This window comes from Bidens hawaiensis, unplaced genomic scaffold (assembly GCF_021521415.1).
Source record: "Bidens hawaiensis isolate Kalapana, Puna unplaced genomic scaffold, B.hawaiensis_p1.1 tig00016270_1, whole genome shotgun sequence".
In the NCBI taxonomy this organism is placed as follows: domain Eukaryota; kingdom Viridiplantae; phylum Streptophyta; class Magnoliopsida; order Asterales; family Asteraceae; genus Bidens; species Bidens hawaiensis.
This window is the reverse complement of record NW_027492488.1, coordinates 155,264-227,352: the sequence shown is the minus strand read 5'-3', so window position 1 is coordinate 227,352 and position 72,089 is coordinate 155,264. Positions and strand designations below refer to the sequence as shown.

Here is a 72,089-nt window from a genome sequence, read left to right as displayed (position 1 = left end):
ATGAACTCTCAAAAAATTTATTTACACTGGAAGCAGTGATGGAGGCAACTAGCTTAGCTTCAACCCATTTGGTGAAATAATCAAATGCCACAATAAGAAATTTAACACGTCCCGGAGCTTCTGGGAACGGTCCCATGATATCAATCGCCCATTTCTGGAATGGCCATGCATATGTTACTGGCACCAATTCATTTGTTGGCCTTAAGGTGTTGGGTGCTTGTCGTTGGGATGAATCACATTTTCGAATTTCAGCCACGGCGTCGACGTGCATCCCTGGCCAGTAATAACCCGCATTCATTAGTTTAGCCACTAGCATTCTAGGACCCGCGTGTAAGCCACATATTCCTTCGTGAACTTCTCTTATTGGATAGCTGGCATCTTCTGCATCCACACATCTGAGGAGCGGACCCAAGATTGATATGCGATAAACTACCCCATCTTGCAATTCGTAATTCAAAGCCTTGTGTCGAGTTTTCTGGGTTGCTGAGTTTTCCTCTGGTTGTGTCCCGAATGACAAATTTGCGACAATTGGAGTCATCCATGATTCGACTCCCGTCTGTATGACTAGCACATGGTGTTGCGGAATTGAAGGACGATCTAGAACTTCAATGCGGATCTCTATTGCAATGTGTTCAAAGGTGGTGGAAGCTAGCTTACTCAAAGCGTCAGCGGATTTGGTCTCACTTCTCTTAATGTGGATGATTTTGCATGAGTTAAACTGAAGTAACAGATCTATTGCTTGAGATAAGTAAGATGTCATCACTTCGTTCTTAGCCTCATAAGATCCGTTAATCTGTCCTGAAATTAAAATTGAATCAACACGCGCTTCCAAATGCTGAACGCCAAGTTTCTTTGCGATCCGCAAACCCCCCAGGAAAGCTTCGTATTCTGCTTCATTGTTTGTGCTCTTGAAGTCCAACTTGATAGCATAAGTAAACTCTTGGCCTTCAGGGTTGACCAACCAAAGACCCGTACCAGACCCTTCGTTTCATGACGCACCATCTACGAATAGTGACCACACCTAGTCCTGTTCAGGGGGGCGTAGGAGTCTGTTGCTCAATCAAACACTCTTTCACTTTGTTTTGCAGGACTTCTGCGACAAAATCTGCCAAGACCTGTCCCTTGATTGCGGGTCTTGGTTTATACTCAATTGTATGTTCACCCAACTCAATGGCCCATTTGACCAACCTTCCCAACAATTCTGGCTTACACAAGACGCTTTTCAGCTTGCAGTTTGTCAATACATTGATCGGGTGCCCCTGAAAGTATCTGTGGAGACGTCTGGCCGTGTAAACCAAAACAATTTTTCGAGCATTGAATATCTTCTCTCAGCATCTGTCAATGTTCTGCTAACATAATAAATCGGTGTTTGGACCATTTGATCCGTTAACAATACTGCTCCAATGGTTATATCTAATGCTGATAGATATAGAGTTAATGGTTGTCCCGCTTGTGGTGCGGACAACGTGGGTAAATCCATTAAACATTTCTTGACATCCACAAATGCTTGTTCGGCTTCCGCAGTCCACTTAAAGTGTGCTTTCTTTAAACAATTCCTTAACGTCGAGACGGAAGGAAAATATTTAGCCGCATGATTAGCTAAAAATCTATTTAAAGCCGCCAATCTTCCATTCAACGTTTGTACTTCTTTAAGGGAAGAAGGGGAAGGCATGCGGGCGGTTGCTGGGATTTTATCCAGGTTCGCTTTAAAACCCACGCTTGTGACTATGATGCCCAAAAACTTACCTTCTTCCATCCCAAATGAGCATTTACTTGGGTTGAGTTTCATGTTGATCTTCCTCAAGTTGTTGAATGTTTCTTCAATATCTCTTAACATTTGTTCTTACTCAACGCTTTTTATTACCAAATCATCCACATAAAGCTCCAAATTGTGCCCGATTTGTTCTTTGAAGGCCTCATCCGTCAGCCACTGGTATGTCGCTCCCGCATTTTTTAATTCAAACGGCATCCTTTTGTAATAAAATGTGTCTTAGTCTATGCGGAATGCAGTTTTATCTTCATCCCCAGCCGCCATGCGGATCTGATGATAACCTTTGTAAGCATAGAGGAAACATTTAAATCTGAAAGGTGCCACCGCATCGACTTTCAAGTCGATCTCTGGCAACAGATAACAGTCTTTCGGGTATGCATTGCTTTAGCTAGTACTGCATTAGATTATCTGTTCCAAATTGAAAATTTGAAGTGTTAATGTTTTTGGAAACTAAGTTGAGTAAAACAATATGATTTTGATATGGTGAATATAGGAAAGAGATAACTAATAAATATGTGGAACAATGGCTCAATGATCTCCAACATCTACTTACAGCAGAGATAATGTACTCGATGGTGGCAACCGAACTTGTGCATCATGAGTTCACCCACGTATCAGAAGCCATCAAAAGTGAGGTAAGAAAACGAAACAAAATCATAAGCCTAAACCTAATTTTAGGCATGTAAATGAACACAAATGTGGCATGTTCGTGTTTGTTTGTTCAAATCTAACCCAACAAACGATCAAACACAATTATACGAACGAGGTTTTCTCATTTATGTTCGTTTAATGATTTTATAAATGAATGGTTCATGAACGCAAACGAACATAAACAAGCGAAGGTGAAGTAAAAGTAAACATGAATATCTATATATAAATAAATAGAACTAACCTAAATTGTTATATTAATGCACTAGTATTTTACCAAGAAGTTTATATATAATAGGTATAGTTTGACCCATTGGTTGGTTAAACAGTTAGCTTTATGACTAAATGGTATTTTTTTATTGATATTACTTTATACATAAAGTTTGAATATATTGTGATACAATTAGCTTTAAGACTTATTTGTTGATGATATTTTTTTATATAAAGTTTGATTGGATGTAAAGTGCTTGATAAAGTTGTGAGTTTGCCAAATTCAAAACATAACAGAATCGGTGTGATGTTGTAGGTATTTTTGTTTGTAACTCGCTAAATGGTTAACAATTGGATGTGTCATGAATGCCATTATAAATTCGTAAAATTTTAGAAAAACGCATATAATTTTCCACTTGATTATGTCAACAACATATAATATACTACTCGATTAAGTAAAAATGTAGCATGGACGATAAACATGCAGATGGCATGTCTCAACATGTATTTTGAGTCACTTAGATGTTGGAGTTGACATTGAGATTTCTATACCATGTTACATTTAAAACTTACATTCCAAAACGTACACCATTTATTAATGTGAAAGAAATAAATGTACACTATTTTTTGTCTTAAACTATAACAAATTTTGTTTTAACTTTGACGCGCTTCAAAATTTTGTAAGTTCCAAAATAATCGGAAACGTAAGTTGGTAGTAGGTTGAGCATTTCATGCTAGAAAAAAGGCTATAGGGCCTTACAGGGCCTTCAAGAAACGTATACTTGGTTCAACATCAAAGTAAATGAATTGATAAATTACAAATTTGATCTGTTTATAGCATGTATTTCTCATTGTTTCTAACAGTCGATTTTGCTGATTGTATTGATTCAGGTCAAAAACGCAGTTTCGCCATTTGTAGATTTCATGCTTCATTATTTGTCTTTAATTCATTCCTCAATGTTACATGTTCACTTTTTTTAATGTGTTCCTCGTTTGCAAGCTAGAAATCAGAAGCAAGGGAGAAATCACTTCTCACTCCCTGTCTGAGTTTTTAAGAAAATCAGGGTCGTGAAATTCTGATCGGTACCAGTATGGTACTGAACTCATCCCTACATAACATCTTGTTTTATGCATTTTTAGAAAAGAAAAATTTATTTATTTTTCACATTTTGGTCAACATGATGGCATATAAGACTTTAATTTGGATACTTACTTCCACTTTTATTTAGTGTACGTTTGTATCTGTTCACATTCGTTTATCTTTAATTGTTTTCTTTTACGTCACTAAACCGTTTGTTTAAGAGTTAAACATAACTAAGAACAACACATTAGACATTCATTGTATGCAGAGAAAAACCTCGATGCAACGTGCTAATGTTGGCACCATAACGATTTGAAAATCTGAAACACTACAAGTCGAATTCCTGATGTCTCCGAGTTGCAACGCACGGGCTCTTCTACTAGTGTGTCTGTGTTTGTGTGTGTGTATATATATATTGAAATAAAAATTTCTTTCATTAAGGAGACTTGAACTTAAGACCTCACAATCCCTTAAGGTTTTTAAGGCTTTGTCTTTACCTTTATACAACAACAACAACGATAACACCACCACCACCACCAACAACAACAATAACAACAAGAAATGATAATAGTAAGAGTTAAGTACAATTTGCACACCTGCGATAAACATCAAAATGTAAGTAAGTGCAACAGCACCATGACGTTGCAAACAACACCTTGTCGTTTCAAATATAAGGCAAATTTTAGCCTTGTCATTACCAACCGTTTACCATTCACAGGGGTAGTAGCGGCATTCACGGTTTGGAGCTGAGAGATGATTGTTGGGAGGGATTCCACGACTACCTTAGCAATGCGGGATGGCATGCTACGGCCTGAGTTACCGGTGCGACGGTTACGGTTGATGAGGCGGGAAGAAGACATGCTACAATGACGAAAGGTGAACATTTATTATGTTTTGGGAAAAATTATATAACTATGTGAAATTTCAAGTTTTGTGAAAATTCATGAGGATACAATATAAAATTTATTAACTTTAACTTAGAATATTGATGAAATTGATAATTTTAAAAATAATCATTCATAACAAAATCAAAAACTTAAACAAAAAGCTCATTGTTGAAATATCCAATTATCACCATGGCTTAATTTTCCAACAACATATTTAAAATTAATTAAAATCGAGATGAGAGCATTGAGGTGAATGGTTGGGGTATCCATGTATCTCCATGGCTTTTCCCGCCCATTATTTCAACTAAAAATCATAAGGAACAGCCGAGTTTAGCCACGTATCACCGTGAATGTCACACCCCGATTTAGGGCCTAGGCATGTGACCAATAGTTTGTTCCTGTCTTGTAAATACATCAGAGTTGCGGGTTTGTTTTAGCGGAAGTCTTTAATATAAAATATTCATTCGTAAAATATCGAGTTAAAATACCCATTTAATGTTTACAAAGTATGATTGAGAAAATATGTTCTTTTCAGCGGAATTCTTAAATAAAATATTATTATATTTGAAAACTTGGGTTTAAATATCCGTTTGATATTTCAAATTACTTTCTTTTGAAAACATAATTCTTTATAATATCTGAATCATCAGATAGCATCTAATGACTATATCTCCAATCTTCTATTTTGTCTTGCTTGTTTGTCCTAACTTTTCTGTTTTATGGTAAAATGGTTAGAAAATACGTCAGCACACAGCTTAACTTTTCTGTTTTCTGGTGAATGACGCTGACTCTTTGTAAAAATCTTTTCAATACCTTTGTAAAACAAACAATAATACCTTTGTGACTACTCATTAGGCACCCAACTTAATTGGGATAAAATTACCCTAAGTACATGTACAATTAATTATATACACAATATCATTTCTCTGAACAGTCCCGTAGACTTTCAAAGGCATTGATGATATGCATGGCCTCGGGGAACTCCGAGTCACCATGTATGAATGGATCCAAACACATGTATACATTTATTCAGAGTGTCCGTTTCTTATTATTGTAACACAAGGTTTTAAGGATTTGTAAATCCTATGCAAACATTCTGACTCTAAAAGAGTTTGTAAAAGTTTAGGGCGTATTCACCTTCTCTGTTTATAATCAGTTTCTGATACTGATTCCTGTTTTCTAATTTCTACTTCTTGATTTGTTACCTCGGACCTATAGTACGGGAATAACCTTTGTATAAATAACTAGATCAATGATCTAGCTTCAGACATTTAATCTGTTTTTGTATAGCTTTAACCTTGATAAAATCATTTGTATATATAAACCATTTGAACCTTTAATCCTTTTGTTTATTTACCAATTGTATACTACGTTTCTTCTTCAGGAAGAAACATCTATATTAAGCTTCTTCTTCAAGAAGAAATATTAATTTAACTATAACCTTTTATATAAATATTATATTTCTTAATAAAAAAGAATTACTATTTTGACTATATCCTTTCTATATATATGCTTACGTTTCTTAATCAAGAAGAAACAATATTTTGACTATAACCTTTGCTTAAGAAAAGTTATCTAATGCTTAATTGTAATCAAGGTTCGGGCTATACCCCCGACTATGGTCTAAGCCACTTATAATAATAATATAATAACTTAGACGAAACCCCTACCTCGCACGGGTAGCACTCCTACTCTATATTGCGTATCGGGGCTTAAACTGTCAGAACTTCGGAGCTTGGCATGTATTACGATATTGGCACGCAAAACGATGTAGAGAGAGAAAGTATTTTAGAGAGAGAGTGGGAGGTGTGAGGGAGTGAATGCCGTGACCCCTCCCTTTTATACTTGAAATTGGGTCCCATCACGATACGCGATGGACTCTCTTCCTTAGCTGTCGCGTGTCGCGATGGCAGGTAACAGACACGTGGCATGCTGACTCAGTCCTAGCGCATGCCACATGTCCTCCCGGCGTGACACATGTTGCTGAGTCACAACAGACCATCGCGTATCGAGATGGCCTTGTCTTAAGCTCATCGCGTATCGCGATGGACTCTAGGATTCAATTTTTTTTACTTTTGGTCCCTTGTCTATAGTTATTTGTCATATCTTGGTCTAACTTTCATTTTCCAAAAGCAATTAGGCGACTCTCAAGCGTGCAAAGTGCGCCATCAAAGCGCAACATTGCGCCCTTCGTTGTCGCCTTCGCCATCGTCCTCGTCCTCGTCTGAGCCCGTGCGCGTGCGCGTCGGGTGCTCCGCACCCTCCGCTAGGACCACTAGGTACATGCTTGGCATAAAAGAATACTACTATGCAAACTTTCTTCCTTATAAAGTGCTTCCATTTCTTTACCACTTTCCATGTGGGATGGATTCCATGTTCCTTATTTATACCCAAGTGGAATGCTTCCACTTTCTTACATCCTTCCGTGTGGGATGGAGTTTCCTTTTCTTATTTCCTTTATGTGGGAAGACTTGCATTAGGAAATCTTTTTATTTTCTTGTTTCCTTAATATGGAATGATTTTCTTATCTTATTTTTATTATTATTTATCTTGAAGATATTTTTCGTCCTTTATCTTTATTTACATTATCACCGAAATTTTAGGGATGTTACAGTGAATTCAGTTATGATTTAAGAGTGTGGTCATCACATGACCACGTTTGATACAATGAGATTAGTAGATTCGTGGACGTTTGGTGTGATATGCTTTGGCTTAATAAGTTTCACACCCTCGCCGAACCCTCTAGGAAAGCAACCAGGATTTGACGCGTAAGAATGGTCAATTCCATGTTTCCCGACAGATTTTATGGATCAAAATCACAAGGGGGGGTCGACGATGATTACGAAAAAGGGAGAAAGGAGGGAGAGGGGTTTGGATATTTTTGCAATTTAGTCCCTAAACTGATTGGGTGCACAAGTGGATAAATGTTAGTTAGGGGGCTAAAAGTACCAGTTTAATAGTTTTAATATAGTATTAAATAAATGAAGCTAAAATCGAGTGGTGGTAAGTGAAATAATTGATCAATGATCGAATGAATTAATAAATTGTTGAGTTTATTAAATAATGATAGTCCGGAAAATAAAATAACACATAAAAAAAATCCACTCATCAATCACGTTGTTCAGCTGACTTGCACTGATGGACCCCTTTTGTAATGGAATTAGGCACCCATCTTTTGACTGTTGTTAACTTATCTCTTCAATGTTAGATTATACTCTATGTTTGAACATTTCTGTGAATGCTATTCTGATCTAAGTGGTCTTATTCTATGTCCCGTGCTAGGAAGCATTACTCCTCTTTTCATTCCAAATTCATAAATACGATCGATACGATTGATTGGTCTGTGTGCCTCTCTTATTACTTTTTTGTATTCCCCTGTTCTTCGGATACAATTCGATCCTTCTACTGCCAAATCTCAATTTGTGGAAAGCCTTCGATGGCTTCCTTATGAAAACATCCATTTTTATTTGGGTATAGACGGTATCTATTTATTCTTCGTGATATTGACCACACTTTTGATCCCTATTTGCATTTTAGTGGGTTGGTCTGGTATGAGAAGTTATGGGAAAGAGTATATTACAGCATCTCTAATTCGCGAATTTCTAATGATCTCTTGCTTGAATGCCAACCAACTTTTCTAACTCTGGTTAGTAGCTCTATAATTTCACCCGCTTGAATACCTTATCTTGCTGTAAGTGAATTAAGGTACTTTACTTGTCTCGTTAGAGAAAGGCAGCGAAGTAGAAAGCGAAGTTGGAGCCTTAGCTGCCTTGTCAAAGGAAAGCAAAGGTTGAGCCAAGCTACTTGTTCACTCTGGGTCCCATCCGTCCTCGAGCCACCAACTCCGTTCACTGCCTTCTCTCCAGAACTCTAGTTTGGCTTGGTTACTGGAACTCAAAAGCCTTAGCTTCTCTTACCTTCTAGAACTGTAAGGGAATTTCGGTAGTGAGGAACTGCCCCTCATGTTCCCTGCCTAATCCGAAAGACTAACTCAGGTCAGAACTCATAGCTCAAACTTAACAGCCTTTCTTAGCTACAGAACTATGATCTACGAACAACCTCTCTCAAACGAAGCCATCGTAACATAACATATGTATCAACGATTCCAAAAAAGGACAAGAAATTGGATCCATCCCTGGAGGCATAGTCATAGACGAAAAAAGAAATTTATACGGGTCGGGTTTTCGGGTCAGAAAATTGACGAATGTTACACATGTGGTGTTTAAACATATAAAATTTGAACCTTGACTAATTATTCCCTTTAAATCTGATTAATTTATGAACTTTTTTACTTCTATTTTAACCATACCTAATACTAACCGTTAACTCTGTGATTAACTAACATAAAACTAAAACTCAACTTATTAACTTACATAATACATAATACTAACAATTGCCTTTCTGTTTGTCTTTGTTTGACCATGTATTAGCCTTTGATTTTGTGTGTGTGCGTTTGATCATACCTAATACTAACAGTTACTTTGTGTATAAATAACATAAACTACAATTTAACTGACTAACTAACATAATACCTAATACTAATAGTTGACTTTGTGTTTCACAATGTTTGACTGCGTGTTTGACTTTATTTGTCCATTGTGTGTGACTGTGTGTTTGACCAATGTGTTTGACTTTGTTTGCCATTGTGGCATACATATTCATATTGCATGCACTGTGTTGATCGTGTGTATGACTGTGTTTGACCAATCATCGCATACACTACAACCTTGTGGCATACATATTCCATTAGGATACATATTCCATTAATATTGATTGTTGTTTTGTATTCTTGTGGCGTACATATTCTTGTGGCATACCCTTAGTTTGACTGTGGTTTAACTAAGCATGTAATCATGTGATCATCTAACTATCAGTCATCTAATTGTGCATCTTATACCATTGTGCCATTGCAATTGCATACTCAGTATTATATTTATATACATAACAAGCTGTAACCAAACTGTTTCATACATGTTTTTCTACAACCAAAGTGTTTAGGATTGTAGCATGGTCCTCTTAAAACCTAATAAATACCTAATTCTAAACTTTAGGATTATTGTGACCAAGATTAACTAACATGATTACACAATGCATATATACATAAGCATAAGACTACCATTGCTGCAACCAAATTGTATGCACTGATTAAAATGACACATTGCCTACCCTTTGAATATTAACCTGGTCATCTTATTCTTTCGTGAGCTGTTTATTATGTGAACTAACATATACACACAAGGCATTGGTGTCGTCTTATTCTAGAAACTAATCCATCTATCGATCCTGATCTAACCCAACCTTTCATTGTAACACCAATTGGCATCTAATATAGCTATTGATGCATATAACTAACATAAAACTAAACATATACAAACAAGAAATATACATACCACTATCATAAAAGATAAATGTATAATTAATATTAGATTACTTATATATTAAAGAAGTTAATTTACAAACGGTGATCAAGGTGAACTTGATTAAGATACTCTTGATTTAACAAAAAGACCCAAGATCGCATAACCTACTAGTTATTAATTCAATTACCATAATATGTTAGTAAAATCCTTGGCAAAGGTTACGATGGTGCTAGTGACATGAAAAGGGAATGGAACGTATTATATACATTTGTTCTTAAGGATTGTCCTTATGTTTATTGCTTTGCTCACATATTACAACTTGACTCGGTTGCTGCTTCAAGGGAAATTATTCCTAAACATCAATTTGTTACAAAAAAAAAATTTCACATTTATTGTTGTTTGTGCTTCCAGAAAGAGTTAGGCAATTGAGGTTAGAAATTATTAGAACTCGATGAAATTAAATCAGGAAAAGAAGTGAATTGGGTCATTGAGAAGAGTTGGTGATACGCGTTGGGGTTCTTATTTTCGTTATGTTTGCAATTTCCTTAACATGTTTAATTGTACTCGTGTTGTTCTCCAGGGAATAATTGTTGGCGTATTTGCTAGTTATTTTCAATGCGGAGACACTAATGCATCTTACTGACGCCTTAAATCATTTGAGTTTGTGTTTATTCCTCACTTGATAATAAAAGTATTCGGGAAAACTAAAACTCATTCTCAAGTTGTACGAAAGAAATCTTAAGATATTCTTAATACCATAAAGTTAAATTCAGCAACAAAAGGGGAGTCTAAATGATTTTAGGAAAAAAAAATGGATGTGATTCTTTACTTGAACATGTAAAGTTTTTATTTTTTTTTTGTTAGAAACATCAAATAGATATGTTGTATATGAAAGTTGCATATACTTCTATTTAGTATCGGCCTTGTAAAAAATTTAATCATGATACTTTTGAACTTTTTTTTAATCAAATAGGGCATGTTTACATCCAAAATGGACAAACATTTACATAAGTTGAATAGTATATTCAATGATCACACGATGGAGTTGCTAACTGTTAGTTGTACTTAAGTTTCAAAAGAGCACCCATGTGGATTTCATGAAGCAAAAGTTAATTTAATTACGAAATCAATTAGAGATTTTAATTTCCATGTGACAAGAATCCCAAAGTGGTTTATCAACCGTTATCGTAAATAAGTTTTGTGGAAACGCGGAAACATGAGACATATTGTTTGCTTGATAGAGTGGTTCAACTAATCTTGACCCTTCCAGTTTCTAATGCAACAATGGAGAGGGGTATTTCAACAATAAAAATACGCAAGAACCGTCTTTGCAATAAGATATTAGTGAAGGTTTACAAATGTGTTTTGCTTTCTTGAGATTACCCACGTAGGAATATACAATATAAAGGGATTCATGTAACAAACTATCCCTACCAATATGGAAAGGAAATCATTCTAAATAATACAAATATAATACTCTAATACGCCCCTGCAATTTGAACGTGGTTTTGTCGAACACTCAAACTGGACCGAAAATTCTGAAAGAGCTCCCGTGGTAAACCTTTAGTAAATATATCAGCATATTGATATGGAGCCGGAACATGTAGTACATGAACTTGTCCGAGGCGTACCTTCTCGCGAACAAAATGGATGTCTATCTCAACGTGTTTGGTTCTTTGATGTTGAACTGGATTTCCAGACAAGTATACGGCTGAGATATTATCACAATAAACGATAGTGGCGCGTTGAAGAGGCACGTGCAGTTCCAATAACAGATTTCGAATCCATGAGGTCTCTGCCACCGCATTAGCTACCCCCCTGTACTCGGCCTCGGCACTAGACCGAGAGATCGTGGGTTGACGTTTGGACGACCATGAAATCAAGTTGTTACCCAAATATACACAATAACCCGACGTTGAACGGCGAGAATCCGGACAGCCACCCCAATCAGGATTAGAGTAGGCTGTCAAAGTTGTCGGAGAGAACAAGGAGAGCCGTAACCCATAACCAAGGGTCCCATTCAGATATCTCAATATACGTCGTAGAAAAGCAAGATGTGGTTCCCGTGGAGCATGCATGAAGAGACATACCTGTTGGATGGCATATGAGATGTCAGGTCTAGTAAACGTGAGATACTGTAACGCACAAGCCAAACTGCGGTATGATGTGGCATCATCAATTAGGGGCCCGGAATCAGCCGTTAATTTCGAACCAGTTTCAACCGGAGTAGCACATGGTTTGCAGGACGACATAGAAGCGCGAACTAGTATATCTGACGCGTACTGAGATTGTGAGAGAAACATACCAGATTTATCACGGGTGACATAGATACCCAAAAAATGATGTAATGGACCCAAGTCTTTCATTGCAAATTCAAAAGAGAGTGATCGAATGATGCGATGTAAAAAATCCGTAGATGAGGCCGTTAACACGATGTCGTCTACATACAGTAGTAAATAAGCCATAGAGTTTCCGTCTCGGTATACAAACAACGAACTATCACAAACACTAGGCTTGAACCCCTTGGAAATAATATAGGAGGAAAACCGGTCAAACCATGCCCGCGGGGCCTGCTTAAGGCCATACAACGATCGTTTAAGCTTGCACACAAATTGCGGTACACTAGGGTCCACAAAACCGGCAGGCTGGTACATATAGACTGTTTCTTTTAAGTTCCCGTGGAGAAAAGCATTTTTGACATCCAGTTGATGGATGGGCCATGAGCGAGACAAACCAATTGACAACACTGCTCGAATAGTAGCCGGTTTAACGACCGGGCTAAAAGTATCATCACAATCAACGCCCATCGTTTGTGATTTGCCATTTACAACCAATCGGGCTTTATACCGTTCAAGTGAACCATCATGTTTATATTTACGCCGAAACAACCATAAACTACGGATAACCGGTTGTTGAGCCGGGTAAGGCACCAAATCCCATGTATCGTTATCTTTTAAAGCATTATATTCATCTATCATGGCCGACTTCCAATTGGGGTCGGCTAAGGCTTGTTTATATGATGTTGGCACAGGGGAAATGGTTGGTGAAGTTGTAATGGTATTTAAGTTGTATTTAGGATTGGGTTTTGTAATTCCTGATTTGGCTCGAGTTTGCATGTTGTGTGGAGCATTTGAAATAATATGTGGAGTGGGAAGTGTTGTTGGTATGGGATTAATGGGTATTGTAGAGGGTGTAGGTTGGATGTGAGTTGTGTTGGATATATTGGTTTGGTCAGTGAGTGGTATAGTGGGATAGGGCTGGGCGGAAGGTGGTGGTGTAGTCATTATGGGTTGCGTAGGTAAAGAATAAATATGTGGAGCCGGTTCATCGTCTAGAAAGTTGTAGGTGTGGTCGGGTAAAGAAGTGGTAAATGGAAAAGAGGTTTCGTCAAAATCAACGTGGCGAGATATGTGAACTTTCCCGGTGAGTGGGTCAAGGCATCGATATCCTCTATAGTCGGAGGGATATCCAAGAAAGACACATCGGGTTGATCACGGGTAGAGTTTGTGTGGCATGGTGGTGGACATGTTTGGATAACATGCACACCCGAAGACCCGAAGATGATCGTAAGTTGGATGTCGACCATAGAGGGCAAATGTGGGAGTGAAAAAATTTAAACGTTTAGTGGGAAGAATATTATGCAAATAAGTTGCCGTGTGTAGTGCTTCGACCCAATAAGACGGAGGTAGATGAGCATGCATAAGAAGTGGTCGGACGATATCATTTAACCGTCGAATCATACGTTCCGAGCGACCATTTTGGGATGACATATAAGGGCACGAAAACCAAAAAACTAAGCCGTGTTGATTGGCAAAATTACGAAATTCGTTATTATTAAATTCACCCCCTTAATCACATTGAAAGGTTTTAATGCGTTTATGAAATTGAGTTTCAACAAACTTGTGAAATTTGGAGAAATTTGTAATGTTTCGGATTTGAACTTCAAAGGATATATTCACACATAATTTGTAAAATTATCTATTAGAACCATGTAATATTTGTAGCCGGAATTGCTAATGACCGGAGATGTCCAAAGATCACAATGAATAATATCAAAGGGTGAAGTGGTAACGGACATGGAATCATGAAAAGGCTGTTGGGTTTCTATGGAATTTACAAACTTAGTTAACCGATTAACTAGTTATAATATATGCGGAAACGTGATAGACAAACTAAACATATGAACAACCTAGTTTATTCATTTCAAGATTACCAATAATCTATTTACTAGAAACCCGAAGCAAGGATCACATGATACGGGAACAACTAAACTATCAAAGCATATAAACACTTACAATCTTAACCCTTTAAGAGTTTAGTAGGTGGTTGAAGAAGATGATGATGAATGCAAGACTTTCAAAGGAAAACTCTCAAACCGAATATACCCCGAGCCTCCAACACGCACCGAGCTATGCTAGGGAGCTTGAACACGAAAAACCCGAGCCCTTTTTTCTTCCCTTCTTGGCCGTGAGGTAGAGAGAAAAGAAAAAAAGTTTTTTTGTGTTTTTGATTACTTGAAAGTGTTTTCCAAATTATCATCCATCACATGCATACATAGGGTAGAGTTATATCCAAGTCCACACTCCATCTCCTTTTGCATGTTGACAATTTGACCAAGTTGGTGGGGTGTGGGGCCCACCCAAAACCGGCCCCAACATATTTTATTATTTTATTTTTTTTTTTTTTTTTTTTTTTTTTTTTTTGTTTATGTTATATATATATTTTATACTTTATAAAATATATAAACACCCCATCTTTTATAAACCATTTTATAAAAGAATACATAGTTAAATAATCATTCCAATAATAATTATTTGAATAAATAAATTAACCAATTAATTATTTAATACTTTCAAGTAATCATTCAGAAACCCGATTTTCTGAAAGTGTCGTGTTCTGTATTTGTCTTAAAGATCTTATCTTAACAAATACATAATTGGTGTGTGTCTAACTCGTTATTGGGTATGACCCGACTTGGATCAAACATAACTAGCCACATTAACTTAATTATGTGTCTCGGGCATACGATATTCCAACAATCTCCCACTTGCACGAGACTCATAGGAAGTTAATGCTAATGGTGAATACCGCCTAACAACAGGTCACCACCCCTAGTATGTTTGACTAAGTGCCATTCAATAACATCATCCCCTTCAAGTCCATACTTGATATGATATAGGTAAGTCTTATCATTACATCCCTTTGTTACTAGATGTCCTGTCAAATCGAAGAGACATAGATTGATCATTCTCTCATTGATTTAACTTAACAGGCCTTAGACATCTAAACTCTCAACACATAAGAGGAACAAATCCCATCTTGACTGCATACATCCTTGTTGACATCTCGTATGATATCTGAGCTCTTTCTTTTATGTCATCGTGTTACCGAAAAACAAAGAAGAGAGTCAAGTTATCAGACTTGATGAAAGGTCAGATCCAATATGCATCTCAGGTCAAAGGACACAATGATACTCGCCTTTACTCAAGGATTACTTATGATCAGTTGCACTAACTCCATGCAGTGATCCTCGAGAGCGGATCATGTCCAATATTTGTATCCCACAAATATCTATGAACCTTGGTGGCAAACCTATGCCTTATATTCATCACATGAATATCAACCAATCCGGGTTCATAATAGTCTTACCTTCATACTTGTTCCCACAAGCATGATCGACTACGGACGTTTAGAACAACATAAGTCATTCATGGATTAAACATGCAAAAATAGAACATAACTCATTTAATAATTAAAACTTAATTAATTTCATGAGATACCCATTACATTCGTTCTTAAACAAACACTAAACACGGATTAAATCCACTCACTAGAATACCGAAGTCCTAATGCACAAACATGACCCTCATGCTTTGGCCTATCGAGGAGCTTCGTGAGTGGGTCCGCAATATTTTGATCGGTATGAACTTTATGAATACATATTTTTCTCTTTTCAACTTCATCCCTTATGTAGTTGAATCTGCGCTCAATGTGCCTCGTTTTCTGATGAGCACGAGGCTCCTTGATCTGTGCAATAGCACCCTCATTGTCACAGAATATCTCTAGGGGCTCCTGAATGGAAGAGATAATCCCTAGATCCATGATGAACTTTTTCATCCATGCAGCCTCTTGGGCTGCCATTGAAGCGGCGATGTACTCAGATTCTGTAGTGGATAACGCGACAACATCTTGCTTCGAACTCTTCCAAGAGACAGCGCCTCCATTTAAGATGAAAACATATCCCGACTGTGACCGAGAATCATCTCGGTCAGTTTGGAAACTCGCATCCACGTAACCCTTTACGACGAGTTCCTCCTCACCAGACCCATATATTAAAAACATATCCTTAGTCCTTCTAAGGTATTTTAATATATTCTTGACAGCCATCCAATGACTGTCACCTGGGTTGTGCTGGTATCTACTTGTTATGCTTAAAGCATACGAGACATCCGGTCTAGTGCACATCGTTGCATACATAATAGATCCTATTGCCGAAGCATAAGGAACATGCTTCATCCTATCCTGCTCTTCCTTAGAGCTAGGACTTTGGGATGAGCTTAATACGGTTCCTCTAGGAATAGGCACCAAACCTTTCTTAGAGTTTTCCATCCTAAACCTCTTTAGGATTTTATCAATGTACGCACTTTGATTGAGTCCGATCAATTTCCTTTGTCTATCCCTATAGACCTTTATTCCCAAGATATATGTCGCTTCTCCAAGATCCTTAATTGAGAAACGACTACTTAACCACGCTTTAACGTTTTCCATACTTGGTATATCATTTCCAAATAAAAGTATATCATCGACATACAAAATAAGGAACATGATTATACTCCCACTAGCCCATTTATACACACACGCCTCATCACCGTTTTGGACGAAACCAAACGCTTTGATTTCTTCATTAAAACGATGATTCCACATCCGTGATGCTTGTTTCAACCCGTAGATTGATTTCTTTAACTTACAAACTTTATCAGGATTAGATGGATCGACAAAACCTTCAGGCTGAACCATATGGACATCTTCCTCAAGATATCCATTTAGAAAAGCGGTCTTGACATCCATTTGCCATATCTCATAATCAAAATGAGCTGCAATGGCAAACAATATCCTGATCGACTTAAGCATCGCGACTGGCGAGAAGGTTTCATCATAATCAATCCCTTGAGTTTGCGTGAAACCTTTTGCGACAAGTCGAGCTTTGTAAGTATCTAAATTTCCATGCATATCGGTCTTCTTTTTGAAGACCCACTTACATCCAACCAGTTTGGAGTTAAGTGGACGATCAACCAATTCCCAAACTTGGTTATCGTGCATGGATTGCATCTCGGCGCTCATGGCTTCAAGCCATTTGTCACAATCAGGTTGTGACATAGCATCTTTGTAGGAGATCGGTTCATCCGAATCAATCAAGTAGCAATCATCCACAAGAAATCCATATCTCTTGGGAGGTTGACTAACCCTACTAGATCTGCGAGCAACGTGCGTATGATCAACCATTTGATCATCTTCAACATCCTCGTGTTGAAAGCTAGTATCGACCAACTGTGTATCATCCAGTGATTCTTGAACCTCTTCAAGTTCCACTCTCTTTTCACTAGGTCCTTCCATAAGGAACCTAGTTTCTAAGAAGTATCCTTTGCGTGAAACAAACACTCTTTGTTCACTAGGATCATAGAATATATATCCTATATCATCCTTTGGGTATCCTATGAAGACACACCTGATGGATCGAGCCTCAAGCTTATTTGGGGTGTCACGTTTAACATAAACTATGCATCCCCATATCCTTAAATATGAAAAGGATGGAACCTTTCCATGCCACACTTCATAGGGTATTCGATCCACCTTTTTGGTCGGGGCCATATTCAAAATACGAGCCGCTGTGAGTAGCGCATATCCCCAAAATGATGGCGGTAGTGAGCTTCGTGCCATCATTGATCGAACCATGTCCAACAGTGTTCGATTCCTCCTCTCGGATACTCCGTTATGTTGAGGAGTTCCAGGAGGAGTGAGCTGTGAAATAATTCCACAATCTCTAAGATGACTTTGAAAGGTATCACTTAGGTATTCGCCTCCTCTATCGGAGCGGAGTACCTTGATTGTTCGGTTGAGCTGATTTTGCACTTCATTTTGAAATTCTTTGAACATTTCAAAGGCTTCATGTTTGTGTTTCATTAGATAAACATACCCATATCGACTAAAATCGTCGGTAAAGGTAATGAAGTACCTTTCACTATTCCTACTAGTTGGCTTGAAAGGTCCGCATACATCCGTATGTATGATACCTAACAAATCCTTAGCCCTTTCATTTGTACCTTTGAAAGGCTCTTTGGTCATCTTGCCTTGAATACAAGATTCACACTCATCAAACGAACCTAACTCGTTTGTTTTCAAAAGACCATTCTTTTGGAGAGTGTTTATACGATTCTTGTTTATGTGTCCAAGGCGACAATGCCAAATGTAGGAATCACTCAAACCCTTTTTGAGTCTTTTAGTAGAAGTTTGATATAATGAGCTATTTGAGGTATTATCATGAACCAATTCATAAATACCGTTGTTTGGTACAGCTTTAAAATAAAAGATACCATTAGATGACACATGCATTTCCGATCCTACAAATTTAAAGTCAAAGTTACATTGTCTAAGAAGGTGCACAGAAATAATGTTCCTAGTCAAACTAGGAGCATACAAAACATTTTTTAAAACAACTTCCAAACCACTTGGAAGTGATAAAGTGAAGTCTCCTCTAGCGACCACGTGTACTCTTGCACCGTTGCCCATGAAAAGATTCACTTCGCCCTTCTTTAAGTCTTCATTCCTTTTGAACCCCTGCAACCAATTGCAAATATGAGTTCCACATCCGGTATCCAATACCCATGTGTTAGAAGAAATAAGATTTAGCTCAACATTAATCATAAAGACATTACCCGAGGTATGCGCCGCATTCCTCTTGTCTTTTAGCTCTTTTAGGTAGACCGGGCAATTGCGTTTCCAGTGTCCGGTCTCCCCACAACCAAAACAAGGATCATCCTTATGACCCCTTGGTTCCACAACCTTTTGTTTCTTTGCCATAACCGGTGATTTGCCCTTACCCTTAAGATGCATAGGGGGACCCTTCCTTTTAGCTACCTTAGCCTTAAGATTGGGTTGAGATCGATTCTTGGATCTACCTTCATTGATTGCAAACACGGGTAAAACCCTTTTGCCCATGCTCGCCTCGGCTGTTTTAAGCATTGAGTGAAGTTCTCCAATGGTTTTGTCCCACCCGTTCATGTTATAATTTAACACGAAAGTGTCGAACCTTTTCGACAAAGAGTTAAGGATCAAATCCGTTGCTAACTCATTTGAGATGGGACAATTGAGCTTAGTGAGCCGATCAATATAACTTTTCATCTTAAGTACATAAGATGAAACTGGTTGACTATCATCCATTCTACATGCATGTAAGGCTCGAACCGTTTCGAACCTTTCCACTCTCGATTGCTTAAGGAACATTTCCTTAAGTTGAGTAATCATGTCGTACGCATTATGGTTTTCGAAATCCTTTTGGATTTCGGGAACCATAGTCGCCAACATGAGGCATGATACTTGAATGGAATCTTCCGTGAGTTTGACCCAATTCATGTATTCGACCTCAGTTCCCTCTTCCGGTTCTTCGGGGATAGGTGTTTCCAAAACATGATATAATTTTTCTTGTTTTAGAACAATCCTTAAATTTCGGAACCAATCCGAAAAGTTATTGTGGTTAAGACGGTCTTTAGCGAGAATAGATCGGAGAGATACGTTTTGGACGTTAGGAATTATGTTGTCGTCGACGTGTGCGGCCATCTGCAGAATTTTAATTAAGTTCATTTTAGTGTTTTACCTTTTAATTATTAATACCCTTTTTATATATGCAAATATAATTAATAATTAAAATCTAGAATCCAACGATAAACCCGACTCCGGTTAGGTGACCTTTTTCCCATTGTCGGTTTATCAAGGTAGTTATTCATAACAATTGCAAACCCTTTTGCAACTTCTAGAATTTATGGGACCGGTTCGAAATCATATTTCGTGTTGGCATGTTTATCCCATCAACACCTATTAGACCCCATGCTTGGGTGACCCTCTTCACATGGTTCTAATTTAAGTCGTCCTACTTGTATCAACTTGTAATATTAACATACAAACGGTTAGGTGACCTTTTTCCCATTTTATGCCAATATTACCTCAACATGTTAATTTACTCTATGCGGTTAGGTGACCTTTTTCCCACTAAGAGCTTATTAATATGTTAAGTGTTATACAAAAGGATGGTGTTCAACTTATTATCCTTAAATTTAAAAAGGGATTTTTAGTTTTAATAATTCTAGTTGTAAAACTTTAAATCATGTTCTAACATGCATTTAGTAACATGATATTTTGAAACCATTTTCAAAATTCTAATTTATAATAAAGCCATTTTATTATGGGCGTGAGACGGCTAGTTAATAAATCCATTTTATTAAACTATGTGTCACGTAATTACCGATAATTATTAGAACCCGTTTTATGCTTTGTTAATTAATTCTATGTGACGGAGTTGATATCCTAATATCTAACAACCACACAATCAAACAATCAATTAACAAGCATACACAATTATACTAGACACGAGCCACTAAGTTAGACCACACTTGTTAGCCGAAACAAGTGTGTGTCTTAGGTCCGATCCTAAGGGACACATGACACATGGATGTTGTAGCTCCCACTCGATCCCGCATCCAAATGCTTCGAGCATCTTCTTCAACCTTGTTGTGATCCATTGGGCTTGAACTTGGGCCTTAGCTTCCATAAGCTTCCACTTGGGCTCAATTGGTGGGCTTAGGTCCTTTTGGGCTTGAATCCCTTAATGGGCTTGTGAAACCCATTATCACCATACCCGGCCCAATTAGGCCCAAACTTCCAATTTTGCAATCTTCTTTAATTTTACAAAATCAAATGTCCTAATACATTTTTCTATAAAATAAAGAAATTACAAATAACCTATTTATTACATACCCATATGAATAAATAATTACAAAATTACAAAATTGCCCATAATTAATTATTACAAACCGAAACTTGAATAATTAACTACAATCACAACATCAACCACAAACAAACATCCACATTGGTCTACAGCTCGGTCTAGTATTAGCAAACATAACCCGTTATGTCATAGGAACCCGTTCCAAAACCCCTTGCCTTTATCGGGCCTAGCCCAACCCATTTGGGCTCGACCCAATAACAAGATTATGGGCCTCGGCCCAATTAAAAAACTGCTTGGGCTCGGCCCAAACAAAATTACATGGGCTCGGCCCAAATGACTTACATGGGCTCGGCCCAAATATCACCCGAAATGGGCTTCGGCCCATTAGCCCGGTTTTTATATTTTTTTTTTTTTTTTTTTTTGAACTTAGCCAAAAACGATAGCAAGATTAAATACAAAAATATCATGCATGTTAATTTTTGTAAAAAATCTTTCAAGGGGAAAATAAAAACCGAGAACCCGAAGCTTAGTATCCCGTATCCCGGATCTGATACCATTTGTTGGGTTTCTATGGAATTTACAAACTTAGTTAACCGATTAACTAGTTATAATATATGCGGAAACGTGATAGACAAACTAAACATATGAACAACCTAGTTTATTCATTTCAAGATTACCAATAATCTATTTACTAGAAACCCGAAGCAAGGATCACATGATACGGGAACAACTAAACTATCAAAGCATATAAACACTTACAATCTTAACCCTTTAAGAGTTTAGTAGGTGGTTGAAGAAGATGATGATGAATGCAAGACTTTCAAAGGAAAACTCTCAAACCGAATATACCCCGAGCCTCCAACACGCACCGAGCTATGCTAGGGAGCTTGAACACGAAAAACCCGAGCCCTTTTTTCTTCCCTTAATGACCGTGAGGTAGAGAGAAAAGAAAAAAAGTTTTTTTGTGTTTTTGATTACTTGAAAGTGTTTTCCAAATTATCATCCATCACATGCATACATAGGGTAGAGTTATATCCAAGTCCACACTCCATCTCCTTTTGCATGTTGACAATTTGACCAAGTTGGTGGGGTGTGGGGCCCACCCAAAACCGGCCCCAACATATTTTATTATTTTATTTTTTTTTTTTTTTTTTTTTTTTTTTTTTGTTTATGTTATATATATATTTTATACTTTATAAAATATATAAACACCCCATCTTTTATAAACCATTTTATAAAAGAATACATAGTTAAATAATCATTCCAATAATAATTATTTGAATAAATAAATTAACCAATTAATTATTTAATACTTTCAAGTAATCATTCAGAAACCCGATTTTCTGAAAGTGTCGTGTTCTGTATTTGTCTTAAAGATCTTATCTTAACAAATACATAATTGGTGTGTGTCTAACTCGTTATTGGGTATGACCCGACTTGGATCAAACATAACTAGCCACATTAACTTAATTATGTGTCTCGGGCATACGATATTCCAACAAAGGCAAGCGTTTACTATTAGCAATTCGACAAGAATGACAAAAACTTGAACAATCTTTATTACAAGGAATAGAAAATTGACTAAAAAGTAAACTCAAGATGTTATGTCCAGGATGTCCTAGACGATTATGCCACGTGTTGGTGATGTTGGAAACGAGACAAGCTGTTGGAATGTTGGTAGGACCGGTGAGAGGGTAGAGATCCCCCGTGCTATCATGGCGCGAAAGGATCCTTCCAGTTGGGTATTCCTTCAAATAAAAACCAAATTGGTCAAATTCTGTAGAAACAAGATTATCACGTGAAAATTTACGAACAGATATTAAGTCCTTAAGAACATGTGGGGCTAAAAGAACATCATTAAGGTGAAATGTTCTATTTGGTAAATTGTAGGTGGAGTTGCCCAAGCCAGAAATTGGAAGTTGTTGGCCATTACCGACAAATATATTACCTTGAAAAGTAACGTTAGATGGGTTTTGGATTTTACCTGGATTGGCAGTGAGATGGGATGTTGCACCGGAATCCATGTGCCAAGGCTGCTCATTTGGATTTAACTGGACAGCTTGAAGGGCGGCGCCAAGGTCGGTGGGGCATAGTGGGTTGACTGAGTAATTGGGGTTATTAGGTTGGGCTTGGTATGCCATATTAGCCATCTGTTGTGGTGAAGGGATTTGGGTCTGTGAGGAATGACCGGTGGTGGGTTGGTTAGTCCAAGGTGTGGGTTGTTGAGTCGGATGAGGACATGGAGGAAAACCAGGTGGAAAGCCTGCCCACTATTGTTGGGAAAAAGGGTAGTAGTTGGGCTGCCCATTCCAGGGTCCCCAAGATTGTTGCTGCCAATTACCCGGATTACGTTCCCGATTATAAGACTCGCGGCCTCTCCCGCGACCTGACCTGCCACGACCCCGGAAGTGTTGCTGCTGATTTTAGGAAGTATGTGAGCCCATGGACATATTTTGATGTGAGCCGTGAGTTTGAGTTGATGGGCCAGGTTGGGCATGTTGAGTCGTGGCTTGAGTAGCAACCAAAACTGATTGAGATTGGTTTTGTGTAGCACTCTGAGCTTCCATCCGCTGCCTTTCAGAGTCAAGTTGAGTTCTAGCTTCATCCCATGTAGTGGATTTTTGGTTGATAAAGGCCCCTGCCACAGCATACTCTGGTGGCAAACCATTCACAAGTTGTATAACAAGTCGCGATTCCTCAACCGAGTGGTCAACATCTTCAAGTTGGTTGGCCAGTTCTTTCAGTTTCTGACAATAATCTTCAAGGGATAAGCATTTAGCGAGTGTCAGATTTGTGAACATGGTCTCGAGGGCCGCAGCTCGAGATTGCTTATTGCTTAAAAAAATATTTTTCACTCGATCCCATGCTTGTTGAGCAGTGGAATCATTCTCTAAAACTCGAGACAAAAGGATGCAGGATAACGTACCATAGATCCATTGAAGGACTATGGCATCAATTTCCGACCATGACTCGTAAGTCGGATCCGTTTTGGCCGGTGGAGGTGTACCGTCTATATGGTGTGAGACTTTGTAACCTCTGGCGTGAAGCTTGAACAATTTCGTCCAAGTCGAGTAGGTTATTGTTTCGCCATCGAGAGGTTGAATCTTGTTTTGAATATTGGTGACGGTATAAACTGGATGTAACGGTTTAACATCGGTTGGTGGTGTTTGTGAAGAACCAGTCATTGTGATAGGGGAGAAAGACTAGCGGCAGGAAAAAAAATAAATAAATTAGGTCTTGATAATATGTGGCTGTGATACCATGAAGGTTTACAAATGTGTTATGCTTTCTTGAGATTACCCACCTGGGAATATACAATATAAAGGGATTCATGTAACAAATTATCCCTACCAATATGAAAAGAAAATCATTCTAAATAATACAAATATAATACTCTAATAATTAGATGATTTTCTTGCGTATAACTTGTGGTCTGTATAGAAGGAAAAATTGTTGAAAACTTTGATTCGAAATCAGTATTTGATGGGTATAGACCCTGAAGGTCGTCAGCCTGAGTAGTAATTCTTCCTCCTTTGTCGCTTATTTATTGGTCTTCATTTGGTGAAAGAACTTGGTTTATTTATGTGTAAGAACTGTAATTTTGTTTTCTGATATTTTTGGTTTCCCAACTAATGTTAAAACTTTACCACCGACTCAACCTCTTTAAACTCCACTTAATTTGAACTTTTAACTAGCTAACCTTGGTCTTGCTCACAAACGACTTGGCTTGCTTACACTGCGTTTAATATTTTGTTACCATGTCCATAATCATAATTCATGAAGTCAAATACGTTAATGTTTGCTTAATTGAAAAATAAAATATCTATATTACATCATTAACATAACCACTCAGTATTTTATTCATATAAACAAACAAATAATAAGATAAATATACATCAATATCATATCACCAAAACAATTTATAAACACCCCAAAAACTCTTCTCACACCCACAAAATAAAATTAAAAAAAAAAACATAAAAGTAGAATAATAACAACAATAATAATAACCATGCGCATGTTTTAAATTTAATTAATTTTCTTCTTCTTCTTCCTCATCTTCATACACATCTTCACCTTCATCAGCCACAGCATCCTGATACTGTTGATACTCCGACACCAAATCATTCATATTACTTTCCGCCTCAGTGAACTCCATCTCATCCATCCCTTCACTTGTGTACCAATGCAAGAAAGCCTTCCTCCTAAACATCACCGTGAACTGCTCCGAAACTCGCCTAAACATCTCTTGAATTGACGTCGAATTTCCCATAAAAGTCGACGACATCGAGAGCCCGGTTGGAGGGATGTCACACACACTTGACTTCACATTATTAGGAATCCATTCAACAAAATAAGATGAGTTTTTGTTTTGCACATTAATCATTTGCTCGTCCACTTCTTTGGTGGACATTTTGCCTCGAAACATGGCCGAGGCGGTGAGGTAGCGCCCATGGCGGGGGTCGGCTGCACACATCATGTTTTTGGAGTCCCACATTTGTTGGGTGAGCTCCGGGATAGTTAGGGCGCGGTATTGTTGGGACCCACGAGAGGTTAAGGGTGCGAACCCGACCATGAAAAAGTGGAGCCTCGGGAATGGGATTAGGTTAACCGCAAGCTTACGGAGGTCAGAGTTTAGTTGGCCCGGAAACCGGAGGCAACAAGTGACCCCACTCATGGTGGTTGATATCAAGTGGTTTAAGTCGCCAACTGCATTAAAAGTTAAGTTTGTAGATTTTAATAAGTTTAACGAGTTTTTTAAAGTATAAGAGAAATGTAAAAAATAAATAAATAAATAGGGATTTGTGTTTTGAGTTACTTACAACTAGGATTGGTGAGTTTGAGGGTTCGGAAACAAATATCATACAATGCTTCATTATCGAGGACCATACATTCATCAGCATTTTCGACCAATTGATGGACGGAAAGGGTGGCGTTATACGGCTCAACAACCGTATCTGACACCTTTGGTGATGGAAAGACCGAAAAGGTCAACATCATCCTGTCAGGATATTCTTCGCGGATCTTTGATATCAGTAAAGTTCCCATACCAGATCCCGTACCCCCTCCAAGTGAATGACACACTTGAAATCCTGTAACACCGTGACATTTTGTCACTTAACTAATACTCAACAACTTAATTAATATTTGTTATACAATATCTATTTAACTATACCTTGTAGGCAATCACAATTTTCAGCTTCTTTACGAACAACATCAAGAACTGCATCAACTAACTCTGCGCCTTCGGTATAATGTCCCTTAGCCCAATTATTTCCCGCCCCATTTTGGCCAAAAATGAAGTTATCGGGACGGAAAATTTTTCCATAGGGCCCGGCACGCAAACTATCCATTGTACCGGGCTCAAGATCAACCAAGACTGCCCTTGGGACATATCTTCCGCCACTTGCCTCGTTATAGTACACGTTCACCCTCTCTAATTGAACATGAGTGTTACCGTTGTATTTCCCGGTGGCATCGATTCCATGTTCGTCACAAACAACCTCCCAAAATTTGGCACCGATTTGGTTTCCACATTGTCCGGCTTGAATGTGTAGAATTTCTCTCATTTTCTTGGAAAGTAAGATATTTTCTTTGAAATGTAAATTAAGAGTATTGGAGATTGGTTTATGTAGGATAGCAAGGGAGGATTTTGATTGTGACTTAGATTTTTATTCATTAAAAAACTATTATTATTTTTTATGGAAAATGGAATTAATAATTGCATGTGAATATGTTTAAAAGATAAAAAATCAAATCATGATTTTATGAGTTGTACATGTGAGCAAGACGCCAAGATGCATAATGTTATCTTAAGTGGCCTACTTCACTTGAAATACCAATTTTACCCATCGTTGTAACTATCTTTCGTTGTAATTTAATGAAATAAATATAAATATTTGCATTTTGATATGAGAGCCTTCATCATCTTTTAATTCACTCACAATATTCTATTTCATCTCGTGTCTCATTCATGCAACCAAATCAAACACTAACTTACTCCTTTTTCTTTCATGTTAATAAAACATCTAAAAGATATCCAAAGATAGTGTATTTTTATAAAACAATATTAAGTGGCCACTATTTCCTAAAGATGCATCCAATATTGCTTGTGCTACAACTAAAAGCATCATTAACATTTATATTTAAAGTATTTTGTTTTTAATCATATGATCCGGTAGTTCCAAATCAAAATTATGTAAATCAAAATCAACTTGATGATTTAAGCAGAGGACAAATAAGTAATTTTAACAATAAAATAAGTAGGAATCAAGTTGCTGCTGATTTCAACAGGGACAAATTAGTAATTTAACAATGAAATGAGTAGATACAAGGAACCATCTTCTTGTTGAAACAACGTTTTCAAGTAGGAGAGTCGATATCATCAAGAACCAAGGCAATAATCAAGAGGTAAGCTGTAACCTGTCGGTTCCCTCCACTTTTGCAACCATCATTAAATCAAATAGTGTTTATATTTACAACTAAATAATGAAGAATCACGAGATCAAAATAGGCGTCTTGAGATGTAGCGTTGATAACGTATAGCGTGAGAGAAAATAAGACAGTCATGCGGTAACATAAATATCATATGTTCGGCAGTTAAAACAATATTTCAGTTAATTAGATCATGTGTAGTGGAACGCTTCCCACCCTCTAGGCGCCGGGACACTACCTTTTGGGGCGCTTTGGAGGGGGGACCGCTTCCCACAAAGCGCCGGGAGGGGAATTGGTGGAAGGTGATTGTGGGCGTGTTTATTTGTTTTTTTATTAAAAATAATAATTAGGTAATTGTTTGAAGGGGCTCCTCCATCCATTACACATCTACACCCATTTTAACCAAAAAGCCAACACATGATGTAAAACGTCCCCATAGGGGCTCCGTCCACTCCACATTCTTATACCTTAAATACAAATTTCATTGTTTTTAATTTCCTCAATATTTATTTTTTCCAAAACCTACCTAATTTTGTGACTTCATGATTATTATGGTGATTAATTATTATAGTGTAATTTTAGTAATAAATATGCTTGTAAACAAAAATAAAAAATTATTAGAATATTTCTTGAGATTATAAAGCACCCACCTCTCACATCATTCCAACTAATCACTTATTAGGATTGAAATCAAGATGATAATTATGTAATTGGCTGGGGTCACCTTCGTACATCATTTTCAGAAAGATATAAAGGATGCATATAACAACCACCGGAAGCATCTTATAAGGGTGCCTTATGTAAGTTGGTATATATTCATTTTTTTATGCAAATAATTGACACCCACCTTGATTATTTAGGTAATATGTTTTAAATATCATATTTATTCAAAATCAGTAACAATAAACCTCGGTGAGTTATTCCATTTAAATTATCATCAAATCCTAGTAAATTTGGGTATTGTAGAAAACACTTTACTAATGTCAGAAATATCTATACTTGAAATGGCATGGTCGAAAATGCCATTTTAACTTTCTTTCAAAGGATGGGTAGTCTCATTGACACATCACACCATCAGTAATGTCCATTTATCTTGATCTGCACTGATAGGAAAAGTTAAGCTAACATTAACATGACAAATAATGGATCATATAGAGAATATTGTATAACAAACCACTGGTGAAACTTGGGCTTAGTCACAGGGGTGACCAAAGTCACGGTCTCAAAAATTTTCGGGTCAACGATTCGGTTCGTTCGGTGATTCGAGTCGGGTTGGGTTGGATCAAACAATATGACATCTATATATCTAATTTTTCTTCATTTATTGAAACGACTGTTCTTACAATAAAAAAAACAAAATAATTTTTTAATCAACAAATACCTAAAATATTCATGATAATGTGAGAGGAAGGGTGAGTAGGGATAAGCAAATTCGGTATTGGTACCGGTATTTCCCAAATTTTACCTTCAATACCGGTACCGAACCAAATATTTTGGTATCGGTACCGGTACAAAAAAATTTGTGATTTTCGGGATCAGGATTTCGGTACCGGTACGGTACCGATCTCATCCCTAAAGGTGAATACCTAGAAGAAGAATTGCAAATGCCTAAAATATTTATAAAAACAAATCTTTTACTATTCAACTACTGCTTTGTAACTTTTGTTTATAAATACTGTGAGGTTTTATTAAAAAACCAAACCATGAGGTATTATATTTAAAAACAAAAAATCAGTGGTGACCGGTAGCATTTTGGAAAAATACATCAGGGTGAGCGTTCTTAATACCTATAAAAATTTTCGAAAAAAATCACGAAATTTACTCTAGGTTCTCAAAGAGTTGCGGAGTTGCGCCCCTGACAATAACGCATAGCGTGACATTAATATATAAGGGAAGTGGATGTACAACCCGAAATAAATGAGTTGCCCAGATCTTTCAATTAGTCACATAGAGATAACTTAAAAGTTAAAACCACCCATAGCTACCTAAATGAACCTACATTGATGGTTGTTCCATCTAACCTAAATCTTTCAACCAATCACATAGTGTTACATCACATACACAATTTTTCACTTTCGGGTTGTATAACATGTTGCAACTACCTGAAGTCAAAAAGATAGGGGGTGGCGGTGATGTTCCCGAATTACCTAGGGTACCCACATGGGTTTACCCGAGACCATCCCAGCTCCCAAAAGGTAAGACTTTGAGTTGGTCGGCATAACATTTGCCATAGTGATCCCAAAGATATGTGCAGCTTGCGGTTACAAGTTCAAATTTTGATAATATTTTGTTAAACATGAAACCGATTATTGGGATCACGCATAGACGTGCATGAACTTAAACAAGGGCGAGGTTGGTTCATCTCTCCAGTTGAACACATCTAAGTGATGGATGTTAGTAGTTGAAGTTTCAAACTTCAACCCGTGTTTTAGCAAACGACAAAATGAGTTTTTCCATCACTATGTAGCTCCTATGTAAAAAAAAATATCAACTCTAATAGTTTGAGTTGGATCGATTTTAACATTTCAAAACACTCTCTATTCTCTAACCTCTTAAGACTTAAAAACGTTTCTAGTGTCATCCGAATATGATCAATGACAAGCTTCCATTGGTTTTAGATCTTCGTCTACCAACATGACAGTTGTTGTAGTTATGCTTACAAAAAAATAAAAATAAAAAACACATGGTGATGTGGCATTATTTCCAGAAAAAGCTCGATGCAAAAAACACGGTGAATTTGTCTAAGATGGAAACACAACTTTGAGAAATCATATGAATTTGTATTGCAAGGTGGCAAAACATGTTCCGTCCCGGGTTGATCACCCAATTACGAATTAGGGCAAGCAACCTTCGAAACTTTAGCCTAAATGCAGTACATAATTGGTTGGGAAAGTTCTTGATTATTTCACCCATGCTTGACGAAGCTCATCCATGATACTTCTCAACTTTGTTATTCTCATATAATCGCATGTTAACAACATGTGGAAACAAAATAAAAAGTAAATGGTTTTGAATTGTTTGGATACATGCATAACGGTGATAATTTGTATAAACCTTTACATCACATAATAAAAATTATAAATTAAAAAACAATTACTGTATCATTTTATAATGTCTCAAATAATACCAAAAATCCGAAGTCCTACTTTGACATCATTAACTTGGTGGTGCAAGAACTAAAATATATTGAGAATATAGAAAAAGAAAACTTTAACAAGATGTTACGTGACATTTTAGTTTGAAAGCTCACCTCATCATCGGTGAAAATGTACAAGGGAAAATAATTACACGAGTGGAATAGATACAACATTCTTCTCCATTGAAGGTGATGAATTCATGTGGAAAGGGATAAAAAATACACAGGAACTCGTTTAGAACAACAACCTTGACGACAAGTAAACACAAAACAAGGACAATGATGACCTATAGAAAAATAATCACCGTACAAAAAAAGCACTTAAGTCTAACAACATATTGGTGATTAAGAATACAGAGTTTGCATTTATTATTTTATTATGCTATAGTATGTTATTTTTTTAGCAGCCAACGAATCCTTCAAACGGGCTACTGGCTAAATTCACCGTATCGGGATACACTCGTATTTCGATCCGGGAAAAACCCTCACCTAGGACAACGCCCGTGAACACTCGCCCAAAGGCATGACGGTGCGGTGAGATAAAACTCGTTCAGTTTAATGATCCAACTAGTGAAAGCAACATACTCGCCTAGTCTTATATCATCACATTGGTGCCTCTGAAACTAAAGGATGTGTGCATGAATCGAACTGAGTCACATGGAACACCAAGTCTCTTTCTTACCACTCCACCACTAGCTTATTAACACTATAATATGTTAATAAATTGTCAAGTGTACATGCAACTAGAATAGCCATTTTCGTCCCTGTGGTTTGCGACTTTCGCCACTTCAGTCCAAAGTTTGATTTTTTGTCAATTTAGTCCTAGTAGTTTTCATTTTTAGCCTGTTATATCCTCCCGTCTAACGGCATCCAAGTATGCCGTTAGTTCTTTATCACCTGAGGGCTAGAAGTGTCTTTTTAGATATTACCTCAGGGACTGAATAGTCTTTTTAGATATTACAATTAATTATTATATTAACTGAATACACAAAACTTAGATACGATATTCACAGTGAAGAACTAGGGAAGAAGAACCAGCGATTAAGTGAAGAACAACATGGAAATGTGGGATACCAGAGCTTCTGGTGATGATTTCGATCCAGACGTTGAATACGGTATGTATTAACCCCTTAACCCTAACCCTAACTATTATCTATTAATCAAAGAAACCCTTGAATTCCAAACCCTAACCCCTAACTATTATCTATTAATCGGTTTCAGGGAATTTTCCAGACCATTTTACTATTAAATTCCACCATGGGGGAGAGTTCGAGAAATCTCCAGAAACTACATACAAGGGGGGTTTGGTTACTTTTGTTGATAGAGTGAATGCTGATCTGTTTTCAGTGATTATTGTGAATGATATGGTACAACAATTAGGCTACAGCGAAGAGGAAGTTCTTACTGACCAGAAATTCTATTTTAGAATTCCCGGAGGGGACTTAGATTCAGGTTTAAGACCCTTGTCCAATGATGTTGATGCTCTTAGCCTCATAGGATATATTAGTGTGCATAAGGTAATTGAGGTGTATGTGGAACATTCACACATTATATCAAAGGTAAAAGAGGCTTCAATGTTAAGTTGTTTTAATGTGGAAATAGATGATGAATTAGAATCTGATGAACCTACAGATGATGATGTAGTTGAATTAGATGACATAGATTTACATAATGTTAGGGTGCCTGAATCTGATGAAGATGTAGAGGGGTTTGATAGTGATAGTGAGGCAGAAGGTTCTGATTATGATTCAGACTTCATATTTAATGAAAACAGTATGGATGACCCAAATCAGGATATAGAATTATTTAGAGCAGCCGTGGATGATATATCTGATGAAGGTGAAGATGTTGAAGATAAAGGAGATGAGTTAGATGATTTAGATCTACATGATATTGATAGTCTTAGTGATCCTGATAATGATACTATGTTGCAAAGAGCTATTAGGATGAACAAGAAAAAAAAGAGAAAATCACACTCAAAAGAAACTGATGAAGAATATTGTCATTTTTACTTGGGTCAAACTTTTGGTGGTAAAGATGAGATAAAGCAAATGGTGAAGACTCATGCAATTCATTCAAGGAGACAACTTCATGTTGTGAAGAATGACAAGATTAGGTATCGTGTAGTGTGTTTGGGGAGAAATTTAAATATGGGTAGTTGTGAAAATAATGATAACCAGACAAATGAGGTGGAAGAGAATCTCATGCCAAGAAGGAAAAGAAAATGTAAAAAAAATTGTGGGGCCCAAGAGGGTAGTTCCAGCCATAAATCCAAACCTAAAAAGAATAAGATTCCTCCTCCCACTTGCCCATGGGTCCTACATGTGTCTTTTGATGGGGCTGAAAGAATATGGTGTGTGACAACATTAGATACTGAGCATCAATGTTTACAAACTAGAACTGTAAGCTTATGCACGGTTGGGTGGTTGGCAAAGGAACTGGAGGAAGATCTTGAAGAGGACCCAAATGAAAGTATGAGGAAATTGCAAAAAAATATTCAAAGGAGGTTGCAAGTTCAAGTCACCCCTAACCAGATTTACAAGGCTAAAAGAGTTGCTAAAAAGAATGTTGTGCATGATTTTAGTGGTCAGTATGCTATTCTTAGAGAATATTGTCAAGAGGTGGTTAGATGCAATCCAGGTATGTATTTTTAAGTATCTTAAACTGTTTACTTATGTATTTTAGTGTAGTTTTGCTAAAATATTTACTTATGTATCTTAAAACTGTTTACTTATGCTAGGTACAACTATCAAGATTGATGTTGAAAGTGAATGTAATCCTAGCAGCCCAACTAGACAGTTTAAGAGGATTTATGTATGTTTAGCTCCATTGAGGGAAGGCTTTAAATTATGTGGGAGAGAATTATTGGGGCTAGATGGTTGTTTCATGAAGGGGATATACCCAGGCCAAATCTTAACTGCTGTTGGAGTTGATAGCAACAATGGTATTTATCCTGTTGCATATGCAATAGTTGAATCAGAAAATACCAATTCATGGACATGGTTTTTGGAGATTTTAGCTGATGATCTGGATTTGACATCTAACTCTAATTTCACTTTTATGAGTGACAGGCAGAAGGTAATTATTTAACACTTGATTATGTTTTATATCATATTACTTACAAATATTTTTGTTTTAAAATTAGGGCTTAATACCTGTAATACAAAAAGTTTTCCCAAATGCTGAACATAGATATTGTGCAAGACATATTGAAGAAAATATGAAACAAAAGTGGAAGGGTCAAGCTGCAAAGAATCTGTACTGGAAGTGTGTATATGCAACAACTCCTCAGACATTTAATAAAGCAATGAAACAGGTGTTTACAGAAAATAAGGAGTTATATGATTGGTTGAAGGAAATTCCACCAAGGCATTGGTCACTATCACATTTTACTGGTATTTTTATGTTATTAATTACATTCTTGTTCATTACATTATTGTTAATTACATCCTTGTCAGTTGAATTACTTATGCTTATACTATAGGTAGGGCACTAAGTGATTTGCAATTAAACAACATGTGTGAGGTGTTCAATAGGCAGTTGACACCTGGAAGGGACCTCCCTATCATTAGTTGCCTAGAGTTCATTAGGGAATACCTAATGAAAAGAATTGTGAAAGTGCATATGAAGATAGCAAAATGTAAAGGTCCATTAACACCAAATGTTACAGTTTCATTTAAAAAAATCAAGAAGGATGCCACTAAGTGTAATGTCATTTGGAATGGGGCTACAAAGTATCAAGTTAGTGGTCCAAATCAAGAGCAATATGTTGTGACAGTTGACCAAAGGTCTTGCACATGTAGAATGTGGGACTTGACTGGGATTCCATGCAAGCATGCAGTGGCATGTATTTTTGATATGGGTGAACATGGATTGGATGATGGTGTGCCAGAGAAATGGGTTGACAAAGTGTATTGGTTGGAGACATGGAAGAATGTTTATGCACACACCATAGATCCAATCAATGGCCAAGAAGAATGGGCACCATCCCCTTGGCCCACTAAATTGACTGCTCCTAAGCACCATGTGCAGATTGGTAGACCAAAAAAGAATAGAAAGAAATCTGCTGTGGAAATTGAATTACTGAGTCAAAAGGTTGGTAAAGCCAAGAAATTGCCAAGGAAGGGTCGTACAGTTACATGTGATATTTGCAAGCAACCAGGACACAACAAGAGATCTTGCAAGAAGAGGAAAACAGGAGATATAAGAGAAGCAGGAGGTTTAGGAACACAAGTTGATGCAACTGATGCAGCAGGCTGTTCAGGGGTTTAAACTGCTTTTGGTATTGTAATATTAGGATGTTAAACTGCTTTTGGTATTGTAATATTTTGGTACTATGTTTAATTATGTTAAAACTTGTAATCTTTTGGTATTAGGATGTTTTTGGTACTTTTTACTTTATGTTAAAACCTGTAATCTTTTGTATTGGTTAGTTGACCTTACAAATGTCAACTGGAATGGCTAATGGTATATTGTTTGAATTGCATAGTTGATTGTAGTTAAAGGGCATTTTGGTAATTTGTATTGGTTTTTATTTGTTTGTCTGTTTTTTTCCTGTTTGTTTGATCTGAACAAGCAGGTGGACCTATGTTCATAGATTGCAAAAAGTCATTTGACCTTAACATACAAAAGCAACCAATTTTGGTACTTTGCAGACAAAAACATACAATCTGCATAGTTGACTTTTACAAAAGTCAACTACAGTGGTACCATTGACCTGTCAAACATTTTACACAAAACCAACCAATTAGCTTGTCAAACATTTTACAAAACACTTAATCAAACATTGAGTTGTTTAATCTAACCATATGTTCAAACAAAGACCATACATTTTCATATCATAAAATTAGTACTACAAAAGACAATACAGTGGTACGATGACCATACAACAAAGAGATCTTAGCAAGACAACTTCAACATTCAGTGGAAACATACATAAAGGAAAAAAACAACCAAAACAAAAGTCAATGCAAACTTCATTCTTTTGGTCTTCAATTCCAATTTAGTACATGTTTGACATATTGGAGGATCCATCCAAACAACAAAGCCACAACTCCTTGGCTGCAATTAACAAAAATTAGGGCAAAAATTAGGGGAAAAAAACCTAATTTCAAATGTTTGTTCAATACAATTGTATAAGTTACCTGTTTGCTGCAACAAAAGAACCGTCTTCCTGGGTTACTCTCCGTATATGAGGTACGAATCACAGTAGGCCAACCACATGAGCAGAAAACCATGATTGATGATCTAGAGTTTTGATGGAACAATTAGGTTGATAAGCTAGGGCATCGTTCTGCTTTTGGTCTTATAAGGAAAAGAAAACTGATTTAAATTAAACATAATCTAAAACTAAAAAGAAAAAGACAATAATACCCTTAAACTAACGGCATACTTGGATGCCGTTAGACGGGAGGATATAACAGGCTAAAAATGAAAACTACTAGGACTAAATTGACAAAAAATCAAACTTTGGACTGAAGTGGCGAAAATCGCAAACCACAGGGACGAAAATGGCTATTCACTCTTGTTTTTTTAGAGAACTGTGGGGGTCATCCATGTGGTTTGCTCAGAATTGATATTTAAGTCCAAAAGTTTAAATTTTGATATTTCATTTCTAAAGGTTTCATTTACACTGCAATTTTCGTCCATAAGTTTTTGTTTTCATTGTGATTTTTGTCCACGTAGTTTTTTTTTTAAATTGTTTTTTCAGTCCAAAGTATGTTAACAAAAAGGACAAAAAAATGCAATGAAATGAAACCTTAGGGACGAATATAGTAAATTTTAAACTTTTGGATTGAAATGACAAGTTTAAACAAACCACATGGATAAAAACCGCAGTTCACTCTTGTTTTTTGTATACATAAAAACTCGATTCTTGTTTTTTGTATATATAAAAACTCGATTTTCAAATTGGATTACAAACCTTTTTTTGTCAGGCCGTTCCCATGAAGGTCTGATCCGTTTTATACCGATTCAGATTTTTCGCATAGAAACCGGTTTGGTCCAAACCGGTTTTAACTAACTATTGACTCCATATAATCCAGTTTCAACCCAAAACTGATTTGTGCACCTCTCTCTAATCAGGAGTGCTCAAGCCCATAGGCTTAACCGTTTGATATATGATTACACTGGCCGTGAGGTGTAATTCGATCCGAAAGCAACTTGGAAAGTAAAATAGATCTAGAAACCGGCGTGGGTGAAACCTAGGGTTGTGCAAACTTTGGTTTGGTTAGCTCACTCCACCGAAACTGGAACCGAGGGGCAGTTATGGGGCACATAAATCCAAAACCGAATATCGGTTATCAGCCTTGGTTATGTTCTGATTTTCGGTTAAATCGGTTAATTAACATTTTATTTTACTTTTTTCCAGGTTCAAGTGCTTCGGTTATGGTGCACCAAGCTAGTTTATGCAGGTTCCTAGGTAAAATATGTATGTTCCAAGCTCGGTTCCAGGAAATACATGGAATACATTAATATACATGAAAAAAAACACGAAAAATATGCATCGTTTGATTCGGTTAACCAAAGAGGCTAAACCAAAACACCAAAGGCTGAGTTATGGAGCTTCACTTAACGATAACTGATCGGTTTGGTCAGTTTTAAGTTAAACTCAGTTCATGATTCAGTTTTTAGTTACACTTTAGTTGATGTTCACGGTTTGAAACCGATTCGACCCGCTGTTCAAAATCGTTATGTAAACATATCCGTCGAAATTGGTTAAAAACTTAAAATGAACTAAACTGGACCCGTACATGTTTCAAACCAAAGAAGATTATTCTGGATAAAAAACCAGTTTCTAATCCTAACCGATCCAGTTTTGACTTTCACTGACCCGATCTTAACCCATTTCAAAACCGGTCCAGTTTGGTCCAAAATCCGGTTTTGTACACCACTAGTTGACTCTCTCTCCACCACCCCCCCCCCCCCCCCCAACTTCTCATATCAACACTTATACACACACACTTCCTAAACTCTTCACAGATTTAGGTTGGATTCAAAAATAATCAAAAGTTCACAAATTTGCCTGGTAAACAAAGACAACTATGAAAAGTCATATATTTATCTACAGATTACATATATAATGTTATATAGTATTAACACGTACAAATGTCACTTTAATGCAGACTACCCTTTTGATTTTCAATGTTTACATTTTACAAACTATAATTTCACCATTAACATCAACATCACAAACATAAATACTATTTACAGATCCATACCAGATTACCAGAAATCATCATCAACCGCAGCCCTCAAAGACGGGTACACGTCATCTTCTTCCTCCAACTCCATTTCCACCTCGGGTTCTGCGCCAAACTCAGACAACTCAATATCCGCAAGATTCTTCAAATCCACAACCGACAGCTCATCGAGCCGCCTCACCACCAAATCAGCAGCCGTGAGCTCATAAACCGGGTGCTTACTAGCAACCGCCACACACTTCATCTTACCCTCGTGAGCCGCTTCAACACTCAAATTCGAATTCCCGAAAACAATACACCGTTCGGGTATAAACTGCAACAGTTGAGCCGCATACGAAAACATTTCTGGGTCCGGTTTCCCTCTATAAACATCTTCAGCTGTCACAACCGCGCTAAAAACTCCGTTTATCCCGATGGCAACAATCGCCTCTTCAAGATTCTTTCGTGGACGTGTCGACACTAAAGCCATTGGTATATTATAACGGGTCAAAACGTTAATAAACTCTTCCGACCCGTCACGAAACCGATACACCCCAGCTTGCAACGCTTGAAGAATCTGTTCTTTTCTTAAAGACATGCGTTTAAGTTGACTCGGGTCTCGTGACCAACACAGAACCTCTGAAATCGCCTGCTCGTTTTTCATTCCTTCAATTCGTTTAAGAATAAACGCAGGCGGTCGAGATTTACCTTCCTCTTCAGCGAGTACAAGCCACGACTGCTTCTCGTGATCGGGATTATCTTCAATCAAAACCCCTTCCCATTCGAATATCGCACCTAACCAACCGCAACCCATTCGCTCTTGTCTTAACAACGGGTTATGCAACGAGGGGTTGTCGGCTTTGTTGTTAGGTGGCCAAAGCCCGAGTTTTTGAACGGGGTTAGTGTCGGTTTGGTCATTAAACGCCTCTTTAGTCAACTCCATGGCTTGGGCTTTGATGGGTGGAAGCCTAAGTAATGGGATACGCCTTGTTGCAATCCGTTTAGTCGAACGGGCATTCAAACAACACCCGAAAATGGGGCTCGGCCCGAAAAGAGACGTTGCGGCAACGGATTCAATCATTTTCAGAGAATTCAGTTGACACAAAACAAAACCCACAAATTGAAATTGAAAATGAAATTACAACAACCTCAATTATTGGAGAATCAAGAACCCTAATTTGATATTAAATTGGAAGAATCTTCTTTATAAGAAAAGTGGGATTATTATTATAATTATTATTCTAGACAATCAACAAAAGGGGGAACAGGTTTTGCCTAATAAAGATCTAATCTTTATTTAATAATAATAGCACCAACAAAATACCCAATTCAAATTGAAACCCTAAATCCCTAATTTGTAAATTACAACACCAAACAGCTTAAAGATTTCTGATTCAACAAGATTATGAAGAGAGAAAGGTAAAATTACAAGAAATTTGAAAGCTTTAAATATGTTTTTGTTATATTATTATATATACAGTATATGTGATGATAATAATTAATAATAAGAGAAAGATAGAACCTGAAATGAGGAATGTATAGAAAAAAGTTAGGAAGATCGGAGACTAATTTGGAAGGAGGGGAGAAATTATTATTATTATTATTATTATTATTATTATTATTATTATTATTATTATTATTATTATTATTATTATTATTATTATGTGGTTTGTAGGACAAGTCGAGAAGACACCATTTGAAAATCAATTACTTTCACATAACAATAAATGTCAAGGTATATATACAAATTTTGTTATGGACCAATTTAAAATCTTATTGGGCTTGACAAAGCTTACATGAAATAGGCACGCTAAAATTCAAAAAAATTAAGATGTTACTCTTTCAAAAGATCGAGTGTTGGTTTAATTAGCACAAGCTAGTTAAAGTGTTACCTCATTGTCACGTAAACAATGGTCTTTAACTAGTCTATTTTTCAAAAAGCATGTTGTGATTTAGCTAGGTGTAGTTTGATTTTTTTTATTTTTATATTTATTTTTTATATTATATATATAGATAAAAAGCAAATTTTGGTGCCACAAAGTTTATTTTAGAAACCATTTATTGAGGTTTTAGGTACAATATCTCATATGGAAACCAATGTATGTGGTGGGATAGTTAAAGGTGATTTGCTTTAGGCTTCGGTGTACATGTTGTTTGTGCAAGATCGATTCCCTTCCACAGCCTAGATTTTTTGGTTAATTCTTCTTCTTTTGTGTTAATTAGTTTTTGTTTATACTTTTTTTTGTGTTTTAAATATGTTTGTTTATGTGTATTTAAATAGGTGTCGTGACTCGATAGAGCTTAAATTTTTGTCAACTTGCAGCCGCATTATGCGGGTTTTACCATAAGTTATGCAACTGTCAATATATTCTGCGTATTTACTTTTTTGGGTGTAGTATTGTTACTGTTATGAACTTAACCAATACAACCGAATTCACGTCATTGCACCACTGCAACGTGACTGGTTGTTACATAGTATAGTATAAAAGAAGATTTTTGTGTCACAAAGTTGCTATTTTTATGAACTTTGGTTTGATATATAATAGACAGTTTTCACTTAGAAAACAACTTGACTTCTGACCCGTTGGTTGTGTGGGGATGTTCTTATACATAATGTGGTTTGCTATCCGGGTTCGACTCTTTTTGCAATGGAAAATGTAGTTATTCTTTGTTCTATGTTTAAATAGCTTTTTTCGTTAAGTTCAATTTGGTGGGCCATGTTTGTCGTGTAAAGCTTTTTTTATTTTTTTGTTTTAGTTATGGTAACGTGGCGAACATGACGGAAACCGACCAAATTTGTTTATACTCACCGCCTCAACGCCCAGGATCTACATCGCTCGGGTTTTACAAAGCCCGAGTTTTACTGGCCGACGCTACCCCCATAATGCACGTAACCAAAATCGACCGAATTCAAGTATATTTACCGACTCAACACCCGAGACTGACAGCACTTGAGTTTTACCACCGTCCAAGTTTGCACAGCGCAACGCGCTGATATAACACTAGTTAGTAATTTGGTAGTGGGGTTGGACCCCACCTTTTGTGCCCTTTGTACCCTATCACGATAATAAGAAGTTTGCACGGCGTGGTTTAATAGGGTGGTGAGCTGGTCATGGCACTTCTCATGACACAGAGCCTCATCATACACATGCAGGCCCGGCTCCAAGAAAGTAAAAAAAATTTGGGTCAAAGACGAAATTTTTTTTTTGCCTTAATTAAAAATGAGTATTTTGTTGGTTTAAACAATTAAATTTTTATATAGGTTTTACTTGGATATAATTTGGGTTGTGTAAAAATTTTTTGTATAAAAATAGGATTAAATATGTCTCAAATGACACTTGAACCCATAATCTTTTGGTTGAGAGTAATACATCTTTGTCACTAGACCAAGCTAGTGGTCATATAATTAGGTTTAAACATTAAATATACATATTGTTTTTAATAAAAATAAATATAATTTAAAAAAAATCGGACCTAACAGGGTGTCGGGCCTGTGATCGTCGACCACCCCGCCACCCCTATGGGCCGGCCCTGTACACATGCAACAACATATTCACATCGTATGAATCTCGGAGGGGGTGATTGAATCGTAACTACTTTGAACGGTTTGTGATCGATAAAATAAAACAACCAAGTTTAATGAAGTAACATGGGTAAAAAGATATGAAGTTTCCATACGAGGCAGTTGATCAATTGCCCGATTATTTAATCTACATCAATATACATATATAATCTTAGGGTTATTTAATGAACATACGCTTAATTAAAGAAACTTTAATATAGTTTTTTAAGAAATTTTTGTTAAAAAACTTTAATGGGGTTCAAGTTTTAGCAAATGCAACATAATGTGGGTTTTAGGTCAAGGTGTAAACGAGTCAAGCCGCTCATAAATTACTTGAGATCAGTCTATTATGGAATTGAGCCGATCTTTAGAGCTAGAGCTAGAGTCATTTTGCGATCCTAAATTAACTTTTAATTTATATAAATTTTGTTGAATATACTTTGATAAGGACAATTATTATGTGTCTGAATTTGATAAAAATAATTAATTAATACATATACATATTATACTATATATAAAAATTATAATTTGAACTATACAAAATGTTAATAAATATTAAACATATATAAATAAAGCAATTAAATAATAAACAAGCCGAGCTCAATGTTAACTGACTAGTCATGAGCCAAGCACGGTTAAATAAACTCATTAAAAGAAATTGTTTTTTTCACAACCATAACTTGTTAGTTTAAATTTTAAAGTAACAAAAGTAAACAGAAAAAATCCAGAGTCGTGTTCTACGATATTTATGATTATGAATTAAACCACCCGAAGGGTTAAAGGTGAAGAACACACCTCACTTTTACCAAAAACAAAACATTTCGGGTAAAATTTACCGCAAACTTTTTCCCGATTCCACTACCCCGATTCATAAAAGCTTGTGTTCCCATACTACCAGATTGAGATACCTGAAGGTGTCCCCTTACAAACAAAACTTGTAAAAAGATTGCCATAGTTTAACTAAACCTCTTGTAACTCTGCCCCTACCGATGATTACCAAAATTGGTCAGCATATAAATTTAATCCAGAAGTCTATTACTCTTTCCCCATAAACTTGTACATGTAAACACACACGATTTACACTACGGATCATTTCACACTACGATTTAGACAGGGCTCAAAGGAGTATGAGACTGAAACGCGAAAACTAGTTTACTGGATCAGTTGGCGGCGGCGGTGGTGGTGGTGGCGGCGGTAGTGACGATGGCGGTGGCAGGTTGTCGTTCTCATCGGGCCTGGACTTGTTGAAAGACTTATGCTTTTCCAGTACGGTGGCAGAAGTGTCGGTTGTTTTTTTAAATGAGTCGTTACGGTCACGAGGGCTCACCAACTTCTTTTCAACATCTTCAAACTTGGCAGTAGCCCATGGTGCAGTTCCTACTGTCTTGGCTGAGCTGGGCCCATCTATTGTTAGTGTTGATGCTTCATCCCTAGAAGCATACCACGCGTGACCACATGCATTACACTCAAGCTGCAATCATAGGACGATCAACATCAGTAATAAGTAACATTAACACGAACATGGATTTTATAAATTTATAAACTTGGTATGCGGGATGAACAAGAACCTGGTATCGATCTGCATGTCCACCAGATATGATTTCTACTAATCGTACTTTTTTCTCCATACATCTTTTACAGCGAGCATCTGTCATCTGTAATGCATATTAAGATCAAAAGGTTTTGTTAATAGCCCAAACCGAGCATAAACTCTGGGTCGGCACGAGCCCAACAAAAAAAATGTGGGTAAAGAAACATGAACATGCACAAAACAAAAATTACATATATACGCATAGGGAAAAGGCAAGTGAGCAGTTATGCAGCTGGTTTGGAGTGGGTTAGGGTATACAACACCCATAATACCCTCTTTTCTTTATTTGTTAAAAGTATCACACATATTAAGCTGTATATATATAAGTATTAAAAATCCATCCTCAACAAATAATTTGGTTCGCAACCAAGTGTTCCTCCCTCTCCCTCTCCCTCTCCCTCCCTCTCTCTCTCTCTATATATATATATATAGGGTTGGTATCGTTTAAGAACTCTGAAAAAGTTAAGAACTCTTAGGAACTCTTAATAACTAAACATTTTTTTAATTATTTTTATTTATTATTTATTATTTTTTATTTATTAACATTATTTAAAAGTAGTTTTATTATATTTTATATATAAATATTGATTAAATATATTAATCACAAGTTTACATATGGGTAAAATTTATGTACTAACAAAGCTACATATGTGTTAAAAAAAACATAGATATGTATAAAAACTAATTTTCAAAATTGTAATCGTAAATATAGATATAAAAAATGATAAAACTACACTCAAATAACATTATCATACAAAAAAATTATAAAAAACGTTAATTTTCAAGAGTTCCTTCAAGTTCTTTAATAATTTAAGATTTCTGTAATAATACTCATCCTATATATATATATATATATATATATATATATAAGCCGGTTCAAGTACAAAGTTGGTCGCCTGGTCCTATGGACGGGGGTATTTGCTTCTATTTATGCATGCAGGTTACAGCACATGTATATGATACACCATTACAATGGTAAAACTGCAAAGTTATAATGGTATAACTTGCATAGTTATAATGATATGACTGCACAATAATGGCATACATCACAGTTATAATGGTATGACAGCACAGTTATTTGCACAGTGCATATGTTTTTTTAAGTCACTTTGAAAAAACATGTGGAAATATTATACATATATATAAAAGAAAATAAAAATGTCGATTTTATGATATTTAATGAGAAAAAAAAAATAACAAAAGCGACCTCCCTCTTTTACCCCTCCAAGCCATTAACAGAATAACAGCTTCCAACTAATATTAACCATTAAATTAACTTCATGTCCCCATTATATACTGGATAAACCCAAAAGGGTGCCAACGAAAGCCAACTTACAACTAAAACAAAGTTGCTAATAGGTTTTCATGTAGACACCGAAAACGAATTGAGTAACTAATTTGAATTGGCTTGCCAAAATAACAAAAGCAGCAAGCTTAAACCAATCAACTCGACTATATTGACACCCAACCCGATATTAATATAGGTTAGAAAAATAACATGAAACACATCCCAAACCCATCATGAATTAGGCAACATGAACCGAACCCGGCATGGAATAAACTGGGTAAAAAAATGCGTCGATGCAAAACTATTTGGGTCAACCCGGAAACAACTCATCAACCCAAACACGACCATAATTGCAAGCTTAAAGTATATATTAAAAAGATTCGTTGAATCAGAATTACCTGCACTTGTGTATCCTCTTCCGGTTCTCTACTAGCAATCTCTTCTGCTGTCAATCCCTCCTAATACGCCATGTCAAATTATGAGAAACGAACAATGATAAGACAAACATTACACAAACACTGTAGTGAACGCATAGATACATACATATACTGATATACATATGAAAAGAAGATTGCATAAAGCCATACCTTCAACTCAATAGGTGACATAGACAGTATTTTTGAAGGTTCCAGTTCTCCCTTTAGAAAGCGACGAGCTAACTGTGCATTTTTCTGCAAATGTAGATAGATGCACGCTCTTCAAACATACTATATGATAATAGTATAACACTTCATCATTGTCCTAATAAACATGTGTATACCTTAAAGTTAAAAACTAACTGTCGCAACTTCTGGTTATACTTTTGAAAATCTGAAGATAAAGACTCATGTGAGGCCTCCTCAAGTGCAACTACAGCACGAACCGCATCATCAGGCCATACAGGAGGCGATCCCGTTCCTGTTTCTGTTCCACTCTGCAGCATAATAAATTATTATATGTATAATAAATTCCAACTTTTCGAGATAATAGAATTCCTTGCTTACATTTGGAACTTTGTCATCAGCCTCATTTGCAGGAACATTATTGCGCTGACTATCTTCCACATTATTATTGCATACAAACTGTACAGTATCTAGAAGCTTCTCTAGCCACTTATCACGATGCTGATCATTCGTGACAGCATCAAACTTCACCAGAATGTTATAACATTCTGAAGCAATACTGTTACAACTTCCAGGTGTTTCCGACCTCGACAACGGTCCAGACCGGTTGCTTACATCATCATCTCTAGAAACATCCAACGGTGACATATTCTTTCTCCTCAACAACCTTTTACTCCTCAACAGATCTTCTGTTTCAACAATATCATCATCAAGTTTAATATCAGGAAGGTCTCCTAACCGTGACATTGTTTTCTGAACAAGAAGGTCAATTTCAAGTTGCATGTCGTCTTCGTAATCTTTGTCTGTGAGCTTGAAGAGGCGTTTCCAAATGGTGTCATAAACCTTTTGAACAATGAACCCAGGATGCACTTTACGACTCGGGATCTGTTTGTTTGCAGGTATAAAATGCACCACACATTTGTGCATTACAGATTCAGCTGGTACCTCATCTTTGTGAAAACTATAAAACAGTTCCCGTGTGTCCTGTGATTGCCAATTTCCTCCACCTTTTCTTTCTGCCTCTTCAGGTCTGTAAAACCATTGTCCAGACATCATTACACTCCCATCTTTTGTCTCTGTGATATCCTGTGCATAAAATGAAACTACCACTTCAGAACAGATAAAAATGGTACAGAAAGAACAAAATAATATTATTATACAGAACCTTGATTATAGCAACATATGGCTTCTTGTTTGGTCCTTCTGGAGCAGGAACTAAAAGCACAGGATCCTCCTGAACATTCATAAAGACAGAACACGGTTAGGTTTTTTAAACATATAACTAAGGTGTTCAAAGAATCAATTTCGAACATCTGAATTAACGAATTGAATTATTCAAATTTTAATTTTTTTTTGAAACCTGAATTCGGATTCGAATCAAATTCGAACTAATTTGTTTCGAATTCACACAAAAATAATAATTGGACTTTCGGCTTCGTTTGGATATTGAATTAGTATCCCAATTACGATTAAAATCGGTAGAAGCCTGTTTTCACACACACACACACAGATACACATACATATGCATATAAATACCACATATACGTTGAGAACAGTGAGAACCGCATAATGCACTTGTACCTCTTGCTTAAAGTGTTATACAAATGACAGTTACGTAAGCGCGTAGCCCACTAACTAATTAAATCAATAATGCACAACGTATAAGTGAATTATTCTGTTCTCACAGTTCATGACATAAAAATGTTCAGAAAAAAATAGTTAGAATTCGAATTTAATACCATAAATTCCCATTTTATTCAAAATTCAATTCTAGCCGAATCCAATTTGAAAACTGAATTCGAAACTTTAATTTTGAATTATGAGTTTTACGAGTCTGATACATATCTACATAACAAATGCATTAGGTTAAAAATTCGCTTAACCAAGTAAAACCGGATCTCATAAGCCAAAAAACCCTAGCCTATCGGTCTCTCCCCAATTCTCAACAAAATTACCACCTAACAAACAATAGCACAAAATCCACAACGCGCTTGACCACTTGTACCTCTTGTTTTAAGTGTTATACAGATTGCAGCTACGTAACCACCTACCCTACTATCTGACTAAATCATTAATGTACAACGTAGAAGTGCATTATGTTGTTCTCTCAGCTCTCAACATAAAAATGGTTATTTAAATTCGAACTTAAAACCATAAATACACATTCAATTCAAAATTCAATTACTAAATCGGATTATCACAATTCAAACCGAATTTGAATGTTTAATTTCAAATCGAATTCGAGTTTTTGAGTTCAATACATATCTACATAACATATAACAAATGCATCAGGTTAAAAACTCGTTTAATCAAGAAAAACCCGATCTCGTAACCTAAAAAGCCCTAGCCTGTAAACTCCTCCATGATTCTCAACAAAATTACTAATCCTAAACCACAACTTAATTAAACGAGTCACAAGCTCATAAGAAATCCCGTCAAGCTCGGGAAACAAAAGAACCACAAATATGTTTGAGAGGTAGGAGAAGCGCATAATAATGCACTAGTACCTCACTACCTCCTGCTTTTAGTGTCACGCAGACAGCGATTAAATCATTAATTCACGATGTACAAGTAAGTGCTTTATGCTGTTCTGTTCTCACAGTTCCTAACATAAAAACGGTTGAGAAAATAATATAATAATTTGAAAGTGCAAGTTAATTAAAAGAACTGACAAGCTCATAAGAGATTCCGTCGAACTCGAAGGACTTGTAATGATTCCTCCTGGTTTTCCCTTTGCCTGAAACCCTAACCACCTCGCCAATCGGCTTGGCGTCCGGTGCTTCTTCGTCTTCTTCATGGTGATTGGGTTGTTTTTTGTTGATTGATTGTTTAATTGCTTCTTCAAGCTGTTGTTGTTCGTATTCATCCTCGTCGTCTTCGTATATCTTCATTCGCTTTCTCTTCCGTTGGCTCGAACGAACTTCGTCGGCATCTTCTTGTTGTTTTGGTGGTGGCGCCGCGTCGTCTTCGTCGCTGGTGGCTAAATATCGCCTGTTGCGCATTTTGTTGTTGGTACGAAATGTTTGTTTGGGGAGTGTGTGTGGGCGGTGTATTGTATGACGGAATAACGGGTAACCGTTTGGTTACTTTTAAAAATAAAATCTCAAAATATCTTTCAGGTGTGAGGGGATTATCAAATTTGGTAACGGTACCAAGTTTTGAGTTTTCGATCCTGTTATGGTTTGGTACGTTACCGGTATAATCTAAATTTTGCACATTGAAACAGGTCTAAAATGTAAGAAGGCGAGTTAAGCAAGTGGTTCGTTTTTGGTCGGACATAAACTCGACTTTATGTCGGGTTCCGTTCCGACATGAAGAAATGTTAATTAGAACTTTCAAGATGAAGGAGTCGTCTTTTATAAGTTTAATGTTGTGAAATTTCCAAACCTTGACTGACTAATCGCATACGCGAGTCGGTTCGTTTTGGATGAACTGATATTGTTGTCAAATTATTTTCAACACACCATCATGTTCTAAACATGAGATAATACAGAAAACAGCATAACATAAATTACATAGAGAATGAAACAAGTATTGAAAGACTTTGTAAAGTCAAAGTATGCAAACACCAAATTGACAAGCAAAAACAATAGTGTTTATAGACGAATAGTCTAATTTATAGACGAATTGCACCCAAGGGTGTTTCAGTTCATTTAAATTGGTCAAGATACTTTAATGGAGTTGAATGGCATTAAAAACATCAATTAATCATAATTAACGAGTTTAATACAGGATTAATGATCAAGGATGATTAATATCATCATAAAGTGGAATCACAAAACATCAAATGATTAAATTTAGCCTTGAATCGAATTATTTGTTGGAATTGACTCAAAATTCGTAACAGGCTAGTCTGCCGCGTTTCGCAAAGGACCATGGCTTTGGGCTTCACGGCACGCGACCCAAATCTAAGTCTGCGTGTTCTTGAGCCCGTCGTGTATCGCGAAGGGGTGAAGGAAAGATCTTTCACAATACGCAGCCCAATTAAATTTACAATTTGTACCTAGAACTGTCACATGGCGCGAAAGAATTGAAAAGTTGTAGAAATAGTCATTGGACTTCATTTTACTATGATTTAAGTACAAAGTACACGAAATAACATTGCAAATTAAATTGTAACGTTACATAAACTCATCCAGCACCATAAATCATAAGTGCACATGAATAATACGATTTTGATCAATAAATACGACTCCAGAATATAAACGGGTCGGATAAACAGATTCAAAATTTGATGAATGTCACATTTAATATCAAGTGTATCGTCACTCAAAATATCATTATCAAAGGGTGTTTTCATCATTCTGATCCTTTACATGTTCGTTGCTAATTCCACCAATAAATTATCCCCCTCATTCACGTAATCATGAAAATCCATCATGTCAACTTCTAATTCATCTACTTCATTATCCTTGTCAACTATGTTGTTTGTGCCATCAATTTCGTCGTCACCTTCAAAGTATTAATTGCCTACAACTTAATCAGTCAAAACATATTTGATCATCCACATGTATTTTATCCCTAATAACATCTGCTATATGACAATTCAAATCTATTTCATGAATAAAACCAAATTAAAATTCTTTAGTAGCTTTTAATGAAAGCATAAAAAGAATCATAAATCAACATTTGTTTTATTCTGGTTTAAAAATTCAATCTTGAAGAAATTAGAGACATGTTGTATAGTTCTTGAACATTAACACCATTGCATGTATCTTCGATAGGGCTGCCTTGCAACATCTTCTATGATAGTAGTCGTTATCTACGTCCAGGTTTCTTCGATAAGATCTCTTTAGAGTCGATCGTAGAAGGCATCTTTGATATGGTTCAGTGAATTTGTTTTGGAGCCATTTGAAAGAACGAGGAAATGAAGCATTGTATTTATGAAATATTAATGCATTAGTTCACAACACAGTACTCTATAATGATATATTTAAAAGAATGCACATGAAATTACCAAGTTGCCCCTCATGTGCTTGGCACATGGAAATACGGGTCAGGCAAAACGTACCCCTGGTTGCTTGTCATACCCCCACCCCCCACCCCCGGAAAAACCAACTTTCATATTACCCCTTAAAATCATATAATTACCAAATTAGCACAAAAATAAGGATTTCATATTATTTTTTTTACAATTTGCGTTTTTTTTTATGATTTCGAGTTTAGGGTTTCGGGTTTAGGTTTTAGGGTTTAGGGTTTAGAGTTCGGGTTTAGGTTTTCGGGTTTAGGGTTCGGTTTAGGGTTTAGGTTTTCGGGTTTAGGGTTTAGGGTTCGGTTTGGGGTTTAGGGTTTTAGGTTTTCGAGTTTTGGGTTTCGGGTTTATTTTGCAAAAGATAAAGAGGTAAAATAAGGATATTATAAATATATATACTATTATAATTAAAAAAAGATATTATAAATATTTACAATATTAATACTAAAAAAATAAATTAAAAGTAATACTTGATAGTTTTTAATTTGATATATGTAATGAAGATTATTAAGTGAAAAAAATGTTGTAGGAACTAATATGTATATAAATAATGTTAAGAGGTAATAGTAATTTATCTAATAAGTTAAAGGGTATATATTTAGTAAAAATGGTGTAGAGGGTATACATTTAGCAGCAAAAAACCTAACCTCGTCCGTCGTGGAGACCTTTTTTTTTGTTACATATACCAAACTTATTAGACCCAATAAATAATATCTAACATCTACGGACTCAATCCATGATATATATACACATGTCACAGAGACCTTTCAATTTTCTTTTTCGAAATTAATTAAACAAAAATAAATATGGAGAATGAGATATAAAAGGATGTTTTGTTTTTTAAATTATAAAAACAAACAAATTTAAGTGATAAATAATTTTGTAAGTTAAATTATAGAAATTAGGATAGAGAAACTAATATGAATGTCCCACTGACTATACTTTCAATGCATGACAAAAGCTTTTTATTATTATATTTCTAAATTATTTTGTGTCCTTTATTGTGCAACTCTTTTTTGAAAGCATTATAGAAGCTACTTCAATGCGTGTATTACCTCGTCAAATAAGACTTGGCAATGAAGTTTCAAGGTTAATTCATCAAATTTATAAAGTTGAGTAGTAGTTATTTCTCAATGAAGTTATTAACCTATTGGGGGGCATAAGTTAAGGTTAATTCATCTCATTTCTAAATTGATACAAATAAAGGCCATTCGTTTAAATGTTTGACCGACTAAAACATGTCAATTAAGTTTCAAGATTAATTAATCTAATTTCTAAAAGTCTATATATTTTTTGTAATGATGTGTGATAAATAAAGGGCGCAACTCCTCTGTTGTTACGGTCATTCCAAAAATAAAAGATCAATAAGCATAAACGTCTACCATCCCATCAACCTAATTGGGTCTATTAGCAATGTGATTTCCAGTATTCTCACTAATCGCCTCAAAACGGTTATCAGATCGGAAATTTCATACAATCAAATCGAATAGCTTTCTTTGACAAAACTTTCACCTCTGTTTGAGTCTAAAAATAAATATTCATAAAACTAAGTTTCATGGCATCAAGTAGATTTGTCTTACATGATTCATAGGGGCGTGCACAATTCGATTTGAGTCTACCCAGTGCCGTCTCCAATCGCTGATGTATGGGGTCGTTATTTGCCACTGGGTTACTCCATGTAGCAGACTTTATCCGTTAATAACATATGCAACGTGTGCAATGCATTAAACACAAGGTCAAACACTGTAGTCAAACACGATGGTTAAACACACATTCAGACACAATTGTAAAACACACAGTCAAATACAATTAGAATGAAGTGCAGCATAGGTGTGCAATGAAGTCAAACAAAAAGACAGTTGTTAGTATTAGGTATTATGTTAGTTAATCAGTTAAAATTTTAGTATTATGTTAGTCAAACATAAAGTCAGTTATTAGTATTAGGTATGGTTAAAGTAAAAGTCAAAATACAAGTTCTCAAAATTTGCATACATTATTCAGATTTGGGGATAAAAATAAACGAGAATTCAAACTTTATATAATAAATAAAACCACAAGAAAGCAAAGTGCAGGGGTATAATGATTTTTTCATTGGAATTTAAACAAATGCTAAGCAGTTGGGTAACGCTAGGGCTCATAACAACCCATATTGCAGACATTAGGGTGTAGGTTGCCAGACAATTAACCATTGGGTTGCATAGTGTATTTAGGTGTTGACCATAGGGGTACATATTGCATTTAACAAAAGATATTTGTTGCATTGCATGCATCATCTATCCAATGTTTTAAAAACCGGTTCAAACCGGCCGGTTGAACTGGTTAAATCGGATTTCACACACTAAGCCGGTATTTTAAGTCCCGTATTTTTGACCGGTTTGCTAGAACATCGTGCTGGCGGTTTTTGTCTAAAATACTGGTTTTTACCGGCAAACCGGTATTAAGCCCGGGAAATTTTTGATATTTGTTGCCCATATATTTTCAAAATTACTTTTAACTCAGCAATTAACATTCAAACGTTTAAACTTTATAACTATTTTTTTAAAATTGAGTGCTTTTGTATTATTTTTTTTAATATTGATTAACTTTTGGATTATTTTTTGTTATAGGAATTATTTAGTTTTGGGTTATTTTTGAATTGAAGTTGCATTTATTGAAATTATAAGGCAAACAATTTTACCGGTTGAACCTCCCGGTATAAACCGGTTCAACCGGTTATATCATTTTTTAGTCTAATCTGGTACAACTAAAATACCGGTTTTTAAAACATTGCATCTATCTATACTATTAAAACAATTGAGATTTAGTCCACATGGCCCTTTCCCATTGGTCTATTTCCTATCTTTCCAATTTTATCATTCACTTCTCTAATATTCTTAACATTAAAATAAATCAAAAAAAATATCAAAGACTCCATAACCTGTTACTAATAATATCTATTAATTGTTATTATGGAATATTATTGAATTATTGAATATGAATATGGATTACCTATCACTATACCATACCCGGTTTACATATCCATTGGTCCATTTTTTTGCATTCATAATATGGAAACTATTTTAACCTAATCACCCAAAATCAAGTATTCCCTATTTCACGCCTCCAATTTCTTCTGTCGATCTGCCTCTTGATTTCATTCGATCCGGAAAATCAACCTTCCACATCGATGTACCTGTTCACCATCAGGAGGTTTTCTGTTACTCATGTCGTCCTATCCATGCATGTCTTCACCATCGATCGACCTTACTTCGACTCACTAAACCATCAAGTACTACATTGTATCTACTATTGTTATTTTGTTTGACAACTTTTGGTATGTTCATTGACAAGAAACGATTTATTATTTTTAGGATTTCATAATCTTTTTTTGCCGCACATCAGCCGTTACACCAAATGTCAATTTGTTTTTTTTACTAGTATTGTTTAATTGATATTTGATTTATAGGATCTATATATACTAATAAAACAATAGACTTTTTGGACACATGGCTTTATGCAATTAGTCAATTTTACTAACTTCCATAAATAACTAACATGCTCATAATTATTTTCTAATTAAATAATTCAAAAATAAAATAAAATACCAAGTATACTAAAATGGTTATTGACTAAACTGATAGGTTCCCCATCATCTTTAGAACTTCAACATTCAACATGACCTTAATTACCAAAATTTGTCTTTATACTACTTTTACTAGGTTATTGACCCGTGGACGCCACGGGTGGAAAAATATAAATCATGTAACATCCACACGTTTATAGCATCAACTGATATATAAATCATGTAAAAACATAATATTCAACTAAAACAACATTCATTTTACAATTATAAATTTGTATACAGTTTCTTATTAACTACATATGTAGTTTTATTTGTAAATTTGCATTCCTTGTCTATTATAAGCATTTTAACATCGTCTCTACTCTTCACTGGTAATAAAGTCACATATAGTTGACCATGTGTAGACACCGATTCTCGCATGTATATGCCAACTCTTGCTTGAGTCATCCTCATTTCAAGCAAAGAATCATGCTCATGAGATCTTTTACTTCTTTCATAAAATAAAAAAAATTCCTAAAACTAAAACACAAATCAAAACTATGAATGTAAAAATTTAGTTTTCCCTTGATCATGACCATAATACCAAAGTTACCACTTAACAAACTTCTTCAGCCCAGTCGCCAAATTCATCGTCGGCTTATACCAACATAAAATTAGGGATTTTGAATTAGCATAAATTATGGGCGAAAATTAGGAGATCTTAATTAGAGGATTTTCAAAATTTAAAATACTTGAATGTCATGTTCTTAAATTATATTATAAATACAAAATAATTAAAATGGTATCTTTAAATCTACACCATAATTTCAACCTACAACATTAAATTACTAATGTAGAAAAATAACTTACTAATTTCTTTATTAACATTAATACAATTAATCACCAATACAATAATTCCGTATATGTAAAATTGATTATCAACTACCGTATATAAAAAATTATAATAAATTATGATATATTTAAAATTTTAATCATATGGTTGAAATTTATAAAAATAGTCAACATAATATAATTAATCAGCAAATCATCACATTAATAATTAAGTAATTGATATAAGTTGTGCAAAAATAACTTATTAATTTCAATTGAATCAAAATACAAAAAATAAAACCTGATGATTTAAGTGACCGGTGGTAACGTTGATGGATTGTGAAAACAGTCATGGGTAGGCCGATATGCTTTAGATTAAACGTCCGGCTAGTGAAAAACTTCATCGATGGTGGACGGTGAGTTGACCGGATAAATGAATTGAATGTCGAGATAGGTGGAAGAGGATGGATGCGTGAAAGAGAAGATAACTAATTAGGGTTTTTAGGTTAAATTATGTTATAATGAAAAATGAATACATAATAATAGAAATAATATAAATAATAGAAATTAATAATTAATAATTATAATTATTAATCATTAAAGAATATTGATTGTAGATTATTTCAATTTAATTTTGATTTATTTTATTCAAATGAAAATTAGAGAAGTGGTAGATATAGATGGAAAGTTTATGAAACAACCAATAGAAATATGCCAAGTTGACTTAAAGTCTATTGGTTTAATAGTATAGATAGATTATTTGATTTAATACTTTTGAAAACTCACTATAACTACGAATGTTTTTTTATGGCAACATAGGGACCATGCATTGCCATATAAAAATCATCAATCAATAATTTGAATTCTTATCATATTCAGTGTCTCAAAATTTGAATTCAATATAAGAGTCAAATAATATTAATATTTAAAAATCTGTTACAAACTATCTACTTTCCAAAACCCTTTCATTTCCATTAATTGTATTGATTGATTGATGATACTTTTTTCAAAATATTATACATTTACTATAATTATTAAATATGTTTCTGTTATATCTATTCAAAATATTTTTTTAATATGAAATCATTAATTGATTTTGTTTTTTATTTTAATTTGTGCTTAATTAAGTATAATTATGTATTTTTATGGTAATTTTTCAAAATAACACCTTAGCACCTCCTATATAAAAGTCGGTCACTGCTTATTCAATCTTGACAGCCTACATTATGAGTTTTAACAATCGTAAAATAAGCATTCCTTAAAGGTTAGTTCACTATTAGTTATTAGTTCACTGTTGTGGTTGATTTGATTTTGTGAGGATTCTGATCCAACCATTTGTTAGTTGGATACAAATAAAAAATGTTATGAATATTCAAGTTTTGATTTTGTTGATGTATTTTACTTCCCTTTTTTCTTTCTATTTTTAGAAATTGAATTTATTGGGACAACGCCACCATAAATTTTAGGGAATTGAGAGTGTATAAGTGATGTTTAAATATTGTTCTTTGTGTTTATGTTATGTTATGATTGGTGTAATCATCATATGTATTTTTTATTATAAAAAAACTTATATAATAGTTGTACATATTAAGCACTAGCGTTTTGCTTATTGTGCAGAAAGTGTAGTTATTATCATATTTTATGGTGAAGTCAAATTTTCATGCCATATGTACAACTAACTATGGTTTTAATCTATTTACTGTTAACTCTGACAGCTGGTAAGATCTTTCATATTCATAGTTTTTCCTTTTTTTTTCATTTAGAAATTAAGCATCTCACAATTATTGTTATTTTAATACTGTGATTTTGTAGTTAAACGTGTTTGTTAAATCATGAACATATCTTCATTATCATGCTTGCATGCATTCATATGTGTTGATTGGGGAATTGCGTTTATCTTTGGACTGCTTGTCGTAGGTGATTTTAAAATTTGATTAAATGTTTATCGAATGAATTGATCTTGATTCTTGATAATAAATATTAATGTAAATGAAGGTAACAAAACTGTGCAAATGGTAAAGAGAAAACGGGCGATGTTTTTGACGTTGATGATGAACAAACATGAAACGGGTAAGTTTTGACACAGGTCGAAACTTTGGTTACAAATATTTTAGATTTGGGTTAGTTTTAGAAAAAGAAATTTTGCTATGTGTTCATTTTAGTCATGGAAATTTTGGTATTTTTAAAAAGGTTGAGGTTACATGTTGATTTTAAATGTATACAAGTAAATGCGGGTTAATTGATCAAGTTTAAAGTTTAGTTGAAAATTAAAGTTTGACTAACTATTAGTCAATATTGTAGTTTACATCATTTAATTTGTTTCCTTTCAGGTGCAATTGGACAATTTTGAAAATATTGATCACTTTTGGATTACATAGCAGAATTAAGAAAATTGTTCATCTAAATGGGTCATAACTCAAGATTAGAGTTTATTAAGTCTCAATTTATCATCAGTTGGTCTTTGATATATTGAGATGGGTTGTATCAATTAATCATTTTTATTGGTTGTTTTGAATCGATGTAATGAACCTAGGATAAATGGCGCTTCTATTTACATGTCACCATCAATAATGATTCATAACTATCTATCTATACTATTAAAACAATAAGGGTTTTGGACACTTGTTTTCTTTCTATTGATCAATTCATATATATTTCATATATACTATGTATTCTTAGATTTTCTTGGAATTTAAGTAATATAATAATTTAAACCTGTTGTTATGTTTTGCAAAACTGTTTTACATTAATAACTTGTGTTAGTTTTATTCATATGATAATGCAACTGCATTGGATAATCATAAATAAGTAGTAAATGCATTTTGGAGCGTTTGAAGTCAATTCAACCATTTTCTATCAATAATTAAGCCACAAAAATTGTATGAAATTAGATTATCAAATGTATTTATGTGTTTTAGTAAATTTACACGATCATAAATATACAAATAACTATCAAAAGGCAATTTTGGAATTCATTAATTCAGGGTGTGTTGTCAATCAAAATTAAATATTCAGTTAATTAGTAAATGCAACTTGTATATATTTTCTAGCAAAAAAAATAAGGCACACCATATGTATCTAATCATATGAATACAATTATTTACATTCTTTATAATTTCAAACAACTTTCCATTGCAATGTAAATTTTTATTAATTACTTTACTTAAACTGATTCCAATCAACGTCTTTCATATTTTTCTAATGGATTAATTTCATATATATCCCTACAAAACTTGTAAATATCATATATACCCAATCAAAAATGAATATATCATATATATCCAATTTTAATGAATTTTTAATTAATGACCATTTTGCCCTTGATATTATATGATTTATTTATAAACTGTTTTATATTCTTATTTGAGTAACAATAAAAATTAGTATTTTAAAACACAAATCTCCTCCTGGTAAGTCCATAACCACTAACCAGCGATCAATTTAACATCGACCAGTTCCGGCATATTAACGTTGAGGGACCAGCCCAACAACCGCCACCAGTTCCGGCAACAAGTGTCGACGAATTATTTCCTTCTCCGACCATTGCCTCACCACCGTTTGTCTTCTTCCACCTCATACACCACCATTCGTTTCAACATCCTACACCACCCCGAAAACGGTCGGAAACAACGAAGGACAGACCCAGATGGTCGAAGATTAATGACGGCGGTTACGGATCTGATGGGTGTCGGAGATGTTGCAGATCGGTTACAGATCTGATGGGTAACCGCCATCGGATTTGCGGAAACACAAAGTCCCAAGCTTTCCTGTCATTCTCCGGTGTCACACCGCACCGCCGAATGGCCCAAAGTTTATTGCCGAGGAAGGAGACGAACAAAGTGGGCTTATAATTTTTGTTTCTTTTTTCTTCTTATAATAAATTTCTTTTTTTAATGAAACTATATAATAAAGTAAAAAAGGAAAGAAGGGTAAAATGACCATTTATTATAGTTTTTTTTAATAAATTGGGTATATATGATATTTTAAATAATTTGTAAGGGTATATATGATATTTTTAGTTTTGTGTCGGTATATATGATATTTTCAGTGTTTATAAGAGTATATATGAAATTGCCCATTTTCTAATTCGAGTATGGAAAGGTGGATACTATATATATAAGTTTACACCTTTTATAGAATCACATGCAATACATAATATTGGTGGGTTTGATACTTTTATATAAATGAATTTCTGATTATCTATGTAGATTCAAGTTAGTAGATAGTTTTTACATCAAGTAGAGTAAGTTGTGTTATTGTTATTTCATGTGTAATTTTTATTTTTTTCATGTTTTTAATATCTTTATGAACACCAAATATAAATAAACTACAATTATCACTAAAGTTAATAGTATTTGGTTTCCTGGTTTTTTAATTTTTCTGTTTTGTGTATTAATATCCTTCATTAAGTCAGCAAAATTGAAACATCATGCTCTATAAAATTTTATTTTTATATTTATGATTTTCACCCTTTTCATATGCTATCCATATTATATTATATTATAGATGTTTTTAAAATTAAAGAAAACATAATTTTGGTCAATCAACGTCTTCCATTAAAAGGGGTAATTCAAACGGTTAGTAATTTTATTATTTTTTAGTTACTTTTTAAATATTTTTTAAGAATGCATTTTTATTTTTGTAAACGTGCAGTTTCAACGCCAAGAGAACCACTTATTAGCATTTTGAACGGTATGCGTTAATACACAATATTGTATTAAAATATATTTTTATTAACTAACATATAGTAAATAAAATTAATATGTTATTAACTAAAAATTAGACACTTGTAACAGAAAATTATAAACGATCTTTTAATATATTTATTATGAATTACATTATACCTTTTTGATAAACAAATTTTTAATAACATTGAATGTATGTTTACACATTTCTTTTTTGTATTTTCTTGTTTAGAAATGATACGAAACATAATTTCGTGTACCCAATACTATTTTATATTCTTAAAACCAATTAAAATACATGTTTTAATTAAGATGTGTATACGAATCAATTTATGTTAATTAGAGGCGCAAATATATTTCTCCATAGTTTTTTACTTATATTTGGTTTACTAAGTTTATATTGTTTTCATACTTAGCAACAAAATTCACAAATTTAGATGTGGTCCATATAAAAAATCAGTTTTTTGGTTTTTAAGTAAGATCATACAAATTATTTTTTATATTTAAATTTGAAGTAAAATTTTCATAAACACATTATGCTAAATAAAATAAAAAAGACCAAAATTCTTTAGACTCATAGATTAATGTTACTAACGAATATGGATCCGAAGAACTGTTTGTGTAACGAAATTAGATTGCGAGTAATTAATTTGGGTAGACGTTTTGTTGAAGTAAAAGTTATTTCAGGTTCTAATATTGTTATCGCACTTATATAATTCATAGTGGTCTAACACCTTCAGATAAGAAACTTTCGTTTAAATTGAAGATAATGTAGTTTCCAGTTATAGTCTGTTTTGCAATGACCATTAACAAAAGTTAAGGTCAATCTCTATAAAGAGTTAGCATATATCTCGGAGACCCGGTGTTTACACATAGAAAACTCTATGTAGCTTTATCAAGAGAGAAGAGTGGTGTTAAAATTCTATTAAACAAGGAAGACAAAGTTACAAATAAATGATAAATATAGTTTATAAGGAAGTCTTTTTTAACAGCTTATAAATTTTACATTTTGAACTTTTGATTATGTTTTCAAATATTGTAATTTGAATGTTATTTGGGTTTATTTTTGTATATCACATTCATTTGTTTTTGTACCAATTTATTTACAATTTAAAGTATGTTGTCGTCCCGAATAACATATAACAACTTATGTTTTCAAATGACATATGTTTATTTAAAAATTTTAATATTTTCACCCGTGTCGTACAAAGGAAAATAACCTAGTGTACAACAGATAGGATCTCAAATTTTGGGCAGCACATTAAGTGCTCAAATGTGGCCCATACTTAATTGAATGAATAATGACATGCATTTCCCAATCAAATATAATAATTGATATTGATAATGGATATTTAGTATTATTTTTATAAAACTAATATCGAGATACGTACGATGTGCTTATGGTTTAAATTTTAAAATCCCCCTCACAACTAGATGTAAACAATGCCTAACCATATGAAGAGGGCAAATATGTCTATAGACAATGTTTTTCTTTACTTCCGTACCAATATTTATTTAACTAGGTTAGAACCCGTGTAACACACGGGTTAGTCAAAAAATCTAAATTCTTGAAAATGCACAAACTACAAATATAATGTTAAAAACAAATACAGTGTTTAAAATATTAGCCAAACTGAGACAAAAAAATCTTCTTAGTACCATAGGACCAAAAATTTGCAATTTTTAACTCAAACGAACCAAACTTTCACAAATCCCTAAACTACCATTGGACAAAAAACTGAAGAATTTTGACTTGCACTCAAAATCTTAACTCGAAACTAACTATTTGATATGTTCACCCTACACATTTATAACCTTTGGTTTACAAATTTTATGTTACAAAAATAACAAATAAAAAATTCTATAATTATCCTTCAGATGCGAATTTCATTTACAATATTAACTTTATTTCTTTGTTTTTTAAGTCATGAAAGTCCTGTTTCAACTGCTTCAAACATCAAATCCTAAAAAATCAATTTCTACATAAAAATATTAAATGTATAGAGCAAGAAACACCAACTTCATTATCTTCCGGTTCACAAAAGTCATCTTTTTAACCTTTCCAAACCAATTTGTTTAAGGTAACTGATAATTATTAAATATGTAAATAGTTTTTGTAACATAAGAAATCATAATGTCTACATATGAAATTCTTTATAGTGAAGAAAGTGTTAATATGAGAATGTTTTACAAAAGATTATAAACATGTTGGCATATTAAAAGTTAAAACCAAAAAGAAAAAAAAAACATTTTACTTGTAAAGTGATTGTTTTTTTTCTTTTTTCCGTTTTGTTTTATTTAACAATGATTCACATAAAAATATATTTACAGTTAAATATTTAAATATAAAAATAATATTAAACACAAAAAAATGTAAGTAATTGTTCAGATCATGCTCGTTTGAGCCAAACTCATTTTTACTTAAAAATACATTGACCAAATTTATTTTAAACTAAACATGAACCTAAGCCGGTTATTTAGAATTACTTATAATTAACTGTATAATAAGGGTGATATAAGGTTGCATCATGATATGCAGACTGATAAGACATTTGGTAGGAGTTATTCTTTTTGTTATCACAAATCATCTCCTTAAAAACAATAAAAGTCCATAATTCTTCGAAACAATCCATTAAGAATAAAAGTAATTCAAACATTGCATATTCAAGGACATTTACTCGTTAATTTATTAAACATTGAGTGTTGTACTACATTAACTTGCTTTTTTGGACATTTTATGGTGTATTTTTAAAGATAATATGTCTTTATTTAAATAATACTTATCGATAACTGATGACATACTTTAATTTATTTTTTTTTGTAATATATCTCTAGGTAAATAATTTGTGTTATATAATGATCATAGAATTAGAGTTTCAATTGAAAGACAACGGATTACATATAAATCAATTACGTGAATCATATTACATGGTTCGGATTAAATGAATCGCATTAAGAAGATTGAACCTATGAATCAATTAAATCCGATTGAATATGTGAAGCTATTAATCCAATTGAATATGTGAAGGTGAAACAATTGATTATGTGAATCCGATTACAAATATTTGATAGTTACCTTGAATATTGATGAATTTCAATGTAATATGTATATGGTGATTGCAATGGTTAAAACATGTGAGTTAGGATGATAAAAAAATAATAGGTATCACAAACTTGATTTTGAAATTGAATTAAAATAATTAGGAAATGCCATGTAAAAAATTAAAGAAATTTGGTGAAAAATAAAAGAAGAATTTAATGGATCAAATTTGTTTATTATATAAAGAGTTAAAATAGTTAAAAAATAATTAGGAAATGCCATGTGGCAATTTAAAGAAATTTGGTAAAAAACAAAGTGATATTTTTATGGAAATCTACTTGTTTATTATATAGAGAGATATTGTTGTTTGAATTTATAATAAGATTGATTTGTAAAACTTTTATATTTATGATGTTTTTTTAATATTAGACTTTGTTTATAACTATAATAATAAAAGATAATTTTAAAATCGTGCTACCATGGAAAGGTTACACTTGTCTTACGTCAATTAGCACTTGCAATTTATTATTTCTAAAATCGACTTTAGTTGTTTAACCATAGAACCCTTCAAGGTATGAAAATTATCCATTTAACCACTGACCTAGAATTCGTTCATATTTTAATAGGATGGTAAGGTGATGAGATTGTAATATACAAGGTCAAAAGTTCAATCACAGTAAAATACAATATTTGGTTGTTAAAAAAAACAAACTCTTATAAAATGCAATATTTGGTTGTTAAAAAAAAACAAACCCTTAGCTGGAGAATTCTATAACCGGAAGGTACACACTATATTATAATGTTATGCCTCCTTTCCTAGATATTAATAAAATGGGGAGCCTACAAATAATTTAGGATTGATTTCATATATAGTTTTACAAACATTATAAATATGATACATACTTATGCAAAGTTTATTAAAATATTATATATGTTTTTACAAAATAGTTAATATGTTATGTATACCTCATTTATTTATTAATAACAATTTAATAAATGACGAGGTTATAAGTATTTTCTAAAAGTTTAAATTTCATATACACGATACGCTCATTCCACTCCTTTTCATTACATAATGTGTTTATACTATATATTGTTATTTTAATTTTGATTGACGTTTAACATCCTTGACAACAACCAAATAATCTCCCGTCACTTCTTTAAAATTGCAAACCTTTTAAAGGTTTATCGCATAGAATGGTCTACAATGAAAACCATTTACCACATCTAACTGAACCAAGGTAAAATAACCATTTATTAAATTGTTTTTTTAATAAATTGAGTATGTATGATATATTAATAACTTTGTAAGTGCATTTATGATAATTTTATTTTTTTCGGGGTATATATGATATTTTTAATATTTATAAGGTATATGTAAAATTACCCTAATAATTCATTAATAAATATTTATTTTTTAAGTAGGATTTTATATTCAAATTCTAAATATGTAAAATATATATATATATATACATAATATACAACACTTAAAAGTTAAAAACAGAACTTATGTAAATTCGGTAATTTCAATATTCAAAGAAAGATATACAGACCTCATATCAATTTACACCTATGGATTATTACTTTCTAATATTAAAGTAATGGAAATTACACTTAGATCCCTCTCTTTTAATATCTTAGGCTTGGAACCAAACCAAATCTAACAAAAATATTCAAAAACGAACCAATAACTAAATTTGAATTCGTTTCAGTTTCAGTTTCAAAAATCAAAAACCCAATATGTAACATTGAAGTTGTTCGGTTTGGGTTTCTGGTTTCTCGATTATATAATTGACTAATATATGATTCGGTTTCCTCTATTTAACCCAATCAAGCCAAAACTAAAACAACTAATTCAGTTTGCTCTTAAAGCAATTCAATTTTGTTTGATTTTAACTTTTAAGTTTAATCACTTTGTAACTAAATATTAAACAGCATGCTTACGCAAACAAGAGACGGAGATATGTGGAGACAAAATGTGAAAAGGAGAGAACATAAACAGGGTTGCAACCGAAATGAGGTGCCGTTCGTCTAAGCAACCCAGACGGATCTTTAATTAAAAATAAAAAAAATAGAAGGGTTAAATAGAAACATTACAAAAATAATATAGAAAATGAGTCAAAAGAAAGAAGATGCTTTTAGCAGACACAACCCCAAAGCTCTCTGTGTCTATTATCATCATCAAATCAAAGAGAGAGAAAGTAAATAAGATCACATCCAATTATATATAAAAACTTCACTAAAATATAGATACACTTAAAACCCTATCATTGTGTTTCATCACACCCACTTTTAATTTCTTCAACATCTTTCAATAATAACAATCCAAAATACAAGACTTGGTATTTACTCCATTACATCTGGTGGGGTTAGCTTCGAATGCAAGTGTATGTTATCTATTACTTTTTTTTTAATTATTTTGTTTCTTATTATTATTATTATTATGCCCACCACCTGTTCGACACTTTGCCTCAATCAAATTTTTTATCTAATTAACATTATTTGCCTCATGCATTGTTAGATTTTGCTCTTAGATTTGTAAACCATGGGTAAATCTTGTTCATTTATTCTTGTTCTTTTCATTGTTTTAATGCAAACTTGTGTTTAACTGTTTTGTAATAATGATTGCAGCAGATCTGTAGATGGGTCAAGATTTAAACTTGGAATTTGAAAAGTATTGTGTGGTGGATGGAAGCCCTAAAACTGTTCTTCTCTCACATTCAAATGTTGATATCAAAAAGGTTAGTAGAAAGAAACCCAAGTCAAGAAATGCAATGTTGTTGACTCAAAATCAAGATTTTACAGTAATAAGCTTTAACCGGTATCGTAGTTCTTCGTGTCGGTCGGTTCCATCGATTAGGTTAGTTGCCAATGAGGCGCCAAGAAGAGGTTCTGTGTATCAAAGTTCGAAGGAGTTAGGTAGAATGAATCGGATTAAAGAACATGAAACCGAAGGGAGGAAAAAGATTGCGGTTTCGAGAACTAAACCTGCTCCCTTTTCGTTAGAAGTAGTCGAGTCGTTATGTAGTTCAGATGAAGATAACGGATCGGTTACAAGTTTAATCAAGAAAGAGAATCTTTCGAGCAGAATCCCGTTGAACAAATCTTTATCTTCTAAATTAGAAATGCCTCATTCACCTACCAAAACTGAAACCGAATCAGTGAAATCCACAAGTCCCAAGACTCGTTTTAGCCCGTTTAGAAAAATGTTTGACCCGTTCACAAAGTCGAAATCTCACAAAAGTCCTTCGGGCTCTGCGATTGAAGAACCGAACACAAGGAATGGTAATTTAAGAAAGTCATTGCTGAACGATTTTGCAAACACCGAGAGGGATTCTCAGTCTTTAAAGAAAGATTCTTGTAGCTCGATTGCGTCATCATCTTCTTTGCCAGCTCACCTAAGCGGGTCACTTAAATTAAGGAACAAAAAAGGGGTACCGTATTTTGAGTTTTCGGTTAAGAATCCGCATGATGTTTTGGTGGCAAAGAGATGGAATACAGGAGACGGTTTCAATTGGGTGTATACGTTTCACACGGCTCAAAATAGAAGAAAGAGTAATGTTAGTGGTCGAGGATCTAAAGATCATAGAACTAAAGAGTTTCTAATATCGGCCCAGATGCAAGTTTCTTGTTATTTATGTACAGAAATTATAAAGTCTGAAGCTTTTAACAACTCTATGCTCACAGAGTTTGTGTTATACGATCTTGCACGTTCTAGACAGTCTGTTTCACAAACCTCTGATGGTTTGAACCCGAAAGAAAACTCAAATGAGGCTGTTGACCAACCAAAAGTCAACGGTCAAAGTAATATCCACAGTTTAAATCCGTGGCCTGTTGCAGATTTGCATCCGGACCTTGAATCTGCAGCCATTGTCTTACAGGAAAGCAAAACCGACTCTGGTCTGTTAACCCCGGTTGAAGTCAGTGTCGTGATCCCTTCTGGTAACCATGGTTTGCCAAGTGATGAAAGTCAACGGGTCAAACCTTTGCTCGACAGGTGGAGGCTAGGTGGTGGGTGTGATTGTGGCGGGTGGGATATGGGGTGCCCGCTTCTTGTTTTTGGGAGTCCCGATATGAAACGAGACAAGTCATGTAACAAGAACCGCTGTGTGGAAATTTTCTTGAAGGTAAAATTTATACTTAAGCCAAAAATTGTTAATTGATGAGAAAAACTAAATAAATACATTCTTAATGTTGTTTAATGCGGTTACACAGGGGACCAAGGAGAAAACACCAGCTTTGACCATGAAGTTGACCGAGGAAGGACAATATGCGGTTGACTTTCATGCGAAACTGAGCTCTCTACAAGCGTTTTCAATATGCGTTGCTATATTGCATGGTACGGATGCCTCGATTGCCATTGACAGTGATGTGAATAAACAGATGTTGCAATGTGATTCGTTAAGAGTTTTGATCGAAGATGAAGTCAAACAGTTGATTGAGGCGGTGGCTGATGGTGAGAAAACGAGATTAAGTAAGCATCTTGATGAAATCCCGCCTACTTTTGTAGTTAACCCTCCGTTTTCTCCAATGTCACGCGCGTAAATCCCAAAACGGGTGTTTGAAAATAGAGCTTCATAGAGGAGATGTTGACTTTTGAGACCATTGTGTTTGAGTGTTTTTAGCAAATAAACCATGGTTTAATTGAAGGTGGGAAACAACACTGTTTATATTGTTGGTTCATTTTGGGGGGGAAAGTAGTGATATTAGGTTCTGTTCAGAGACTTGTTTATTTTCTTTTAATTATTATTATTATTGTTTTTTTTTTGTAATTTATATGCATGGCTACTTGGTAGAATAGATGAACTGGGATTTTGGGACATTCTTCCAGAAAAAATAGATACAACAAAAACTGTGGCCTGTTATACAGAATGTGCTTTTTTGTTTAGTTGACCAATATGGTCCCAAATTATCAGAGGTGTATTTGTCAATGTCAGTCTAGTCTGCATACAATGAGTGTATCTAACAAGATGCACATAGGTAGTCAAATCTCAAAAGAACATAAAAACTTGAATATTGGATCCTTTGATGAAGATTAGAGTTGAGTGTCTTTCAAAGAAGATAATATTCCAAGTGAGTAGTGGTTTTAGCTCGGCTTGTTAGTAACATGGTTTGAGCTTTAAGCTCTACTCGTTTTTAGCTTTATATTGTACCTTGACTCTGGCTCATGGGTAATGTCATAAGTTTGATTTCGACTCATTTAGAATAGCTATCATCATCATTGAAGGTATGTACCCGCCTCAACATCGAGCGAGGCGGGTCAACCCACAAGATATAGACAAGAGGCTTGAAATCAAGATATTATGAAGGCACAAAGCCAAAACCTATGCGCATGGCGCATATCAAATATGCTCACGCATCACATATGCTCACGCGTATCACATGCTCACGCACCATATATGCTCACGCATATCACATCTGCGCGTGGCGCATCCGCGCGTGACGCATATCACATGCTCACGCATATCACATCTGCGCGTGGCGCATCCGCGCGTGACGCATATCACATGCTCACGCATATCACATCCGCGCGTGGCGCATCCGCGCGTGGCGCATATTACATATGCTTGTGCATATCACATCTGCGCATGAAACATCTGCGCGTGAGAATAAAGAGAAGACCTTGCGCATCCTCAGGATAGGCGCATATCACACATGCACATAATCAACCTCGTCCTTATCCAAATCAGGATAATGACAACCTTGATTGTGCACGTCAGACAACCTTCCAGAAGGTATCCTTTAAGGAATAAGAATATGCTGATGTTGACAGCTGCCAATGAAAGGTGGACAACTCAGCAAAACCCATGTGCTACCACGTGATTGCACATGAGTCAGGTAAAATACCTGGGTCAGAGAATAATCAATAAAAAAGCACCAGGTGTCCTAAGGACACGTGGCGCAAAGCAATAGGAGGAGGCCAAAAAGGCCCTAATTGGGTCTGAGCCCAATCATTGGAAACCCTAGCACTATAAATACCACACCACCTCCACAAGGAGAGGTAAGCAAGAGTAAGCAACAACAAGCTAGAAAATACATTCCAATTCCTTACTCTCAGATTATTATCTTCTCCTACAATCTCTTATTCTCACACCGGAGGGTTACCCCAAAGAGGACCCCTCTGTCCCTTTCTGAGGGGTAAGTTTACGGTGCTGTTCATTTTGTAGGTGGAAGAATACATACTCCGGAGAACCATCGGTGAAATAGCATAATCATACCCGAGGAAAGTTGATCGTCTACCAGTGAGCCGATCCACGTTTCTTCATTGGCGCCATCACCTGTTACAACGGCAACAAAATCTCATCAGTTCTCTCTAAAAAATTTCACCATGGTCTCTGGTGTTCGTAATAGCGATCAAGTTCTGGAGGATATTGAGCGTGAGGATGTTAATGAGGGACAGCAGTTTCTGAGGGTGCCGCGTGATTCTGTGCGCACCACCAGTAACCATCCCTTCATCACAACTCCTCATAGCCAGACTGAAACTCCTCCAGACGATCTCACGTTCCAAAATCTTACCGACGCAAAACAAAAAGGACCAATGGGTCCAGAAGATGAAACCAATGACCCTAAAGAATGGCTCATAAACGAGCAACGACGTCTAATGGACAAGTACAATGAGCTGGTCAAACACAAAAAGTTAGCCGACCTAACACAAAGGCTCGCGTTTGATAAGCAAACCATTCAAGAAACAACAAAAAGGGCGCGCGCGCCGGAAGATGGTCACTCTGTTCACACTGAACACGCTGAGTTTAGTGATGAAGAAGTGCACAGCATGAGGAAGACGCGAGATACTCATGCAGGAGGCTCACAGCTCCGCGCGCACATGAACATGGCGCCTGGAGCCAAAGCCGATCTGGATATGTACACACCGTACAGCCCACCAGCGAGAGGGCAAGTGGACGTAACCACACCGTACAGGCCAGCCATCTTGGTGAAGCATTCAAAATTCACTGAGCGCATCGCGAAGGCTCCCATTCAACACAAAACCAAGATGCCAAGTGGGTTGGGCAAGTACGATGGCACAACAGATCCAGACGATTTCTTACAAGGTTTTTATAACACTCGAAACCTAGAAAGCTGGACGATGCCAACAAGGTGTCACATGTTTGCTCGCTGCCTCACGGGCGCGGCGCGTGTCTGGTTCGAAAGCTTGCCGACTGGGCAAATCGATGGGTTCGAAGAGCTATTGGAGAAGTTCCAAGCTCACTTCGTACAGCAGCGCAGACACACGCGCGACTCTGATGACATCATGCACTGCGTGCGCAGGAATGATGAAACGATTGAAGACTACATAACTCGTTTCAATCAGGAATCTCTTGCAATTGGAGGTATCACTGAGCAACTCTTGCGCGTGGCCTTTATACAAGGTGCGCGCAGTGATCAACTCCGCAGAGCTCTCGTGAGCAGAGATGGCATGCCAACCACTTGGGCCAAGCTAATGGAAGCATCGCGAGTCTTCGCGCGAAATGAAAAACAAATTGCCCAAGATAGAGCAAGAGAAAGAGGGCATCAAGCAGAGGCACCGCGCAACAACGAAAGAAGGGGCAAACAAAACTCTGTATGGTCCAGGTTGCAACAAACCAGTTTTTCTCCCGCAGAAAAGCAGGCGCGACCAAGCTCACCCCAGCCCCAAAAAGACATTCGTAATCGCGGAGAGGGTGACAAGAGGGAAGGCGGCAGAGATCCTAACAGACCTCTGCCAAGAATATGGACTCCCCTCACTAAAACGCCTTCACAAGTGTTAAGCACTGAGAATGTCCAGTTCAAAAGCCCCAAGCCACTACACTATAAGGGACCATCAAACAGCGGCAAGTATTGTGAGTTTCACAAGTCCACAGGGCACAACACCGATGCATGCCACCACTTGAAGGATGCAATTGAAAAAGATGTGAAATCAGGCAAGCTGGCTCACCTGGTGAAAAACCCAAGACCAGAAAATGAGCAACCAGATGGAGCCTCAGCCAGCAAAAAGTTCAAAAGAATCTGTGTAGCCGAGGGAGGAAGGCAAGGGCAAAGATCAAGAAAGAGAAGCGCGCAAGTCCAAGGAGATTGGCGCGAGCAACAAGTAATCTTCCCAAGAATCAGGGGAGGCCCTTCTATCAGCAGTCCTCTAGTCATCACTACACACATTGCTCATTATGAAGTGTCAAAAGTCCTGGTGGACACTGGCAGCGAATCAGACATCATGTATGAGCAATGTTTCAGGAAGTTGGATCCAGCAGACCAAGCAAGGCTCGAAATTGTGAATACACCAATCTCTGGTGTTTCAAATGAAATCATTCATCCCCTAGGTCAAATACAATTTGAACTAACTATGGGGGATGAGAAACACAAGCGAGCCGAAGTTGTCAACTTCTTGGTCTTGCCCACCACTTCATGCCACAATATGATCTTGGGTAGAGGAACGATTGCCCAATTCAACGCCATACCGTCGCCAGCGCACGGCGCGTTGGGGTTCCCAACACCAACAGGTGTAACATTTGTATACCGAGATCATTTGTGTGCAGTGACAAGTACACCGCGGGAAGGGAGAATGAAACTTCCAACGGCAGACAACGCGCCAGATGAATGGATTCTTAACCCAAAATTCCCAGAGCAAACAATCACAATTGGAGCTACGATATCAGACGACACGAGGTTGAGAATGAAAAGATTGCTCACAACATATATGTCGGTCTTCGCGTGGCAACATTCTGATATGACTGGGGTTCCGCGAGACCTGGCGCAACATTCTCTCAACACGTTCAAGTCTGTAGAGCCAATTGCTCAAAAGAAGAGAATCATGGGGGACGAGAAGGCGAAGGCCATGAATGAGCAAGTTGAGGATCTACTGCGCGTAAACATCATCCGCCCGATACGATACCAGACATGGGTAGCCAATCCTGTGATGGTAAAGAAGAGCAACGGGTCATGGAGGATGTGTATTGACTTCAAGGACCTCAACAAAGCATGTCCAAAAGATTGTTACCCCCTCCCAAACATCGACGCGAAGGTGGACTCTGTGGCGCCATTCAAGCTCAAATGTTCCCTGGATGCCTACAAGGGCTATCACCAGATCCAAATGGCACCACAAGACGAGGACAAGACTGCCTTCAGAACCGACAAGGGTGTTTTTTGTAACACAAAAATGCCCTTTGTTTTGAAGAATGCGGGAGCCACCTACCAAAGACTTATGGATGCGGTTTTCAACGAGCAAATTGGAAGAAACCTAGAAGTCTACGTGGATGATTTGGTGATCAAAAGCAGGGAGGAAAAACAAATGCTCAAAGACATCGAAGAAACCCTTGGGCGCCTAATGGAAGTAAACATGAAGCTCAACCCAGCAAATGCACTTTCGGCGTACAAGAGGGGAAATTTCTAGGTGTAATGGTCACCAAGGATGGGTTCAAGGTGAACCCAGAGAAGGTGGAGGCCATCCTTGACATGCCCTCGCCATCCACCATGAAAGAAGTTCAAAAGTTGAATGGTAGATTGGTATCAATCAACAGGTTCCTAGCGAACCATGCAAGCAAATCTACCCCATTCGTTAACACATTGAGAAATTGCCTAAAGAAAAGCCAATTCAAGTGGACGCCTGAGGCTGAGCAAGCTTTCAATGAGATAAAAGAATGTCTGATAAATCTGCCCGCGCTCACAGCTCCACTTCCTGGTGAAACTCTAACATTGTACCTGTCAGCAGGAGAACGCGCCATCGGCGCAGTGTTGTTGGTGGATCGCAAGGGAATCCAAACACCGATATATTATGTGAGTCGGGTGCTGACAGATCCTGAGACGCGCTACTCTATCATGGAAAAGTTAGTTTTGTCACTAACACACGCGTCGCGCAAGCTTCATAGATATTTCAATGGTCATCCTATTGAAGTTCTGACTGGTTACAACATCCAGCAAGTCTTGCGGCGTCCCGCGCTCTCAGGAAGGCTGACAAAATGGGCGCTGGAATTAGGAGAGCACACGATCGCCTATAAGCCCCGTCCAGCAATAAAGGGACAAGTCTTAGCTGATTTCATCGCAGAAATCCCTGAAGGAAAAATTGAAGAGGCTCAGCGCGAGGTAGATCCTCCGCGAGCCAATGATGAAGAGAATGTTTGGAGATTATTCACTGATGGAGCTTCAAACAACGAAGGGTTCGGCGCAGGCCTCAAACTGGTGGATCCAGAAAATCATGAGTATACTTATGCAATCAGGTTGGATTTCAAGAGCACCAACAATGAAGCTGAGTATGAAGCCCTGCTGGCTGGCCTGCGCATCGCGCACAAATTCGGAGTTAAA

At 35.6% G+C, this 72,089-nt stretch overlaps 7 protein-coding genes and 1 pseudogene across 8 annotated transcripts in view; 3 read left to right on the top strand and 5 right to left on the bottom strand.

The window, feature by feature from the left end:
• Positions 1–760, bottom strand: part of LOC143551158 (uncharacterized) — an 843-nt gene extending 83 nt beyond the window's left edge. The window contains exon 1 of the mRNA XM_077041659.1: positions 1–760. This exon is cut by the window's left edge and continues 83 nt beyond it. Coding sequence (XP_076897774.1) covers positions 1–760 — 760 coding nt within the window.
• A 22,619-nt stretch (positions 761–23,379) lies between these two features.
• LOC143551157 (uncharacterized) lies at positions 23,380–24,141 on the bottom strand. The gene has a single exon (XM_077041658.1). It carries the CDS (start codon positions 24,139–24,141, stop codon positions 23,380–23,382), a length of 762 nt encoding a protein of 253 aa, XP_076897773.1.
• A 665-nt stretch (positions 24,142–24,806) lies between these two features.
• Positions 24,807–26,589, bottom strand: LOC143551168 (tubulin beta-6 chain-like). Its single transcript, XM_077041664.1, has 3 exons — positions 26,133–26,589; positions 25,780–26,049; positions 24,807–25,666 (listed from the first exon to the last, which is right to left on the bottom strand). The coding sequence occupies exons 1-3, from the start codon at positions 26,524–26,526 to the stop codon at positions 24,990–24,992; spliced, it is 1,341 nt and encodes a 446-aa protein (XP_076897779.1). The 5' UTR covers positions 26,527–26,589; the 3' UTR covers positions 24,807–24,989.
• Positions 26,590–32,016: 5,427 nt separating this feature from the next.
• LOC143551148 (uncharacterized) lies at positions 32,017–33,665 on the top strand. The gene is made up of 2 exons (XM_077041651.1): positions 32,017–33,167; positions 33,268–33,665. The coding sequence occupies exons 1-2, from the start codon at positions 32,102–32,104 to the stop codon at positions 33,615–33,617; spliced, it is 1,416 nt and encodes a 471-aa protein (XP_076897766.1). The 5' UTR covers positions 32,017–32,101; the 3' UTR covers positions 33,618–33,665.
• Positions 33,666–33,716: 51 nt separating this feature from the next.
• LOC143551156 (uncharacterized) lies at positions 33,717–34,799 on the top strand. The gene is made up of 2 exons (XM_077041657.1): positions 33,717–33,922; positions 34,012–34,799. The coding sequence occupies exons 1-2, from the start codon at positions 33,748–33,750 to the stop codon at positions 34,797–34,799; spliced, it is 963 nt and encodes a 320-aa protein (XP_076897772.1). The 5' UTR covers positions 33,717–33,747.
• Positions 34,800–37,585: 2,786 nt separating this feature from the next.
• On the bottom strand, positions 37,586–39,318 carry LOC143551167 (5-amino-6-(5-phospho-D-ribitylamino)uracil phosphatase, chloroplastic pseudogene; annotated as a pseudogene).
• A 2,839-nt stretch (positions 39,319–42,157) lies between these two features.
• LOC143551166 (ASI1-immunoprecipitated protein 3-like) lies at positions 42,158–47,759 on the bottom strand. The gene is made up of 8 exons (XM_077041663.1): positions 47,424–47,759; positions 45,917–45,985; positions 45,133–45,837; positions 44,910–45,062; positions 44,737–44,820; positions 44,548–44,607; positions 42,839–42,925; positions 42,158–42,741 (listed from the first exon to the last, which is right to left on the bottom strand). Exons 1-8 carry the CDS (start codon positions 47,751–47,753, stop codon positions 42,418–42,420), a joined length of 1,812 nt encoding a protein of 603 aa, XP_076897778.1. The 5' UTR covers positions 47,754–47,759; the 3' UTR covers positions 42,158–42,417.
• A 16,270-nt stretch (positions 47,760–64,029) lies between these two features.
• Positions 64,030–66,479, top strand: LOC143551147 (uncharacterized). Of its 2 annotated transcripts, none has more exons than XM_077041650.1 (3): positions 64,030–64,207; positions 64,455–65,947; positions 66,036–66,479. In XM_077041650.1, the coding sequence occupies exons 2-3, from the start codon at positions 64,463–64,465 to the stop codon at positions 66,363–66,365; spliced, it is 1,815 nt and encodes a 604-aa protein (XP_076897765.1). In that variant the 5' UTR covers positions 64,030–64,207; positions 64,455–64,462; the 3' UTR covers positions 66,366–66,479. The 2 variants fall into 2 exon arrangements, with proteins under 2 accessions (XP_076897765.1, XP_076897764.1); XM_077041649.1 differs by having other exon boundaries at positions 64,030–64,211; positions 64,452–65,947.
• The last annotated feature ends 5,610 nt before the right edge of the window (positions 66,480–72,089 follow it).

Bases quoted from the DNA above. Each gene is read 5' to 3' on its own strand.
- LOC143551147 (XM_077041650.1), top strand. From the start codon at position 64,463: ATGGGTCAAGATTTAAACTTGGAATTTGAAAAGTATTGTGTGGTGGAT. The intron at 65,948-66,035 runs GTAAAATTTATA...GCGGTTACACAG, and splicing joins GTGTGGAAATTTTCTTGAAG to GGGACCAAGGAGAAAACACC.
- LOC143551157 (XM_077041658.1), bottom strand. From the start codon at position 24,141: ATGACTGGTTCTTCACAAACACCACCAACCGATGTTAAACCGTTACAT.
- LOC143551166 (XM_077041663.1), bottom strand. From the start codon at position 47,753: ATGCGCAACAGGCGATATTTAGCCACCAGCGACGAAGACGACGCGGCG. The intron at 44,608-44,736 runs GTATGGCTTTAT...ATGGCGTATTAG, and splicing joins TGTCACCTATTGAGTTGAAG to GAGGGATTGACAGCAGAAGA. The intron at 42,926-44,547 runs GTAATTCTGATT...TATGCATTACAG, and splicing joins AAGAGGATACACAAGTGCAG to ATGACAGATGCTCGCTGTAA.
- LOC143551156 (XM_077041657.1), top strand. From the start codon at position 33,748: ATGAAACAAAAGTGGAAGGGTCAAGCTGCAAAGAATCTGTACTGGAAG. The intron at 33,923-34,011 runs GTATTTTTATGT...CTTATACTATAG, and splicing joins GTCACTATCACATTTTACTG to GTAGGGCACTAAGTGATTTG.
- LOC143551148 (XM_077041651.1), top strand. From the start codon at position 32,102: ATGTTAAGTTGTTTTAATGTGGAAATAGATGATGAATTAGAATCTGAT. The intron at 33,168-33,267 runs GTATGTATTTTT...TACTTATGCTAG, and splicing joins GGTGGTTAGATGCAATCCAG to GTACAACTATCAAGATTGAT.
- LOC143551168 (XM_077041664.1), bottom strand. From the start codon at position 26,526: ATGAGAGAAATTCTACACATTCAAGCCGGACAATGTGGAAACCAAATC. The intron at 26,050-26,132 runs GTATAGTTAAAT...ACGGTGTTACAG, and splicing joins AAATTGTGATTGCCTACAAG to GATTTCAAGTGTGTCATTCA. The intron at 25,667-25,779 runs GTAAGTAACTCA...CTTTTAATGCAG, and splicing joins CAAACTCACCAATCCTAGTT to TTGGCGACTTAAACCACTTG.